The sequence below is a fragment of the Rhinolophus sinicus genome, chromosome 4 (assembly GCF_057876585.1).
Source record: "Rhinolophus sinicus isolate RSI-liver-muscle chromosome 4, RSI-T2T, whole genome shotgun sequence".
Lineage (NCBI taxonomy): Eukaryota > Metazoa > Chordata > Mammalia > Chiroptera > Rhinolophidae > Rhinolophus > Rhinolophus sinicus.
Window position 1 is genome coordinate 102,376,020 of NC_142504.1, and position 72,089 is coordinate 102,448,108.

Consider the following 72,089-nt stretch of genomic DNA (forward strand, 5'->3'; position numbering starts at 1 on the left):
AGGGAAAGTGATGAAGGTTGGGTGCGTTGGTCACTAATTGGTAATGGATTGGGGGAAGTTGATGTGGTTGTATTGAATATAAAGATTAGGTAAGAGTCAATCGTTTATTCATGTAGGCCTACTAAGTGCCAGGCTTTATGCTAAGCTTTAATGATGATGTGTCTGCTCTATGTAGTTTATAATCTGGAAGTGAAGGCATTCATGTAATAAATAACTTTACAGTTAACTGAAGTGATGACTTCAAATGAAGCATACAGGGTATCCTGAGACTGTGTTTATTATAGGAACACTTAACCTCATCTGGGGGTATTAGAGTGTTTAGATAAATGGGAGGAAGGAAATGGCACTTGGTAGGTGGCTGGTAAAGAGCAGTGAACCATGTTTAGGAGGTAGTTGCTGTAGTTAGAGCTATTTATGGACCCACATAGATAGGAGATGAAATTGTAACTATAGTTGGTTTTAAAGAAATTATTTTTCTTCCAAAGCTTTGTGAATTAAAAAAAAAAAGATGAAGGTTCAAAGTTTACAAACTGTGTTAGTTCAGACTAAGAATGCAAAAGAGGTGAGAATGTGCCACCGTAGTGCTTGGCTGTCATAATGTTGTGTTTGTCAGCAAATATGCAGTGACTGTTTAAAACACGTTCCCCCACATGTGTATGATTGCCTCTGCGGTGCGGGATTCACTCCCCATGGTCTCACATCACAGTCTGGGGGCATTAGTGGGCCAGGCATTGAAATGGTACAGAGGTTTTTGGGGTACGTTTATTTCCCCCACTCAGGTCAGCTATGAAAAATGGAAAATTTCTGTTTTTCTTTTTTAAATTTAAATGTAAATCTTTTCAACTACAGTTGACATTCAATAGTATATTACTTTCATCACTTTATTTCTCAAGAGTAAGAATCGTGGTGTATGTTTTCTGGTTTGCTTCTTAGCCTCTCAGCACACGGCTTGTCATAGCACAGCACTTGATGTGTATCAGTCGCTTGGTTAGTTTGCTGTCATGGCTTTGGCTAAGGGTGTCCGTCCGTGGACGAACCCTGGCATGTAGTGATTTACTTGGTTGCTTCATTCTTAACACTGTGAGTTTTTGCTTGTTGCCTATTAAAAATTTCCATCTGTGGTAAACAGGTTCAGGAGAGGACGTCAAGAGAAGAGACTGTTGTAGGTGTGTGAGGCCACATGAAGCATAAAGTATACTTTATAGTCACCTGGCTTTGAGTAGATGGATCATCTGGCAGAAGGATTAGCTAAACACTCTCACATTTATGTAAAGGATAGATCTTAACACATCTTTCTGCAGTGGACCAAAAGCAGATCGGATAGGTGAAGGCTGCAAGAAAATGATCTGGAATTATTGTCAGGAGTGTGAGAAATCTAGTGTATTTCTGTATATTTATGTACATTTATTTCTCTCTGAAGGGAGAAGGCCTATCAATTTTATGGTGAGTGTAAAAGTTTTCTAAAGCATTTTCTCCAATATCTCTTTAAATTTTTATGAAAACCTGAGAAGGATTGTTGGAAAGGGCTTATGAATTTCCCCGAGGAGTAAGTTAAACACACAGAATTTATATTCCTTGTCTATGGCACATAGCTTGTCACCAGTAAAGCTGAAACTAGCATAAAACTCCCTTTTCTACAAAATTTTACCAAACTCCAGACAAGGACTATTCTGATTCCCTTATTAAAATTGTTCCCTTCCCCTGCTTTTTTTCCCCCATAGCACTTATCACTTTGTAATTTAGTATTTAAGTTACCACTTCTTGTTTGTTTGTTTGTTCCAACTCTTCTACTAGCGTGTAAGCTGCACATGGGCAGGGAATTTTTGTCTGTTGTGTTTATTGATATACCCCAAGCATCTAGACCAGTACCTGGCACCCAGTGTTTGTTGAATGAATTGTACGTGAGGGGTGACAGACGTTGTCTGCACTTGGACTCAGCTGGTTTTGTTGTGCATGTCACCACTCAGGGGCCTTCCTGGAGTTAGCCTTCTCTTCTAATATGCGGTGGACTGGCACTGTAAATTACATATGAAGCACTTATTTGGGGAAATAAATAGCTGGAGTGTTGACTATCTTGAATTATGTCAATGGACACACACAAAAAAAGGGAGATGGGAGTGTTGAGGAACAAATAGTTGAATGTTATTTCTCAAAATAATTATATCCTCAATTCAAGTGGGTAGAGCTAGACAGTCTTCAGGCTCCTTGAATCTAGCCTTAATTTTATACACACGAGGAAACTGACTTAACAAGGTTCAGGAACTAGTCTGAGATGAGATTGCTCAGAGCTGAATGCATAGAGTATTTTCATTTTCTTAATTTCACAAATTCAGTGCTCCTTCCCAGTGTTTCTGACAGTTATTTTAGAAGCCCATCCCAACCTAACACCCACAGGGTTAGAGTTCTTCCTAAGAATATTCTAAGATGGATAGCAGAGGCATGTGGGAGTGGTGGGAATATTTACTGAGGCTTGTCCCACACAGATCTGGAATTTAAATCTATGGCATTGATTCTGAGCTAATAAATATTTAAAATAACTCTCTACATTTTATCTGTGGGGCCAGTAAGGTGATTTTCTCATCTTGTTATCCGGGTACCATAAAACACAATGTTTTTCCTATTTGAGTTTCCTTGTGTATTTGTTAACTGGAATGAATCATTACGTTGTAAATTCTTTGAGGCAAGGATCTGTGTCTTCTATGATTTTCAGTAACTCTCCTCAGTGTCTGGTGTATTATATACCTTCTCATATACCTCTGTTATCCAGTGATCATCTGAAAGTTGAGTAATAGATAAGAAACATTTGTATAATGAGAGCATTGGTCAGTCTTGTTACTGGTAGACATGTCAAAGGAAGTAATTAGAAGGAATTGGCCAACATGGTCTCATCAGCGTTTTCCACCTGAATGATGATACGAGGCAGGTAACAGAGATGGGGGAGGCTAGGGAAATGTTCTTGCAGGAAAAATAGATCCACTTCCTTTTCTCCCTACCAACATGGCATAAAGGAAGGAACGGGTTGGCTCAGTTATTCTTTTGTGATTGGACATGTTCCAGGAAAATAAATTCAAGTCATTCAATGAAGAATTATACCTTAATATATATTCAGTTTATCCGTTAGATAAATATTAGAATTATTAATAGCAGCTCTTAGCACTTGCCAAGTTTATTATTAGCATACTCCTAGCCCTCGTGATGGCATAAACATTTCAAATAAACCTGGCAGCCTACCTTAGTGGACGTAAGGGTTAGAGAGGGTGTAAATATACTTGTTTTGGTTTATGGTAAAAAATAGACAGCCCAAATATAAAGTGGTGCAATAAAACAGAACTTTGTTACTTGTTTATGTGAGAGTTGGAGGTGGGTGTTCTGGGTTGTCAGGTGAATTTCCTCTGCATAATGAATTGGGGACCTCGGCTCCTTTGTTCTGGTGGCTGTACCCCCAGATGTCCTCCCCCAGGACATCACTGTATCCAGCGGGTGAAACGGGGAGGGGACCTGGTGGGGAGTTACTCTCTGTTTTTAAAGTCTTAGCTTGGAAGTGGTGCACCTCATTTCTGCTCACATTTCATTGACTAACCCTCGGTCTTATGGCCACATCTAGCTGTGAGGGTTGTTGGGAAAGATAAACTAGTCGTGTGCCCAAGAAAAAGGGGTGATGATGTTTCTCAGGATTTTCCTTCTCTCCTCCCCTCATTACCTCTCTTCCCCCTCCCTCCTCCTTCCTCGTTCTTCCTTTTCTTTTTTTCTTTCTCTCTCTTCCCTTCAACTTTTTATTTTGAGATAATTTTAGATGTTAGACCTTAGACTTATGTGGGGACAGAGCCATGATTACAGTTTCCAGGCTCTCGGCCTCACATGGAAAGGTGCTGGCTCAGGTAGTAAATGGCCATCAGCTGTGATTGGATGGCCATCAGCTGTGGCTAGTTGGCCATCAGCTATAACCAGTGAGCCATTGGCCACTAATATAACTGCTGTGGCTACGCTAGCAGAAAATGGGGGGGCTAGCAAGACGATGGTGGCTGGCAAGCTTGGATTGAGGTTAACGAGGGGAGTCGGCCAGTTAGCAGAAAAGCGGACAGCAGGTCACATGTCTGGTGAATCCAGTCTCCAGTGACACTATAGTGGTGTGACCCCCTACCTATGGCTCCATGAGTGTTCCTTTTTGGCCTCACCATGTCCTGTGTTCTTGTGTGGGGACCGGGACCAGAGACCCCGCAGGCCACACCGCACGACAACTTGCAAGGATAGTTCCTGAATAAATTTCCTCCAGCTTCTCCTTACATTACCATCTACGTAACCATAGAACAGTTTTCAAAACCTGGCACAGTACTATTAACTGAACAACAGACCTCATTCAGATTTTACTAGTTTTTTCTATAATGTCATTTTTCTGATTCAGGATCCCATCCACTTAGTTTCTTTAGTCTCCTCTAATCTGTGACAGTTCCTGTCTTTCCTTGCCTTTTATGACCTTGTCACTTTTGAAGAGTCAGTGGTTACTGGTCAGTGATTTGGTAAAGCGTCACTCGATTTGGGTTGGATGTTTTCTCAGGGTTAGATTGAGGTTGTGCGTTATTGAAAGGGCTTCCATAGACTAGAGGTGACCTGCCCTTTTCGGTGCATCTTGTTGGAGAGTACGTGATATCAGTATGTATTGTGGGTGATGCTAACCTTGATCCCTTGGTGAGGGTGGTGTGGACAGCATTCTCCATATAAAATCACTACTTTTCCTCAGTAATCATCTAATATTTGGGAGACATACTTCAAGAATATGGAAATATTCTGTTTTCAGCTTAACCATTCAAACAGTCATTTAGTACCCATCAAGGGATCCTGCCTGCTACAATTATTGTTCTGATACTCTAATGGCGATTTTCTATTTTTTTCACTAAAAAAAAAATAGATTTTTGGTGGATATCCAGTGGTTACGTAGATATGAGGGATTCCTGCTCTCTTCTCAGCACCACCTGTTTTAAAGATTAAAGCGATCATGGTTTAAATGATGTTAAATGGCGAGAGGGTGTATTAGAAGACAAAGGGGTGAAAAGATAAGGGATGTACTGCCCCAGCTTTGTGGTACCTAGATGTGGTCCAGATGGGAAGCTTCCCAGAAAAGCAGGAAGGAAACCTGGGTTTTAGTTACAATTCTATTAGCTTAATACGTGCAGGTCTTTTAATTCTAATTTTCTAATTTGTAAAATAAGGACAATTCTATAAATCATTCAAGGTAATGTGTGAGGACATAGTACTTTGAATTCCTAGGAGGGGTAATAGGTGGTTTATGAATTCAGGGTGTCCTTATCGCATATTACAATATGCATATTATTAAAGTAGCAGGTCTACTTATGCTTATTAAAAAGGAACAGGCTAACGTTTATTGGGCGTTTACCATATGCAGGCGCGATGCTACGTGCTTTACAGAGATGAACTTATGTAATTCTCTCACCTGTATGAGGGCTACATTATTAGCCCCATTCTCTAGATGAAGAACTTGAGGCACAGGGAGGTGACATAACGCCCCAGGTCACACAGCTGGTAAGTGGCAGAGTTAGGATCCAAACCATGGTGGTCTGGCTTCAGAGTTTGTGCTCTTAACCACTCCACTATGACCACGTGCCCTCGCCAAGGCTAGCCAGATACCAGTCCTGCCAGTGGCTATGACCAATAGCATGGGCACTGGCAGGACTGATATTTATGGAGCTAGCACTCTCTGGTGTGGCCACACTAACTAACTCCTTCCGTTCTGCCTGCTCGGTGCCTGTGCCTCATACGTTGTTAAATATTTGGGTATAAACCTGGCCACTGATGGATGAATAAATATGTTTGTATTTGCTAATCATGTTTGAATTGAGCAAGGATTGTATTTGTCAGCCTAAGTGAACCTCGGGGAATATTTTCAGGTATTCGTAGTTATGATTGGAGGCACAATAGCTTAAACATTTTGAAGTGAAAAGTATTGGGCATGTATTTGTTAGTTTTCCTTACCCATTTTGAGGCATGAACCCCTGTTTGTCTCTGGCTACAACATATAAGTAGAACTTTTCTTGTTTAGAAGTGAGGTGTCATTTAAATAAAAGCTAAACAGCTCCCAGATACTGCTGTTGGCAGAGAGCTGTGTTTTTCTACTTCCAAGAAAAACAGCAAGACACGAAATTGTATAAAACTTGCTTTGAAAGTACATATAGTACCATTTGCTGGTAAAACTGAAGAAAAGTGTCACACTATATTTCATTGAGTCTCAGAGACCATTCATTGTAAAACACATTCCAGCTAACAAATGCACAAGGAAAGTTATGTTTTATGGTACCCTGATAAGAAACTGAAGAAATCATCTTACTGGCCCCACAGACAAACAGTCATTTTAAGTATTTTATTACCTCAAAATCAATTCCATACATTTAAGTTTCAGGTCTTTGTGAGGAAAGACTAAATTGATACGATGCACTGCTGTGTCTCTGATTTGATGAGATCTGGTTCGAAAGCCACAAAGTTAACTCCCCGTCACTTGAGCATAGATTAACCTGCAGCTTTGTCAGCACCTGAGCTGCCGGTCTCAGATCGAGTTTATGTTTTTGCCACATGGTCTGTCCCAGAGCTGCTTATAGACAGGCCAGAAATCTGGAATTAACTGTGATTGGCTAAGTGTGCCTACCCTGTGAAGCCGTGTTAGCACTCAAAATCTCTGCCAAAATTATAACTCCAGAGAAGCCTTGCTTTGTCTCCCATCTCAGACAATCACTCCCTTCTCTTTCTCCTCAGGTCCTTGTACATCTATCATAGCACAGCACTTTTTTCTGATAATTTACTTTCTGTTTCTCCTACTAGATTATAAGCTATGGAAAGTCCTCTTGGTGTTGTATAGAAGTGGCATACAGCCTGGAATGGTAGCCAGGCTGAATGAATATTGAAGGAATAAAAGTGGAAAAATAGAAAGGAAAGAAGGATGGATGACTGTGGATTTATAGTAGTAGTTTATAGATTACTCAGGCCACGACCCATTACCAGGAAATATGATGCAAATGAATTTTAAATAAATATTTAACTTTCAGGTAACAAACTACATAACTTTCAGGTATTCATTAAACCACATAGGAAGATCAGACACATTATTTACAGGCAGAACTGATTTATGTAAAAAAGGACTGTACTTGACTAAGCCCCCACCCTGAAACTCTGCTGAGAAGCAGTGTCACAGAAGACTCTTTAGATAAAGGGTGCTTTGCTCTGACATTAAACCTAGCTGTGTGATTTGGGGCAATTCCCTTACCTCTCCATCTTCAGTCTCCTCATCTACCCAATGGGAATAATCATAGTACCTGCTAGGACCACTATAAGAATTCAATCATAAAATGTATATGCGGCACTTAGCGCAGTGTCTGGAGCATAAGTGAGAGAAGGAAATAAATAGTAGCTGTTACTATTATTATCTGTGGATGCGTCATCAGGGAGCCAAATTGGGGACCACAGGAAATGTTTTATTGGCCTCTGATTTGGCAATTATTTCTAGGGTGTTTTTTTTTGAACCAAGATTATAATTTAAGAGACAGCTTCCTTATTTCCTTAACTTCCAGCTCTATATAAGTGCTCCCTCACTTAAGACTTTTCATTCTTCTCCTCTCAGGGATCTCAGGGATCTCCTCATTTGCTAAAGCTACATTTCTCCAGTTTTCTTTTTCGGTGAATTGCTTTCCCCTTTTTTCAATGGACAACGCAGCATTTGAAATGCATGAAGGTGCAACACAGAATATTTCACCTGTGGGGAAGACGGACACCATCTTCAGAATGGTAAGGTGGGGGTTTACATCTTGAGATGCGTTCCCCCCAAAACCCTTATGCAGAGCTCAGGAAAGAATCCTCCTTAGACCAGCTTTCCCCAAGTGACCCTCTTTCAGCAAGGTCGCGTCTCTTGCTCTAAATATTTTCTGATTTGCCTTCTTGCTCCTAAGATCTTAACTCACACCTCTTTTAGCTCTTCCATGGCCCAACTCTCTATTAAGTGTAAATCATAGTATTCATGAGTTATTTATTGTTTTATATAACACCCCTGTACAATGTTAAACTGAATATGTTGATAAATAATTATGCGATACACCGTATGCTGTTTAAGAATGTGAAAATCCTAAGAATATCTATGTTACAGTCATTAGTGGTCCAAGCTATGCCTTCTCAGAGAGGAAGGCCAGGAACTCAGAGGGCAGTGGAACAAGAGACTTCGACATCAGTGCTTATTGATGTCCTTTTAATTGTCAGAGGATTGAGGGCAAATTGGTCCAAAGATTAGGGTGTGTATTGTTTAGGCAGCTTTCAATAATGTGGATGGAAAGTCACAGCAATAATGCTGTTGTTTTTAGCATATGTTTGTGACGTGAAACCAGGAAACTAACATAGAAATACATGGAAATATTTTGCTCAGACTTGGTAGATGGGTTTGTCGCTCATATGGAGGGAGGGTAGTTTAATGAAGCATTTAAACGAAGGAGGGTAGAAGAGAGACTGAGACCTATCCAGTCAGTTGTATATAGTATGTTACTTATGTCCATGCATGTACCTGTGCATGTAAGTGGATATGTACATTCTGGAACAAAAAAGTTCTTAGAAAATGCTCTTTATAACCGCTTTAATTTTCAGGTGAAGAAACTGGTAAATGGGGCTGACTGAATTGGAATGCATTTTATGTACATAACTGGCTACTTCATTTTCTGCTAACTTGTTATGTGCCCCAGTTCCTCATATGTTTATTTTTATCCTTGTTTATTTGGATATCAGCAAAGCATATGGGTGTGTGTGTATTTATTGACACTCGTATTTATGCATGTACTATTTTACTGAGTGTATTTTTCCTACAAATGCATCATTTTTAAAAAATCAAAGAGAAAATAAACCAAACTGACAAAGAAGGCAATATTTTTACTGCATGAAGAGTAGAGAATAACGGCTGCATAATTTCTCCTAGGAAAAGAAGAGGCCGTGGTCGCTGATGAGTATTTTCCTGGTGTGTCTCTTGGCCTGCACCGTTACCACAGCAGTGGGGGTACTGATTCTCTCCCTGGTTTATACCAACAACTCTCAGCCCCATTTAGAACCCAAACTGCCAGCAACTACAATTCCGATACTGCAAAAAGACGTTGATCCAAAATTCCAGTTTCTTAATCATTTACCTAAATCCAAGGTATGACTCAGACATATTAGGAATCATCTATTCTACGTGGCAATTTCAAAACAAAGTTTCCACTGTGTTTTTTTTTTTACTAAGCGTTGTTCTCTTTACATTAGAAGGAACCAGCTGTGGGCTACCTGGATGAGGAAGGGATGGGAGGGATAGAGGAGAGGGCAAGTTGGGTTGATATTGGCCCCAGGCAGAAATTTTCTTTAGTAGATAGTTCTATGTCTGGCTGGAGGGGAGAATTGCAGGTGGGCAAATGGAAAACCCTCTATTCTCTTGTTAAGACAGGCATTCTTTTTTATGTCTAACAGGGGCTAGACTGATAGCATTGCTTGTGCTACTATTGTCATTCCTGGAGTCTCGCAGACCTGTCCTTCCTTTTCCTTGTTGGAACTCTAGTATTCACTTCACCACCACTACCTTTTCTGTGTTGCCTTCCTCTTACTCTATAGGCCGTGGTGGCCTCTCGGTCCTCAGGAGATTGCCTCCAGGGTGATGGTTGGTTGCTTTCTTACGACTTTTCAGGTGTTTGAGTTCTCTGGTGGTGCAATCCAATGGGCCCGGTACAGGAACAATGTCAAAGACTACCTCAGCATTGAAGAAGAGGCCTTCGGGAGCAGTTTGAACAGTCAGAGATCACAGATGACTCTGGGAACCCTGAGAATAAAAAGCAATGGCCTCCGGGCCCCTCATTGGCACTTCAATGCTAACGAGCATGGCTATCTTGTACAGGTATGACGAGTTTCCCACGCTGCACTTAAGCATTAATGTTGGTGTGTCCTCAGGCTATTATTTTAGTTGTTGCAAAACCTACTTAGGTGATGGACAATACCCAGGCTTTGGCTATGTATTCAGGTAGATTAGTTAGCAGTGTCTTGAAGTGTTAACCTGTTTGTTTTAGTTATTCTTGGCACCACTTTGAACTTTCTTCAGTATGAAATCATTTTTCATATAGTACTGTTGAAATAAGATCACTGTTTCATACTCGGAGCCAAAGCTAAAGCTGGTGGCTCTGATCTAATGATCAAAGAGATGGCAGCTTCCCTCTAAGGAGAAAAGCAGAGACTGGAATAACAAACTAGGTTGCAGATATTCAGCTGGGAGTCCCTAAGGTCAGGCCAATTGGATGCCCTTTTGTGGTTCAGACCTTTCAGAATTTTCTGGAAGTCAAGTGAAATAGAGCTGGAGGTGAAATGAATGTACTTACTGAATTTCAAATAAGTCATTAATTCTGAAAGGTATTTCTTGGTTGCCTTCTGTATTTCAGACTGGAGAACCAGTAGTGACTAAGCCCTCATAGAGCTTTCAGAGTTGGTCTCACCATAGTGATCTTGTTACTAGACCAGCCAATTTTATGTGACACATTTCTGTTGTTAATAAAACTCCTTTTTTTTTTTTAAATTCTTGACAATTCATTCAATTTTAGAATGTACAACCAGAAGAGAGGTTAGAGTTTCATCTATATGAGACCAAATTTTTCTTATTTCTCGTGAGAGAATAGTCTCAGAAAGACTAAGTGACTTTTCTGAAGATAAACTGTAGTTGTTGGCTATACTTAGACAAAGTCCATGTGTTTTGACTTCTTGTCTTTTTCCACATGTGTAAAATATGTAACAGGATAATCTTCAAAACGTTAGTTTCCATGGCCCTGGTTGAGAAGTGGCAGAGTGATAGGCAGGAAGAAAGACAGTTAAATGGTCTTTCCTGGAGGGGGCCCCCTAAAAAACAAACAGCAAGCCAGGAAATTAGTCTGGAGCATGTTGCAGTAGGTAACAGGCCTGGGATCCAGTTCAGCTTGGGTAGGCTGTTCTCTAAGTCCAGAGAGAGTTTATGCTCTGAGCTTTTACATGTGGGCTAGAAGGTGGTCAAAAGGTACAGACTTCCAGTTATAAAATGAATAGGTCAAGGAGATGGAATCTACACAGTGGCTGTAGTTAATAATACTGTATGGTTTATTTGAAAGTGACTAAAGAAAGAAAAAAACAACTAAAAGAGAAAAAAAATGTAAAAAGAAAAATATGCAACAACAGCAAACAAAGAAAGAGAGTAGATCTTAAAGGTTCTCATCATACAAAAAATGTATAATTATGTGTGGTGATGGATGTGATCATTTCACAATAGATACAAATGCTGAATCTTTATGTTGTACACCTGAAACTAATATAATATTGTATGTCAATTACATCTTAATTAAAAACATATAAAATAATTTAACTCTAAAAAAATAAAGTGGGTGAGAATATTCTCTAGATCCCAGGAAAATTGTGGGATCCCTCACTCTCACAATCAGGCTAGGGAAGCAAACAATAGGATGTGAGGGAAGTCCCTCCACAGTACGTCACCCCGTGGTAATTGCCTTTGTTTCTGAGTATCTTCACCAAAGCTTTGGAAGGAGTGTCCCTGAGGGGAGCAGGGCAGCGTGTGTGGCCCTGCAGTGAGTGTCCTATTGGCCACTATGCTGTCTCTGCTCTGTGTCTGGAGTAGTTGATGCCCTGATAAGAACAGGTGCATATCTATTTCTGCTGTTCCTTGCATGTGGACTTGGAGAGAGCTCTTTAGAGGTTTACCTTTCCCCTGCATCTGTGATACCCATTTGGATCCAAGTGATATATGTTGTCTGTGTGGACAGACCGAAGACTTCTTTTTCATCCACCCTTGTGGATGTTTCTGCTATAGGACCATGAGTCTCTGGTAAAACAGAAATAGCGGTACTTGCTCTACCTACCTCACAGGGTAATACTAAGGAACAGATTAGAAAGTGAGAGAAAGGATACAATTCTGTAGTCAGCAGAATCAAAGTATGATGCAGTATGAATTAAAAGCATAGACTTCCCCCCCAGTCTCTGGCAACCACCATTCATTCTACTTCCTGTTTCTGGATAACTTGATTAAATAATTTTAACTAGGTAATTTGACTAGATAATTAAGTTTTAGAGATCTGTTATATAACATTGTGTCTCTGACTAATAATACTGTATTGTACACCTAAACCTTTGTTAAGTGGGTAGATCTCATTTTAAGTGTTCTTACCACAATTTAAAAAACAGTGTAGACTTTGGAGCTGGACTGCTTAGGTCCAAATCCCAGCTTTGCCACTGATGAGCTGAGTAACCTTGGGAAATTATGTATTCTGTCCGGACTTAGTTTCCTCATCTGCAAAATGACAATAGTAATAGGATTGATGCAAGGAATAATTGAGTTAATCAGATAAAATACTTAGAAGAATACCTGGACACACCGTAAAAGCACTAAGTGCTATTATTATTTACATTGTATGCAGACTTTTTCTTCTCTGGAAAATAAATACACATCTGTCTGCATACACATGAAACATGTGTGTCTATGTAACCGCATATAGACACATGTGCCTGCAGTCTTTTTAAGGGGGCAAAAACTGGTTCTTGGGGGACAAAAAAACTTATTCTTTTTATGTATAAAGCATAGATATGTGTAGAGTACACAAGCAGTACGTGTATAGAGTGTACAGATCCACAGTACATCTGTAGTATTAAAATTTTACAGAAAAAAGGACTAAAATGGTACCTTAGGGGGGAGGCAATGAACAAAAGGTTGAGAAACATTGCCGCAAAGCGATGTTGGATGTGCTTTTCTGTTTATGTTTCAGGGGACAGCATGGATTGGGGTGGTTGATGACGGTCACGTAGTTACCACGTACAATGTTACAGCGGGCCAAGTGATCTTCTTCCCGAAGAATACACTGCACTGGATAAAGAATGTGGGGAACGAAGACTGCTTTTTCTTGCTCTTCTTTTCCACACATGATGAACTTCAGACGCTGGATCTTGATGACGTATTTTTTTCTACACCTGAGGACATCGCTTCCAGGTCTCTCAAGGTCTGTACTGAAAAGTGAATCCCACCATGAGGCTGTGCATTACAGAGGCACAAAGAGAGCTTGAGAATTTGTGTTTCTAGGACACCAGCCAATAGGGTAACAGCTGGAGAATGGACTCAAAAACAAACCTTGTGTTCCTACTAGAGATATAAAACTTTTAATGTTTGCTCTGTATTTTCCTTTATGAAAGACTTCTATAGGAAACTATAATGAATTCTGTGGAAAGGTTATGATATAGTTAATACAAATTGCTATAACTTAAATGTCTGAAAAGCCATAAGCTAGTACAGGGAGAAGTTTGCTACAAATAATGTAATTGAGCTTTCTTACTCTGATGCAGAGAATCCTACAGGTTTCCTGAACAACAGCTACTTTTGGTCTGTTTAAATATTAATATTATCATTGGAGGGATTGCTGATAATGCTGGGTGCAGAGGGTCAGATGTGGATGCTGACAATACAAGTGTGTGATCAGATGAATTGGTGATGGTCCATGATTGGCTATGGGAAGGGGATCCATGGTCAGTTTAGAAATCTGTCTAGTAAGGTATAGAGATCTATTTAGCAGCAGATCCTGATCTAATGTTATCGGGAGAAACAGAAGAATTGAGTCATTAGGGAGAGCATCTGTAAACATGGGAACCAATGCATGTTTTTGTAGGAGTTTTTATTGACCATAAAACACCAACACATTTAAAACCAAAATTCATTGAAAACTTGGAGGGTTTTCATAATTATCACAAGTCTTCGGCTAATCGAGGCCAGCTCCTTTGGGCCACTGAAAACCACACTGGTGCTGACACTACCCTATCCTCAGCTACCCACCCTTCTATTGCTAAAATCTGTAGACTGTTTCACAAATATCTCATGTGGTTTCTCATGTGTTTCAGCCTGAAGGTGGAGTTAATTTCATTAGAACATTCCATAAGCAAAAAGAGGATCAGGGGGTCAACCTTCCCCCCAACTTGGCAGAACTGGTTATGAATGCTAGTTACACACAGTCTCCAGACAGCCTTGTGTGGAGATACTTTTATGACCTTAAAGGTATAGTATGTTATTTTGTGAAGCCTTTTTAGTTAGTTAACTATTTATATATGTTATTATATAGCTGTACTGGATTAAGATGTAAGGTAGTTTGTTTTTTGTTTTTTTGTTTTTGTTTTTTTTTACGGTGGGTCCAGAGTTCTCAACAGAGTAGGAAATGTTGAGAAAAGACTGGGAAACAAAAGAGAATGTGGCAAAAGATTTCAAAATGTGAGGGTGTGTGTTGGGTCTGGGGGAGGGGATTGTAGGAGAAGAGGCTGATGGGAGAGGAGGGGTCCAATCGTGCAGGTTTTATGTGAATGAGTTTATACTTTATCTTGATGGAAATGAGGAGCAACTAAGGGGTCTTAAATAGAAAAATGACACATGAGGCATTTATTTCTTTATTGTTTGTTTGAGATATAATTGACATACATTATGTGAGTTTCAGGTGTACAACATGACCTTCAATATTTATATATATTGTGAAATGATTACTGCAATAAGTCAGTTAACATGGTCACCATACATACGGAACTTATTTTTCTTATAATGAGAACTTTTAAGATTTACTCTCTTAGCAACTTTCAAATATGCTATACAGTATTATTAATGAATTAACGATAGTCACCATGCTGTACATTACATCCCTGTGGCTTATTTATTTTATAACTGGAAGTTTGTATCTTTTGCCTCTCTTCACCCATATACCCCCGACCTCTGCCAACCACCAATCTGTTCTCTGTCTATGAGCTTATTTTTCCTTTTTTTTCTTAGATTCCACATTTAAATGAGATCATACAGTATTTGTCTTTCTCTGTCTGACTCATTTCACTTAGCATAATGCCCTCAAGGTTCATCCATGTTGTCACAACTGATAAGATTCCATTCTTTTTTATGGCTGAATAATGCTCCATTGGATCATTTCCTTTATCCATTCATCTGTCAGTGGACACTAAGATATGTTTCCATATCTTAGCTATTGTAAATAATGTTGCAATGAACATGGGGGTACAGATATTTTTCTGAGTTTGTGTTAGTTTTGGTTTTTGAAGTGATGACCAATCCTGCTGAATTGTCGAGAATGGATTGGAAGGGGTTAGATGAAAAGCAGGGATATGAGTAGGGGCTCTCACAGTCCCTCAAATAGGGAATGATGGTGGCCTGTACTATGACATTTGTAAGCGGGAGAGAACTGTTATGAAGCAAAGAGAATTTAACAAAGTAGGGATGACAGTATTTAGGATTACTCTCAAGTTGTCTAGCATGGTCCCCTGAATTGAATACTTTGTCTTAAAGATGCCACTTTATGTTAGAAATTTCAGAAGAGCTTGGAAGATAGGGTAGTATCTGACCATCTCAGCTCAATATCTTGGGGGCACATAGGATCTGGCGTTCGCAGTTACTACCACATAAGCTTTTTGTGACTGTAGAAGAGCAATGTCCTTTACTGGGGCTACTTTAGACTCTCCTTTTGTGGTACAATTTTGAAGTATTTTATCTTACTTTGGTTTTTAAACTTCATCTAACCCAGGTTCAAAAGAATATCGATTTCCAGGAGGAATAATACAACTGGCACAATATTGGAAAAATGGAAGTGAACTAAGCAACAACGAAAAAATTTTTAGTGAATTCTTGAATCAGGTAATTGAGAAAAAAATGTTTTGATGGTTATTAAGGTGGATGAAATATGAGATTTTGATCAGATTCAGCCTTCTTTTGGACAAAGAGAAAAGGAAAGATCTAGTTGAACATTAGTTGATTTGATCAATGTAAACTATTAATTGAGGCCTCAGTGGGGATTTGGGAACTTAATTTCTTGGTGTGGATAGTTACATTAATGAAAAGATTGGATGCTTGTAAGATTTCTCTTTTCATTTGTTTTAAATGCTGTATTGCATAACTCTGAGGACAGCTATGGTGTCAAATTCCCTGATTCAAATCCCAGTTCTGCCACTGTGTGAACCTTGGTAAATTACTCACCACCAACCTAGATTTTAATTTCATCACCTGTAAAATGGGAAGAATAATACTACCAACCTTTTAAGACTGTTATAAGGAAAAAGTGACAAAATAAATGGAAAGGACATAAATATTACACGTCTTAGTGAGGACTGCATAAATATTAGTTATGATTAAATGAATTGTTAAGTTGCTGAGTAGGTTGTTGGCTAAATAATTCGATTTCACTTTTTCTTTTTCAAGCATCAAAATACCCTCGCTTTGAGTACAGTCAGAATTTACAACAATGGATTACGACAGCCACATTTCCATTTTAATGCAAATGAAATGGGATATGTAATAAGTGGATGTGCAAAGGTAATTTTTCTGTGAACTTTCCTTTCTAATGCAGAAAGAAGCAAGTGGGAGGTATTTATTTTGGTTCGGTTGTTGGTCACATAAAAAGACCCGATGCTAATGGCTTTCCGGACAGTTTCCAGAGGATAGCAGGCAGGCTCTGCTAGAGAGCGTCCAAGTTTGAGCTCAGCAAGCAGGAGGCTAAGAACCTCAGCCGTGATGAAGAGTTATCACATAGGGTGAAGGGTCTGGAACACCTGCTTACATTTGCAGAGTTTTGCATTCTCAGGTAATGCAAGGGTTTAATGCACCGTCCTTTGGAGAATGTGAAATCACGGTTTGCCTCTCAGTGCACTGTGAGTTGGGGTGGGTGGGTGGGGAAGTGTAAAGCATCAGTTGAGTGGCCACATATCCCCGTATACCTGCAGTCCTCCTGATGTATACTTGCCATCTTGGGGAATCATTAACAGCACCCCTTTTGACTCTTGAGTCCTGGTTTGGATAATCAATTATATCATTACCATAATAAAAGCCAAACTGAGAAGCATGTTCCCATAGTGATTTGACAGTGGTTCTGGACTTTCCGAGAGCTCCCTGGGGAAATCTGTCATGGTATACATGGGTAAAATAGGCTTCTCTAGCCGGTACCGGTCTCAATCTTGACAGAAAGAGCCAAACCAGACTGACACTCATCTATTATGTCATCCCTAGCAAACGTTTTATGCTTTTTGAGGTGAAGGCTTTGTAATAAATTGGAAAAGGGCATTGCAATTTTTCACAAATTATATTTCAAGGATCAGATTTTATTTTTGGTGTGCTTGTGTACTCACATGCGTGTAATTTAGTCTCTCACCCTTTTAAGGAAGACTGTTAGGATGTTGCTCTCGTAGAAGGCGGAATTTCCCCCAACAAGTAGAAAGGAGGGCATGGGAAGAGTAAAACACCGAAATTTAAATCCTTTGCCTAATTAGGTAATTACCAAAGGGTAATTTATAACCCTTAATTAGAACACGGTGATGGAGGCTCTTTTTTGCATGATGTTCTGCAGTATTGAACTCGCTGATGGCATTTCGGGGAACATTCACTTAAACAGAGTATCTTTTGATTTCTGTGGGACTTTGTCTCAGAAGCAGGAGATTTTATGTGAAGGATGGCCTCTATCTTCTGCTATTTGCCCTCACTGAGAAGTCCCTTTATAACCATGTGCTCTTATTCCTCTGTTCTTCACTAGTCATACTTATCCTTAATGAACATTTGATTTGATTTGCTTAACGTCAGGATTGTTTTCCTTCCTTAGGTGGGTATTATTAATACTCAGGGTACCATCGAGTTTGACATTCATGTTGGAGACGTGATATTTTTCCCCATTGGAAACCAGCATTACATTAAGAGCGCATGTGATGAGGATTTGCTTTTACTTCTTGCCTTCAGCACCAGGGACCAGGTGAGAATAAGCTCGCTTAAAAGAGATTGCTGAGTTGAGTGCCAGTGGTGTGCAGAATATGCCGCTGAGCAATGTATCTGGACCACGGGCTCTCAGTCAATGTGTGTTGAATGAATGAATGAATACATGAAGGAATGAATAAATGAAGGAACTGGCAGAACCAATGTGTGACTAGGAGGAGAATCAAATAATCTTTCATGTGGTTATAAAGGAATCTGATATATCACATTTCCTCTTAATTCCCTAAGTTCTGACCTAACTGAGAAAAAAGACCAAAGAATAGTATATAGAAATCCACGAAAGCATTTTTATTACTAATGAAGCGGGCATTAGATAACGTGACTAATACCTGTGGACAGGTGGGTTTCCTAATGTCAATCCCCAGAATTGGATTGTCCTCCGCATGTCGAGGCGGCCCCTTGTACACCTTATGGCTCAAAGGAGCAGAACATGCGCTTTGAAGCTTCGCCAGCTCCCAAGAGAGAAGGAGGAGCTGAACTGAGCATGCCCAGTTTATTTTTCCAGCATTTACTTGGCACAAAGAGAGAGGGGGGAAAATAGAGACTCTTGTATATGAAAAGAAACTTTAGGAGTAGTGAAATAACCCTGAGTGTGACTGAACAACGTTAGTGTGTAAGAGCAGCCTTTCTTCCTGTCCTCCTTTATTTTAAGCACATCTGATATGATGGTCTGGGTTATAAAATGAATAATGCATTAGTCTGTAAACTAAGAGGAATTATTTGTGGTATTAAAAATAAGTTGCTGTTAAAAACTCACCCACGGTTATATAATTGCAGGGAATGATGTGTATGGGGTGGAATTCAGATGTTGAAAAATGCTGAGGACAAGGTTCCCTTCTGAGATTTATAACAGTGAGAATTTTAACAGTCTGACTGGGCAAGTCCAGGAGCTGACAGACATTTCTCTTGGCCGTGGTCCTTCCTGTGAGATGCAACAAGATCTCCAGGGAAGAGCACAGCATGAATTTGGCAGTACCATCAGCAGGACCTGCCCCTAGAGGTGGTTTGGTTGTGCTCTTTTCCCATAATGACACATCCCTTCTTTGAGAGAGACTGGAACATTTCAGCATCTGCTTCCCTGGGTCTCCAAACCTTCCTGGGGGGACCTGGGATGAAGTCTGTGGAGAGCTATGGGAGGAAGAGTTGGAATTGAAAGCTATAGAGTTTGTTGGGTGGGGGGAGTCCAGTGTTCCCTACTTTTGGAGTGGGTCTCACTGATACTGCTACCCCTTTGGTCACTCTTCTCTATAGCCATTGTAAGAATAAACGATAGTGCAAAATCAAATCAAGTAAAACATAAATAGGAAAAGAAGAAAAAACCCTCAGGTTATAAATAGCAAGTTTGAGTTTGAAAAGTTACGAGTAAGAAGAGAATTTTAAAAGTGAGCACAATGTAGATTTTATATAAGTGTAAAAGTATTCCAAAGGTAAAAACTTAAGAATTAAATAAGTATGGGAGATAAAATAAAAAAGAATTAATGTGACATGAAAGGCTAATACCAAGAAATTAAAACATAAAGTATGAAAGAAGGATGAAAATATCAATTGAAAACCATTAAATATAAACCAAAAAATAAAGAATATAAATCTTTTAAAAATGGAATAGAAATAGATTTTTTTTCAATGAAAAGGAACAATTTAAGGGAGTGGTCCACAACAGAGAAGAAATAAATGAATCAGAATTTTAGGTAGGACAAATTTTTTTTAACCTCTACCCCACCCTCAGGAATGTCTGCTATTCCACTTGAGGGGGGATAGTCCCCCACTATGCTGTCAGAGTGGGTAACAGGAAATGTTTCTAATGGGGATATTATTTTGCATAAGGGGTGTGAAGGGAAGGAGGGAGAGAGAGAGGATGCGGAGATAGAGAAGAAGCGGGAAACACATGCCCAGAGAGAAACACAGAATAAGAGACAGAGACCCAGAGACATACATGCCCAGAGACATACAGAGATAGATACAGAGAGAGATGCCCAGAGAGGAAAAGACATGCTTAGAGACATACCCAGAAATAAAGACATGTGGAGAGAGAAACACACGGAGAGGAGGAGAGAGATCTACAAAGACAAATACAGAGAGACAAACAACGCAGAGACACAAATAGGAGACACACAGATATAAACACAGAGGGAGTAACACCCATAGAGAGACAGAGGCATAGGAGAGACACACTGACACATGCATACCCATACAGAGACAGTCCTATACATAGACACAGAAAGACAGACAGACACAGCATATACATGCACAGAGACAGACAGACGTAGACAGACACATACATATAGACAAGAGACAGATTCTAAGGCAAATCTCTCTCTCTGTCTCTTTCTCTCTCTCTCTCTCTCTCTCTCTCTCTCTCTCTCTCTCTTTCTCTCTCTCTCTGTCTCTCTCTCTCTCTGTCTCTCACACACACATGCAGAAATTGAGAGAGGCCGACTGAGAAAGAGAGATAGGGTCAGAGAGAGAGAGACCGAGAGAAGGAGAGGGACAAAGACGGTGGTAAGGAGAGCAGACAAGGACATTCAGTCACAGCTACTTGACTGGATAGTCCGGCCAGACAGGCAGAGATTATTAACCCAGCAGAGAGAGGCTGCTCTCTGGTTGTGGAACGTGAGGACCACTTACGTGGCGGCGAGGTTGGCCTCCATCATTTGCTTTTGGACATGGTGCTCTGAGAAGCTGTTTTGTCATTAGTCCCTGCTCACAGGAAGACAGAGTCCTGTTCCCTCATCAAAGAAAACTGTCTCTCAGTAGGATGGAGGTCCCTTCTAAAGAAAGCTTCAGATGCCCCAGCCCATCTAGCCATCAGGCACACTTTCTTTATTCTCAGAGTTGAAAAGCTGAGCTCCCCATGGCAAGGGAAGAGCAGGCACACAGGTGACCATTCACAGGACTTCACAGCTGTGCAAAGCTGCACAGCCAGCTACCCCGCTGTCTTGTAAGTGCCTCGGTAAGATCTTTTCGGAACCTGAGTAGTTCACTGCTGATACATCTTTTTTTTTATTTTCCCATTGTCAGCTGCAAACCCTTGACATGGACGATTACTTCCAGGCCACAGCAGACCACATCCTGGCCCAGCTTTTCTTCAAGAAACAAAATGAGTTTAAGAAGATCCCTAAATTCGCAGAGGACCAGGCAATCAACCTGCCTTAGATTTGCTGATGAGCACACATTTGTTCTTCCTTCTTCATTTGTTACTGTTGTCTTGAAAGACGGACCACTTGGCTAATGAACACGGAGCTCTTACAGAGTGGAAGGGGGAGAGCCAGCGCAACGTGGCCCTGTGGGCTCCTTCAGCCCACAGTGCTTGTAGGCAGCCCATGCTAAGGGGACGTTTGAGTATACTCTGCGTAGATTCGTAGGCCTGTGGAGGAGACCCTGCAAATTAAATTAAGGGTCTCCTCCACAGAAGGAGTACTGAACGTTCCTTATCGCTTCTAAATAGCGGAAGGTGTTTATAAAAAGTTTCTTTGTCTCATCCTTTCCTATTGAAGAGTAACCAGGCTGCTTTTGATCACCCAACTGATTGGGCAAAGGAATATAGTTACTGTTACCATATAACTTGATTTCCAACCCTGATTTCTCAACGGTTGAAAATGATACAACTGTATAGTGTATGGATTTTAGTATATGTGTTTAGTTTCCCTTTGTTACTTTAAATTTATTATTCCAAATGAAAAGCCATTATTTTTGCACACATTAGTAAATATTAGTACCATGGATGTGTTTTTGGTATTTATCACTGAGAAAGGAAGGAAGGAGGTCAGCCTACCTATGTACATATTGAGGCAACTGGAACCCAGGTAATCAAACCTTATTGGGAGACTTGATTATAGAACCCCAGGCTGGTGATTCCCAACCCTTTTGTTGGCATGAAGATACTTTTTATAACGCCAAAATTTTCAAGGTCTAACTTATATGAGTCATTGTATACTTATTGTATATTAGCTGGGAAAATACTTGATGATAAACTAAATTATGAATTCAATACCTTCTATGAATGTATTTTGATTTTATTAATCATGTCATCCACGATTTACATTTGAGGACTAGCCATCTCTGTATTTGAGAAGCATGTGGTTTGTTTATTCGATTGGCAATGCCGGCTGTGCACATGGATTCGAGGACTGCTCATCATCTCTGGGAAACTGGCAGGGGCTGGTGGTCTCCAAGTTGGCTCATTGTCTTAAGTAGAAAAGAGTTCATTCATATCCAATCTGTGCTTCGTTTTTGTTTGCAATTTATTTTAACAGGTATCTGGTGGTACCCCCACATGGTGCTCGGGTACCACCATCAGTTCTGGGCCCCCCTACATACAATTCTAAAGTTAGTAATAGCTGGTTTTCAATGCTTCTGACCACTACCTCCTTCCAGTTATTCCACTGACACCTAATGGGAGTTTTAGATGTCCTAGGATGTGTGTTCCTAGGCTAAAAAGAATCTGTACTTCTCTCTCTCTCTCTCTCTCTCTCTCTCTCTCTCTCTCTCTCTCTCTCTCTCCTATAAGTACAGAATTCAGTGGGAATCAGGAAAGGCTCACGTTTAGGATGAGAAAGTACCTACACAGTATACATAATCAGATCATCAAAGGCCTGTTATCGCTTGGAACTGCCTTACTGTGTATTTATTTACCTTATTGCCCTTTTCTGGAAGAGCCAGCTGAGATCAGAGCTCGGTGGTGCCGCTGATTTGAAGAGACTTTATAGGTAATAGGTCACCAGTCAGGAGAAGGAACACAGTTGAGAAGGTTCAGGGAACAGCACAGGGCAATGGGTATATGGAAGGAAGATACCAGATGGAGGGAAAATAGTCAGGAAAGGTAAATGGTAATGTGTGTAGACAGATTTTACCTACAAATTTTGTTTTACTGTGGGAATTTTTAAATATATCACAAACTAGTCAATCGATTTTCTTGTATCAGGAAGTATTGTATCACATTACTATGTGGTCATTTAATAAAGATTTTGTGCATCTTTGTATATTTTTGCCATTGTACTTTGAATGAAATCTGTTCTTATGGTTTTATGTATTTGAAGCATTACTGGATTCCCTCTATGCATCCTTGAAATGTGACTTAGGAATCCAACCCACTATGTATTTTAAAAAAGAAAAATCTCAATAAAAATCTAATGAAGACAATTTAATTGGAATATTGTCGGTATGTCATTTTATGGGAAGATACGGTCTTAACTGTCACTTGGTTGTTCAAATTTCATTCAATCCTTTACCCTCCTTGGGATGCTGAATACTGTTTTTTTTTCACCTCTCCCCCCACCCCGGGGTAAATTAGTCCAATAATACTCAAGTGTTTTTAGGCTTTTTGGCATATCTACTTTATTACCGGGTCAATAGATTGAAGAGTGAATTGCCAGTCAGACTGATCATTTACTGCTCAGCATTCAGGCAAAACCCATACATTTGACTGAAAACATGCTTTACAACTGAACCCATCCTAACCATTTTATACACACAGTATAATATAGCCATATTTGATTCATTTGACATGATATGAATTGTACATAACATGTTTTTAGATATCTTTAAAAATAACTTTTTAACAGCAGCTTTGAATAACTGAATAGAATGAATTCATTTGAATAGAGGAACTACAGGTTAGGAAAATAAGTACTGAATGTTCCTTATTGCTTCTAAATAGTGGAAGGTGTTTATACAAAGTTTCTTTGTCTTATCCTTTCCCATTGAAGAGTAACCAGGCTGCTTTTTATCACCCAACTGATTGGGCAAAGGAATATAGTTACTGTTACTATATAACTTGATTTCCAACCCTGATTTCTCAACGGTTGAAAATGATTCAGCTGTATATTATTGCTTAAAAAAAAAAAAATCAAAAAAGAAAGTAACAAAAAAAAAGCTACAGCAATTTTGTGTTATGATTAGAAGTGACAGGTGGTGTGTCCTCCACACTTTGCACTCACCATAGCTTCGTGAAACTGGTATGTTCACTTTGGATCACTGTTCCTCTGAAAAGGGTAGGAAGACAGTGGAGAGTCCAGGAAACAGTGATGGCTGATGACATGGGACACTGTGTTTATCTTCATTGTACCTAAGTTGGAATTGTTGGGGAAGAAGAAGTTAAGGGATGATTTAGCACCATGAAATTATAGAGCTGGTAGAGGTCACGTATCATTTGGTCTTATTGCTTTAATTTGCAGAAATGGAACCTGAGACTCGAGAAGGGCAAGTTATGCAGATTGCAAGTAAGATACCTGAGACCAAAGTCCTGATCTTTGGAGGTGCCTCCCACCCCCTGTAGTGTATTTTGGGTGACTGCCTTCAAGTGTATGAAAGATTCCTCCACATGAGGCAGAACTCCATACTAGAACATGCACCATCTTCAAGTGGGAGAGGTGGCTTCTGTTACCTACAGATCAGCAGCCCCCCAAAACAGCACTGCTGGGGCTCCCACACGCTGGATCCCAGGTCCCAGCTGCTTCTGTAAAGAGGTGGTGAGAGTCTCCTGAGATCACAGGTCACTATGCCTATCTAGTCAAGTACTCACTGCTTGTGTTTCATTTTTAAATTTTTACTGTGATAAAATATACATAACATAAAATGTACCGTTTTAACCACTTTTAAGTGTACAATTCAGTGGCATCAAGCACTTGTATATTGTTGTGCAGCCATCATGACGAACATCCATCTCTAGAACTTTTTCGTCAGGCCAAGCAGAAATTCTGTCCTCATTAATCATGAACTTCCCCAGGTCTTGGTAAGCTCCGTTTTACTTTCTGTCTCTATGCCTTTCCTTATTCTAGGTCCCTCATATGAGTGGAACACAAGATTGTCTAACTCATTGTTTACTTTTATGAGATTCTTGCTCATTTTTAAAAATTGTGCCTTTACTATGTGCTTAGCATTGGGCTAGCATATATAAGAAACATAAGATGTGGCCTTAGAGAGAATTTTTAATGTAAATGTTTCTTACTCAGTTCTGTATTTTCCTTCCCTCCCAATCTGCTCCCTGGGAGAATTCAGCCCTTTTTTGTGAGTATTCAAAAGAACGTTTTGTTTTATTCTGTTTTGTTTCCCATTCAGGTTATGTTAGGGAGTCCATAATAACAAATGTGAAACAAATTAAAGAGGTTAGTCTACATTATGCCATCATCTTGCCAGAGAAGGCAACACACAACCCCTGCGGCGATTCCCATTCCAGTGTCTTAACAGTCCTGGGTGCTCAAATATTTCATAACTCGCATAAAATTTCTTTTTCTCTACGTTTATTTAGGGCAGAGCTTTATTCTAGTCCCTGAAGTTCAAACGTTCAGATAAGAGTGTTTGAATTCTGTTTTGTTTTTTTTTCAATATTAACAAGAAATCCCAAGTGGCCTCGAAGGGTATCCTTCGCATTTCTTATCTTGGTTTAGTAATGCCCAACTTAATCCTACTGGCAATAGATCTATTGTTTTATTATTTTATTCAGATTCCTCCTTGGCTCAGAGGGCAGAGTACCTCAAGCTGAAAGGAAGGAAGTTGCAATGTGCAGGTTAAACGGGATTTTGTCCCACGCTGGCTGGAGTGAGGGAGGCTCAGACAGGGTGTTAGCACACATCCAAAACACCCAGTTTGGATGTCAGATCAATAAAAAGATTAAAACATTTTAAATCATCATTCAGAAAAAAAAACCTGCAAAGCAATTAGTAACCACCTTTAAAAAAAAAATCTCTCTTTTCAGGAAATAAGGCAATTAAGAGGAAGGGTTTTTAATTTGTTTTTGTTTTGGTATTAAGGGGTGCAGCGTGCTGTATGTGTTGGTAGCATCAGGAGTAAGTTAAATGAAAAACCAAACAATTACTAGTATTTTTATGTACGAGCACGGCTCAGATGATCATTATCCTGAGAGATTATTTTGTCTCTTTTCATAAGGAGTTATGGATAGTAAAAGCCGAGAAGAAAACATTTCTGTCAGCCAGGATGAATTGTCCTTTCAATATGCTTTCTCCTATCTTGTAAAGTAAGTCCTCGGAGATGAGTTTACGAGTTTATAGTACTGAGCTCCCGCTTAGCCCGGGTGTGGGAAGAAGATCTTAAATATACAAGCGGCTGCAGGACGGGTGGGATCAGAAACACACACAAGGAAAGGGAAAACCATGAGTTTAGTTTTTGTTTTAAAATTCCATGACTTGATCAAGGGCTGGAGCAGAATTCTTGAGCTTTCTTCCAATGAGCTATCTTGAATTTTCTCCAAAAACATATTTGCTTTTGGATGGGATACTTTTCTAATCAGGCATGGCCCACTTCAGCCCATATTTTTAGCGACCACTCCTTAGGTTTTTAACTTTTAACTTCTTGTTTAAATATAGCATACATGGAGAAGTGTGTATACATCACAAGGGTAAGCGTGCTGATTTTCTACAAACTGAACACACCCATCCAACCAGCACTTGGCATCAGCAGCAGCGGGAGAAATTTAGGTTGAAGGTGGAATTTGGAGGAAGTAGGAGACTTCAGAGTAATGGTTGTTGTGATTTTAGATGCTAAGGCAGATACAGACCCTCCTGTAACTCTACAGTGACTTCAGGAAGGGGTGTCGCAGTGGTGGGATATGGGGCAGGGGGTGGTGAAACCTTTTGGCAAGTCCCCTCTTACATTCCTTGAAACTGGCTGCCTATCTGGAAAAGCCACTCTAGAGGCAATAACTCACTCGTAGGGGCTCCCTCCATTCTCCTCTTCTTGGGCATGTGGACCATTTCTACTTGCAACATGAAATATTGAAAATTCTGTATATGCAGGCACTAAAAATTCCCCAAACCCAAGACATAAAGGTCAAGTGGAATAGGATACATCTTGAGTGGAATATGGGTAGAAAATTTGAATTTGAGTATTTTTGGACAGATGCTGGTAAGGGCAGCTTGATTTGAATGATGAACTGGATGCAGAGCTGGGGCTCCAAGCATCAGTCACACATCCACAATAGGCATGTAGGACATTAATATGAACTTGATTAATATCTGAAGACGTTCTTCAAAGTGCCTTTGTTTAAAGGAGAGAAAAACCCCACTGACTATGGCATTTTTATAACCATCTGGAATGCCGCATGGTTGGTAACTGAGTTTTAACGACTCCCTATTTGTAGTGACCCCACTTCCTTCAGCAAAAGCCCTCTATGTGCCACTGTACTCCTGCCTTCCAGATCCTTACCATCGCTTGACGTCCCTGTACAGCTGTAAGAGCAAAAGGGACCTCAGATCTGGGAAGAGACCATATAAATCATCTAGAACAGGAAGTCCAAGCTGTGCTTCTCCAGGGCCCCAAGCAGCCTCCATAGAGTTGGACCTTGGAGAAGGGGTGAGCCAAATGGGGGTGCTCAATGCTCCTACCTCCCTTCAACCCGGCCTTGCTTCAAAAAAAAAGAAAAGAAAAAGAGTTTGAAACTCAATGGTCAAGTCACTTTCCAGATATGGAAATTGGGGCCCAAAACGCTGACTTCCTAAATACAGTGTGCATAAGAGTGGTAGTGATAAAACTGCTCTAGAAATTTGATGATTTGTGGGAACCGGAAGGCCAGCTGTCACTTGTGGAGGAGGGAGTTAAAGGTAGATGTAACTCTGTAGAGTTTTGATTTCCTTGAGAGATTTTAACCTTCCCAAGGCTGTGCTTGCCACCTTCCTTTGACTCTCTCTGATTTTGGAACACAGTTTTGGAGAGTTGTACATGCTGTTTCAGGAAAGAATTCGCTGGCAACTCTCAGCTAGTACTGCTCATGGCAATGTGAGGCCAACCACGGGTGCTATGGTGAAGACTGTTACTTTACTTCAGGCTTAACTTCAGTCCACAGCGTCCTCTCATCCCATGGAGAAGGCCATGGAGAAATGATAAACATGCCTAATCCACATTTCATAACTCCTGGATGACTCTTTCTTGACTTTTGATGGTGCTGGAGATCTTTGCTTTCACCCCGCCTCCTGCCTAAACCCATTTCTCCTTTGGCCCCTCCCTCTCAAGCTCTCTTATATGCAACTGTCTACTTGACATTTCCAGTTGCTTGTCTAATAAGCATCTCAAACTCAACATGACCAAAAGTGAATTTCTGATCTTTTCTCCCAAATCAACTCCCTCCGAGCACTTTTCATCTTGGTTAATGGCACCTCTATCCTTCCAATTACTCCAGCCAAGACCTCCTCTTCTCTGTCTCACACCCTCCACTCACTATTTCAGCAAATCCTGGATCTGATCGGTTCCCACTACCTCCACTGCTACTGCCTTGGTCTGAGCCTCCATCACTTCTCTTTTGTGTTGCTCCAGGAGATTCTTAGCTTGGCTTTCTTTCTGCCTTTGCATCCCATTGTCAGTCTATTCTTAACAAAGCAGTTAGAGAGATGCTTTTTATGTCAGATCATGTCTGACATCCTTTCTTCAAAACATTCCAGTGGCTCCCCATTTTGCTCAGAGAAGTGAAAAGATCTGCCCCCTCCATTCCCCACCCTCTTTCTTAACCCACTGCTCCAAGCCACAGTCAAGCCACCCCTTTGCAAGCCACGCCACATGTTCTTCCATGGCTTTCCTCTTTTATGCTCACTGGCTCCATGCCTCACTCCCATAGCATCTCTGGCCTCATCTCTATTACTTTTGCTCTTCGTCACTCCACTCCAGCCACACCAGCCTCTGACCTAAGCCTCAAACGCCTTTGGCATTCTTCTGAGTTTCCACATTTAACTGGTGGATCCTTCTGCAGGGACCACTCCAGCCCGATTTCTAACTCCTTCCCACCTTCAGGATTTTGCTCAAATGTCACTTTCTCAATAATCGTCCTAGCTAAAATGGAAAAATACCTGCCCCCCTACACAGGTCCCACCCCACCCATTCTTGCATATGGATATACATAGGAATAGTTCTAGATATGGAACAGCTGGGGAGAGCTCTTGGCACTCTCGCGAGACCTGCCCCCGGAAGTGTGTTCTGGGAAACCCATTGCTTCCTTTACTCCGCTGCCCACGGAGAGGCTGCAGGGCCAGGAGTTACTGTGAAAGATGCTGGGCACTGGCATGAGTTGGGCAGAGCACTAGCAGCTTTCCTCAGAAAGTCCAGTGTCAGGCGGGGTCTCAGCTCCCGCTCCCTGCACAAGAACGCAGGACATGGTGAGGCCAAAAAGGAACACCCACGGAGCCATACATAGGGGAGTCACACCACTATGGTCTCGCTGGCGGCTGGGTTGGAAACACAGGAAGCAGGAGCCACATGATGCGCAATCTGCCGTCTGCTTCTCTGCCAACCAACCCACCCACATAGCCCGGGCAGTTACATCAGTGGCTAATGACTAACTGGTTACAGATGATGGCCAACTAGTCACAGCTGATGGCCATTTACTACCTGAGCCAGTACCTTTCCACATGAGGCTGAGAGCCTGGCAACTGCTCTCTGGGACTCTGTCCCCACATCCAGGAAACTGCAAGTCCCTGAATGGGTGGACGCTGTGGAGCTGGTGAGGCATAAAGAGCTCATTCCCTACCATGAGAAATGGTTCTGCATACAAGCTGCTCTCACAGCGTGGCACCTGTCCCTTGGGGCAGCACTGGGGGCTGCCATGTGACCAAGATCTATGAGGATGTCATAGAAACAGTGTCATGCCCAGCGGCCACTTCAGCCAAGGCTCTGAGAGTGTGGCCAACCGGGGACTCTGAGCCTTGTAGGAGCTACAGATGGTGGAAAAGGACCAAGATGGGGGCTGCGGGTTGATGCCTCAGGACGGAGAACTCAGGGCGGGATCACCGGACAGGTAAGTAGCTGCCAACAACTGGCATTAGAACGTGATAGTGGGTTAATAAATTGCCTCATTTGTCAAAAAGCAAAACTAAACAAAAAAACAAAAAGTGAGTTTGGTTCAAGGTAACATACATTTTTGCCAGCTATTGCCAAACGCTGTCCAGAAAGTCCACTAATTTACATTCGCACCAACAGTGTGTTAAGTCCTTATTTCAAACCCTTGATAACAATGTATTATCATTAAAAGAAAATTTTTTTTCGCCGATCCTATAGGCAAATAATTAAACATTTTTATTGTTTTAGTTTATGTATCTTTGATTACTATTGAGGGTGAACATCTTTATTGATACTTTGTGATTTTTACTTCATGAGTTGTCTTTTGTATATTTTTCTTTTTAAAAAAATTGTCAAATTATAAAAGCTCTTTAGGAATTAACCACTTCTTAGCATTACACATCGTACCTGGTTTACCTTTTATCTTTTTTGTGGTGTTTTTCAGGTCACGTAAAAGTTTTAAATGTTTAGCTAGTCAACTACATCAACCTTTTATAGAATCTAGTTTTGTTATCTTGCTTAGACCAGTGTCTCTCACCCCTCCTCATATGAATAGTTATCTATATTTTCTTCTAAGTTTTCTATGATTTTATCATTACATTGAAATATTCGTGTCATCTGGAGTTTATTCAGGTTTGATGTGTATCATAGTTTGCAACAATGGCTGTAATTCTCCATCCTTCTCAATAGGGACCCCTGTCTGCAACAGGATGGTTGCAGATCTGCCCATAAGCAGGTGGATTGTTTCCCCACTTCTTAAGTCAGGGCTGGCCTTGTGCCTTGCTTTGACCAATAGAATGGAGTGGGAGTGATAATGTGCCAGTTCCAAGACTAAACCTTAAGAGACCTTTCATGCTTCTGCTTGCTCCCTCAAAACCTTGGGGCCACCATGTGAACAAGCCTTCGGGGTGAGGAGATGCATGTGACCTGTTGCTCTCCATCACTTGAGCTGATGATGGCAAACCAACTTCCAGAGATGTCAGTAAGGTTATCTTAGAACAGCTCATCCTTACCCAAGATATCACCTGAGTGGTAGCTGACAGTAGCAGATACATGAATGAACTCAGCCAAGACTAGAAGAAGAGCTGCTTTGCTGAGTCTAGCCCAAATTGCTGACCCACAGAAGAGTGAACCAAATAAATGGTGGTTGTTTTTAAGCCCCTGAGGTTTGGGCCTTGCCATGTTATGTAGCAAAAGGTAACTGATGTGTGAAGTATGGAATCCCATTGTGTTTTCCCAAGGGTTAGCATGTGGTCTAACATCATTACTGAATAGTTCATCTTTCCTCCACTGATTTGAAATGTCACTTTCACTTCAAGTATATTGTTTTGGTTCTGCCTCTGGGTTCTCCATTATATTCTATTGATTTGTCCGTCCTCTGTGTAATAGCCTTGTGCAATGATAATGTTTCAATATCTGGAAGGATAGGTCTCATTTCATTACTCTTTTCTCTTATAATTCTTAGTTATTCTTGTATTTTTATTCATCCAGAACTTGGTATTATTTTTCCATATTTCAAAAAAACGTACATTGCGCTTTTGATTGGGGTGTTTGTTATTAAACATATAATTTGAAAAATATTGACATTTAACATATTAAGCTGTTTTATCTAGAAACACAATATTTCCAATCAGTTAAATCATATTTTGTGTATTTCAGAATTTTATAGTTTTCTACATGTAGCTTTCTCACATTTCTTATTAAACTGATCTTTTATGTTTTAAATTTTATATTAAAAATGGGATATTTTTTCATTTTTTTAATGGATTATTTTTGATATTTAGGAAACCTGTTGACCTCGATATATTAATTTTGTAATTGACCACTTTACTGAACTCTCTATTTTAAAAAAATGTTAAAAACTGGGTTTTCCAGCTATAAACATCATATCATTGTGAATAATGAAAATTTTTCCTCCTTTCCAATATTTTCCCCCCTCTATTTTGTTGTTGCATTTTATTGCTTTGGTTAGCATTTAGAGAATAATGTTAAAGAACAGTGGTGATGGGGTCACCCTTTCCTGAATCTTGCCTATATTGTTTTCTTTAAACAAGATACCATGTTTCCCCAAAAATAAGACCGGGTCTTATGTTAATTTTTGCTCCAACAGATGCATTATATTCAGGGGATGTCATCCTGAAAAATCATGCTAGGGCTTATTTTCCAGTTAGGTCTTATTTTCGGGGAAACATGGTAGTAACTCTTTGAGAGCAGGGTCCGTGTTTGTTCTTTTATTCTTTCTCCTGTGACCCTTAGCACAACTGCCTTGCTTATATTTAACATTAAACAAATATTTAGTAATTCAAAGATCAAACACTTATTGTGGCCCTTTCTTGTGTCAGACATTGTACAAGAACTGGGTGTGCAAAGATTATGGTAAGGTCCCCCAGCTTCCAGGCTCTTTTAGTCTATTCATATTGTATGGGCTTTGGAATTGGATAGAACTAGGGCCTAACCCTGGTTTGATGTCTTACCAGTTGTGGGACTTCGGAAAACTTATGTCACCTTTCTAAATCTCAGTTTTATCCCCCTGAAAGTCTGGAAATTAATAATAACCCTTTCCTGAGTTTGTTGGGAAGATTGGATATGTACAAAAGCATAGTAAAGGAGTTCTAAGTAAATGAACAGACATAGAAAACACAGGAAGAGAGCTATGGAGGGGGAACCGTGGGTTCAGATTCGGACATGCTAAGTTGACAGTGCTGTGAATGGAGTTATATGTTGGGCAGTCGAATATACAGATCTGGAATTTGTAGAGATTTAAATTTATGAATGTGCTACTTCAGTCCTTAATGTTTCAAGACCTAGAAAATCACTCAAGCCCCTATAAACACCCTTCTCTCTGTGTTATTGGATCCCCCACTGCCCCTAGCTGCCACGTTTTACTGCAGCGGCCTATCCATACCGACCCTATCCATATTGACCCTAATCCGCTTTTTGCTGAGCCCACCAGTCTCAAGGAAAGAAATGCTGCCCACTCTCCACCCCCACAGGGCAATAGTCTCCCCTAGTGATCTCCTACCCACATTCATAAAACCTCCCTGACCTTCTCAGCTGTAAGACAGTGGATCTTTTTCTGGATATTCTTTCAGTTTACTTCCATCTCTTCTGATAACAGCCTTACTGTTGATGTCCCCCCCACCCCCACCCCATACGGTTGTCAAGATGTTTTATCTCAGCTACAATAGTGGAAACTCCCTGGGAGCAGGTTTTTGGGTTTTTTTTCTCCTTATTTATTTTTGTTTTCTGTGCAGTATCAAGAATGGGGTATCACACAGTAGGTGCTCAACAAATTTTGGTTGAATAAATGAAATTGCAGGTGATATAACTATAAATATAGTTATAGTTTATAAGCTATGCCTTGCTAAGACTCAGGCCACAAGTATAAAATGAAATTCATATAAAGAAAAATATGAACATCAAGTTTTCAACTAAGGTTTTTAGCAGTTATAATGGACATTACTGGCTATGCCTAATTGATGAGGAAATCCATGGAATCCGAGTGGGTGACCCTGTATTTTGATGACATTTTGTGGTTAGGCTGTCAAACCTGAAACCTGGGGTCTGAGACAGAAGCCACCCTGCCTCTGGGCGTCAGATGGCGCTCACACACCACCACAGAAGTTTTGCAAACTGCTTTAGTCTGAAGTTTCTGTTTTACAAAAGAGATAGCTGCGGCTCTACAGGAAATTCTGCAACAAATTGATTTCCTGCAGACTTCTGGGCCATAGCTCCAGTCTCCAAAGAAGGGTTTATTTAAGACTCACGCACGAAAACCTGATTGTAAAGTATCCAGCTCAGGCTGTATCGAAGGCCAAATCCTATTTCTGTGAAGGCAGTGACAGTCTTTTCTGGCTTGGTCTTTGTGCTTCCTTCCATAGAAAGACACGACCAAAGGAAAAAGCAGAGAAAGAAAGCAGAGAGGGTATTATCTGGACTTGGGACCACTGCTGACCTACACAGAAACCCAGGGTAGAAGTATCTGGGGCAAATCACTATACCTGCGCAAACCTGGGTTTCTTCATACACGGAAAGAGGACACTGCTTCAGTACTAAGGAGGGGACTTTTTATTATGTCTTGTAACTCTCGTCACCTTCTTCTGCAAGAACTATTGTGCCTTGACCTCTCTCCTCCTGTTTTCTCTCCTCTGTTACTCCCTGGGGGTCTCCATTATCACTCTGTAGGGATGAAATGGTAAAAAGAAACAAGGCTCTGCCACTTACCACCTAATTAGGGTCCTCTTTGAGCCCCAGTTTACTTATCTGTAAAATGAGGTTAACAATACATACTTGGAGAGATTGTTTTTCTCCAAGTATCAAACAAAATAATAAATAAGTGGTGAATCATTTGCATTCTTATGTCTCTGAATAAAAGCAAATGCAGACTAACACTAACCACGAATTTGAGTCTGAAATCTTCATTGATTTATTTTCAGTCTCATGACTTCTGAGCCATCACATTTGTTTCTCTTCATTTGGGCTGGCTCTTAATGACATGATTATTTTTCCATTCATTGCTTTATGGAACAAATATTTATTGGGCACCAAATATGCTCCAGGCACTGTACTGGGTACTGCTGAGAATATGATAACCAGAAGAATAACAGCCCTGACTTCACTGAATGTATGTTTAGTGGCAGAAATAAACATAAACAAGTAAACATAATAGGTAATTGCAAATATTCACTAGGAAGGAAGAAAATAAATGCCATGGCTTAAAAAAAAAAACAGTGAGGGGAAGGATATCTTAGAATGGTCAGGGAAGGCCTTTTTTGAAGAGGTGAAATCAAAATACAGAAGAAATGGAGACAAAGGTGAATACTTTCCTTGTGGAGTAGGCTAAGAAGCAATCCATGAGCACATGCTAAAATATTTTTATTTTTATTATCCTTAAATAATAAATGTAACTGTGCTTATAATAATGTAATAATGCCATCCATTTTGTAACATTTCACAGTTTATATTAACATATTTCTTTGGGAGATTGTATCAAATGTATCTTTTTACCCTACTTTCCAGCTTGGTCCATAGTAGGTGCTCAATAAGTACTTGTTGAGTGAATAAATGGTTACAATGATTCCCCAGTGTAGACAAGGCAGGTATTATCGCTCCATTTTAGTGATATTAAAGGACTTGTCCCTGGCCTTATGGACAAGGGAGTGGAACTGGAACTTGAATCCTGATTTTTTTTTTTTTTTTTAATGTTTACTCCAGTGTTCTTTTCAGTATTTGCATCTTAGGAATTAAAGTCTCATCCTTATGTTTATGGAAGTTCTCTTCAGTGTATTAGAATGTTTAGGTGAGATAGAGCCCATACATCTGACAGAAAACCAGTGTGATCTTGCAGGGAATAAGTTGTTTTTCAGTAATACTGGTGTTAATCCTACTGGAATTATCCGCACTGCCTACACTCCACCCATAAAATTCTGGACAGGTTTACACCTGCCAACTGCTGATTCTTGGGCGTGTTCCACAAACCAATGATTAGCTCCAAAATTTCAATACTTCTAGGAGTTGTTGTTAAAGAGTGATTCCAAAGCTTCAGAAAGGATGTGGTGACAGCATCATACATATCATAGAAAATCAGCATTTTAGGAGTGGGAGATGGATTTCTTCACATTCCCATCTACATTCACTCCGCCTTTGTAGGAGGTGAAGTTCAGAGAGATCTCATGTGTTGGTGGAGTAAGTACCGTGTTTCCCTGAAAATAAGACCTAGCCGGACCATCAGCTCTAATGCGTCTTTTGGAGCAAAAATTAATATAAGACCCTGTCTTATTTTACTATAATATAAGACCAAGTCTTATATAACATAACATAACATAACATAACATAACATAACATAACATAACATAACATAACATCGGGTCTTATATTAATTTTTGCTCCAAAGGACGCATTAGAGCTGATTGTCCGGCTAGGTCTTATTTTTGGGGAAACATGATATGCATTGTTTTGTGTACCCTTTAAAACTTTTTTTATCATAAAATACACATAATATGTAATTTACCATCTTAACCATTTGTGTATCCTTTAAAAATCCAAGCTCTTGAGCTAAATAACCTGAATACATTTTTTAAAATTTTTATACTTATATTTCATAAATGTGTAGGGCTCCATACATTATACATTAAATTTATCCAGTTGGAACATTCTTGCCTCCTTTATACTGTTCTGTGATAAAAGTGAAAACACATGATGAATAGACACATCAGGAGTGTATTTCCATTATAAACTCATTAAACTTTAATTTTTGTTTTTGTAATTAATTCTGGATCGTGAAAGGCCAATTGTTAAGTTCCCAGTTATGGACAACTGCCCCAAGCTGTGTTTTTCACCTACATCCTTTTTGAGGTTTCAAATGTTGTTGATACTCATGGTGGGGGGTGAATTGTTTTTGACTTTACGTGGAGTATTGTGATTTAAAATCTAGGTTATACTAGTAATATGAATACTACTAGTAGTAGCTAATACTCATCAAGTATACTTACTGTATTTCCTGGGGGTATGCTAAGTGATTTACATAGACTGACTTATGCATGCAAAACATTAATTCTAGTCAATTCCTGTGCAGAGTAATAGTTAATAATTTCTAATGAAGTTAGACATACAATGTATGCAGAAGTCTCTTGTCTTCCCGAGTTTGTTCTTGGGATATAAGGCACAGATATTAAAGCTCACCAAGAAGTAGGTGAGTAGCAAACTAACTAGATTGGAAATCTCTTGAATTATTATTTTTGATGCCCCAAGTGTTACTTATCATATAAATGTTTGAGAAATAAATTAATGAATATTACTTGATTAAAGCCCAACAAAATATAGCATCACAATTGGCTTTGAAATGGCAGGGGAAACAGCTGTACTGGGAGCTGAGTTTGCAGCTAGAACTTACCTGCTGTCAGGAAGGGAACTCTTCCTGTCGAGGAAAAATTTAAAGTACATAATATTGGCTTTGTGCATGATTGCAAATGTCAAAATTCCATTAATTTGATTTTTAAAGTTTAAGGTATTCTGCCATTTGGTTACTAAGTATATGAATAGAATGACATTTATTCTGCTTGGCTCTCTGTAAGCTACACATGCACATTTGTTTGAAGGGTGTCATTTATCCCTTTAATGAGAATTTTTGGAGCATACCGTGTTGGGCTAAATAGGATGTGTGATCTGGAGGAAAAGAACATACTCTGAAAATTAAACTCTAATAGAAGACAGACCTAATATACATGAAATCTTAAGTTATAATGAAAAACAGTATGGGATTAGGTGGCAATGAGTGATACAGACAAAGCAGTATATCTATAGAGTTCGGAGGAGGGAGAGAATGAACAGCTATGGCCTTAGTAGGGAGGTAAGATTCTGTTCATACTTAAACTGTGGGGATTGGAAGAAGGAGAGTCCTTTAAGACTCGAAGTTTATTTTTCCCCAAAGCAGGAATAAATAAGGTCTGCTTTTATAGGAAAGGTTCCTCCCCCGCCCCCACTAGAGCACAGAGTTTTTTTTAAAGTTTTTAAATGAGCACGTACTATAGGCCAGGCATTGTGCCAAATATTAAGATGCATCATTAACTTAATCCATAATATAGCTATGGAGTGGCTGTTACTAACTCCGTTTCCAGATAAGGAAACTCAGTCTATGGGAGGTCAAGTCAGTTGTCCAAGGTCATACATCTAGTCAGTGATAAGCAGATACTTGATCTCAAGTCTCCCATCACAGAAGTTTGTACACTAACCCATCTGTTCCCGTCCCAATTTGTCCAAACCTAGATATAACCTAAGTGTCAATCTCTCTCTTCAAGGTTTCCCTTCCTTGAATATATTTGGGGAAAGACGGGTTTATGTCCTATTTCCCCTGAGTTATTTCCCTGTAGCACACGTTCTTGCTCGTTTCTCTCAGCTTGGCCCCGGGGCTCTGCTAGTTTCACAGTGCCTGACAGGAGGCTGCTACTCCAAGGCTGGCTTCAGCAGAATGGTGAGATGGAGAACGACCCAGTATCTTTCACCGCCGTGTTACTTGATTCTTAACCGTACACGAAACATTCCTGAAGGAATAAAGTAGAGGTTATCTTAGTTTGGATGGAGGTTTAGTTGTGGAAACAGAGACCAGACATTAATAACGGCGATGATGGGAGTTTGTATCTCCACGGTGTCAGAGTTGGAGCTGTTACAGTGGCTTTCCTGCATAACAGGAGCAGGGGCCCACACTTCTCCTAGCTTGTTGCTCTATATGAACAGAATGACATTTATTCTGCTTGGCTCTCTGTAAGCTACAGATGCACGTTTGTTTGAAGGGTGTCATTTATCCCTTTAATGAGAATTTTTGGAGCATACTATGTTGGGCTAAGTAGGATGTGTGATCTAGAGGAAAAGAACAGGCAGCTGCATGTAAGGTCCAAAGTGCACACCATCATGTCCATATATAGTAGAGTCTTTTAAAGGAAAGCCTGGAAGTTGCACACGTCACTTTCAGAGCCATCCTATTGGCGAAAACTTAGTCACGTGTTCCTATCTAGCTGCAAGGAAGGCTGGGAATGTGTGTGTTCTGGGTGGCCAACTAGCCAGCTTAAACTCAAAGGTCTATTACTATGAAAAGAGGAAAATGTGTATCGAGGGATAGTTAGTAATCTGCCTCAGAGGAAATTATGAAAAGGAGAAAACTATAAAACTTAGATGATAAATATGGCTGTTCCCAGAGTGCAATAGAAAAGACAATACCTATTAAAATCTCTTTGGGAGGAATGCTGTCCCCTAACAGGCATTGTCCAGTTACAGTCTTTGCTTTCCTGTTTCAGGCGTGCCTTCTCTTCCTCCTCCCCCTCCCTCCCCTCCCCCTCCCCCTCCCCCTCCCTCCCCTCCCCCTCCCCCTCCCCCTCCCCCTCCCCCTCCCCCTCCCCCTCCCCTCCCCCTCCCCCTCCCCCTCCCCCTCTGAGAGATCCTAATGCACATCTCATTCTTTTACAGGAAACTAGACTCCCTTCTACAGAAGTAGTTCTCACCCTCAGATGCCTCCTCCAGCACTATCTTCAGACACAAGAACCAGCAGCTGGACCTTTGCACATTCTGTGTTGTTCTATCTACAATACCCACAAGCGACATGATTAGGAAACCCCAGGGTCAGCTTTTGTTGAGGTGAAGTTATGCCTCTTCATTCTCCAGCAGACCATAATTAGTGAGATATGTGTGTGCATTCACACACACAAACACACAGTCATATCCCACACATAGGGACAAAAATCAGTCTTAAATTTAATGCAGTCTAAGTGCAAATTAATGGAGAGAAGTGCATTTTATGGGCCATATCTGCACAGACACCGCAGCCCAGAGTGTTGAGAGAGCCTTACGCTTTATGTGGAGTAGCCTGAGGTTTTCACTGGTCATGGGAGACTCATTGCTCTTTGCAAACATCAGGGCCCTTTCTCCCTAAGGACTACTGTTCATCTATTTAAGGAAGCTTTGAAATTATACCTCTATCCCTTTGGGTCAGATAAAAGTTTTACTCAAGGTATACTCCTCTCTCCCTAAACTAATCTATGAAGGTCATAATAAAACAAAACGTAAACATATATTTGCTTGTTTTCACAGTAAACCCTAGTGGCTGGGGTAGGTGTGGTAGTTAGAATTGTATTTCTAATTATATTTGGTTAAATGTTCTTTTATAATTTGAGAATTCTCTGAGCCTGTGCATCCTCTGGCCATGGTAGCTTTTCCGGTTTGATGCAGTTTTCTCTGCTGAGTCCTTTGCACTTACTTCTGCCTGCTTTGTCACCTTAGATTCCAGCTCTGCTCTGACAGAGAATGTGCTGCATCCTTCCTGTTAGCTGCTAAATAGTTACTTTATATAAAGCCTTGGCTTGCCTTTCCCCAACAGCTCTGTTCCTCAGACTTTCCCCTCCAGAATCAGAGCATGAATATCTAACATAGAAATACTATATAGAAACATAAAACATTTCAGTGACAGTTATCAAGGTGAATAGCTTTTGTTTTCTCTTTCCTTTCTCTTCCCTCCTTGCATCTTCCTTTCTAAGGAAGTAAGACATTTAACCACAATGACGTTTTCAGAACTTACAGTTAATTGGGGTCTAAAAGGTTACTTTATGTTATTAAAATCACAAGTTGAACAGACGTAAGAGTGTTACAGATGCAGCCTAAGTGGTTTTGTGCTTTACATCATTGGCTGTTTCCTTTTCAGGAACAAAGTAGAAGTGAATGGCAGAAAAGTGAAAAATATGTCTTACTTATTGTCCAGGCGCTGTTCCTATACCCCTTGTGGTAGGCCCTGGAAAACATGGATACATTTGAAGGTGTGAAAGGGATCAGGAGAAGATCTGGGAGGAAGACAGGGGTAGGTGTGTCAGGGATTTCTAGTTTTGTTAAGCTAGGCCTCAGCCATCATCACCTCTCACCAGCCTCCCTCACAGAAAAAAGATCATGTTTATACAGCAGCTTTGCTCCACCTCTGCAGGGCCTGTTGGAAGTTTATATTTGCATAATGCTTCTTAATACGTGCTTTCAGCTGTGCTCACCTTCATAGTTTTGAAGACAGTCTTGTTCAATCTCGTTTCGTCTGAAATATTAATAGTTTAGCACCAATGCCTTACTTATTTCCAGAACCTAAGAGCAAAAGTAGTATGGCAGGATAAATTACTGAAATTAGCTGATTGTTTTCTCTTATTATTTCCCCCTCCTTCTCTTTTTGAAGAATATAGCCTGGTATTATTTATTTTTATTTATTTATTTATTTATTTATTTATTTATTTATTTATTTATGGCTTAGAGAATTTTGTGGGATGGACAATAGAAGTAGTCCTTCCTCCCTCCCTCCCTCCCTCCCTCCCTCCCTCCCTCCCTCCCTCCCTCCCTCCCTCCCTTCCTTCCTCCCTCCCTTTTTTATTACCTTCCTTTCTTGATGATTTAAGAGCTAATGGGAATGTTCTATCAGGAGAAAACTAGATAAGGTCTTTGGGGGCCTGGAGAAATTGAGGTGGAAGATTCTTCCCTAAACTGATGAGAGGTTTGAAGTCTCATGGGAGTAAGAATAAATACATTGCTTCAGGATAATGTCTGAGAAAGTGGGAAGACTGCAGAAAAATGGCGCCTAGGGAAGCGAGACCTTGGGTGTGAGGACTGATGCCCATTTATGGCAAGGAGACGAGGGCTCCTGCCCTTGCAGGACCACTGTGGGCTTGGAGAATGAGGATGTTCACCGAAGGTCTTCCAGCTGTGTCCGCACTCTCCGTGGCCCCATCAATTCTGGTGCAGCCTGGGGATGGAAGGGGTGCGCAGAGTCACTGGGATGAAAGTGCAGGCTTGGTGCTTATTAAGTTGATTAAGAAGCAATAAAACAGCAATATTTCTTGAACACCTGAGCTTGTGGACTGAGATTCATAGCTGCTACACTAGAATTAATTCATGGCTAATTGATTTGAGGGGAAAATATCGATCTTTCACAGCAAAGGCCAATGTTTGAGTGAGCCCCAACAAAAGCAGAAACTGCATGTAGCTTCTTGTATTAAGGGAGAAGAGAAGTAAAAAATGTCAGTAAATACATAAGGTTTTGTTTTTCTATATAACCTCAGGGTTCAAAAACCCTAGCCAGGGTTTCTTTTAGAGAATATACACATTGTGAAATTCTAGGGGTTTGAAATTTGGGACGTAGTTTTGGGCATGAGTGGAGAGGGGGTTGTCAACTTGACTTTACAGTTGTCCTTTCCCTTCCATGACCGACTAACTCACTCTCTCATCTGTGGAAAGAGCCCTGGGCAGGGAATCAGGACCTGGATTCCAAACTTTGGCCTTGGATAAGCCATTTTAGTTCTGAGTACATAAACTGAGGGGTTTGGCATCCCCCACTTCCGTCCTTCCTTCCTTTAGGAAGGGGGTTGAGGTTAGGGAGCCAGTTGTGGGGAATGTATATTGCGAAGAACACTGGGCTTGCTCTGAGGACCTAGACTCAGTTTTGCTGTTAGTACTTAACTAGCTTTTATGATTTTTTCCAAGTTATTTAATTTTTCTCAATCCCTGTTTCCTAAACTGGAAAATTCTGATAACTTTTGTGTGAGGAAAGAATGCACTGATATTTGTGGGAATGGTTTGTGAATTATAAAGTACTACACAAATTTAAAGCCTTGTTAGCAATCAATCAATAAAGATTTTTGAGAGCTTTACATATGGTTCTTGAGTCTAGGGAATAAATACCGAAGAGCCCAATATGATTTCGGGTCTCAGTGACCTTTCAGTTCAGATAAGGATAAGACTAATATACATAAAACAATTAGAGGACACTTAGCAAAAGGAAACTTTTAAAAAAGATTTATTGGGGCAGCATGAAGAGCTGAGGCCAGATTTTTATATGTTATTAAAATATTATATAATTAAAGTAAATAAAAACCAATTATTCATCAAGTCTTCTAAAGTCTACCAAAACAAACCCAGATATGTCTTCCATTAAAAAAATATTTTTTCCCCCTGGAAATTTATATATTGTAGCAGCAAACAATTCCCATCCTAATTAAAGAATGCAGACAAGCTTCTCTGGGTGAAAATATCCATGTCTGTTAAATCCCAGACCAGTAAATATTCTTACCTTTTTGATTTCTTGAAAGTGGCTTATCTGGCAGCAGTGTGTGTTTTAGGAAGAAATGATAATATGTGTCACACATCACCATGCTTTATATACATTAAACTGTTTATTCCTCACAGCAGTCTTACGAGTTAAATGCAATTATTATCATTAGTATCCCCATTTGATAGAGAGAAAGCTGAGGCACAGAGAAATTAAGTAAAGCAGATGGGTCTGAACCTGAACCTGGGCAGCCTAACTCCAGTGTCTTGCACTTAACCAGTATTCTGTGTTGCCATCAAAACACAGAAATGTATCTGATTTCTTAACTTTTACTAATAAGGACATTTATACACTGTACTGTATAGAATACCCAGAATTATCAAGGACAATTTTATTGGGAAACATTGTTTTATTTCACTTAAAGTGAGATTATCTATGACAAGCTGTTTGTTCACTGTTGGAACAATCAGTGAAGATAATATCCCAGGAATACTAGTACTTTTCTTTGTGCTAAAGATTCTCCAGAGTGACAATACTGCAATCTTGAGTCCTAAACTCACACATAAGGACAATTAGAAGAAGTTAAAAAAAAAAAAAAAAAAGGAAAGAAAAGAAAAAGGAAACAATAGAATGAGATCTTGAAAAGCCAGAATGGAAAAACAACATAGGTCAGATTTATTTTAACACCACTCCCTTGAATTCAGTCCATATTGTGAACGGCTTTTACTGAGATATTTGAATTTCCAGAGTGTTTGTTTCTATTAGTGCATGCGTTCATTTTTTAAATTTTATGTCAGGTATTTGCATGTCCATACACTTATCTCTAGGGCAGAAGTAGATACCTATGTACTTAAAAATAACTCATTCGTATAGCAGATGTTTTGAACAGTGAATATTAGGTCTTTGGGCAGAGGATTCTTCTCAGGATTAATTTCTATTTATTAAACACAGATGTAACTATAAATTGTTTTGAAAAAATTGAGAGAGCTGTAGTAAAGCTATACGTGAGCAACAATAATTTTAGAGTTGTGATGGTTGGGTGTTTTATCTCTTCATTGAGGCCTGCACACCTTCAAACATTTAGGGCACCTTTTGAGGAATGAGGAAGAAATTAGGGAGCATGTAAGGGTAATTATATTAAAACGTCAGCACATATTTGATTGCTACCAAAAAAAAAAAAAATATTGTGCTAGGTGGCAAGTTTAGGTGGAGGAACTGAAGTTTTGCTTAAGGAGAACTAGATAGACTTTCAGAAACTTTGAGAAGTCTTGTAGTGAAAATTCCCAGTGGGTTATCACTTCCTAAATACACTCATATAAAAACCTTCCTTCGCTTTCTTCTTCCCTCCCTTTCTTTCTCCGTTTCTTTCTTTCTTTAGCACATATTAATTTCATATCTACTATATCCCAGCCATTGTTCCAGAGTACAAGACAAATGGGATCAAGACAGATACGATCTTTGCCCTCTTGGGGCTTTCACTCTAATCAGTATCTCTCCAATGCTGTTCCCATTTTCTCTATTTTCACTGCCTTCTCTCATTAATAAATGTGGGTATTGTGGCTAGACTTCTAATTGCTTTCCTAGACTTCAGCTTTCTCCCTCTATTCTGTTTAGAATATGGCAACCTAATAAATCTTTCTAGTATACTGCTTAGTTGAATTCTCCATACAGTGAGGTTAATTCTACCTACCCCTGGTTAAATGAACCTTGCAGGGAACGACATAGCACAGTAAGTTCCCATGAAACATGGGTCCATGTTGTTATTCCAAAGCCCCCATTAGTGACTAGGGAAAAGTTAGGCTCTCATTCATCGCTGCGCTCCCCTAAGATTTTGTTTAGGGCTTGACACATAACATCTTCGTGAAGTTCTGTTTGGTTTAGGGTTTACGTGTAGTTAGGTTCAGGCTCGGTTTATGATGCACAGATCAAAATGATTCAGTCCTCAAGGTGAGAATGGTCCGTGGATAACATGGACGTAGTATTTGCCTAGAGCACCGTTAGTACTTCAGATTCTGCTCTGTCAGCCTACGCTCAGGCTATCCGTATATGGGACATGGTTATTTCTACTAAGGTATGGTGCTAGAAACTAAGGCTCAAGGAGACTGAGAGGGATCAGGTAACTTTCCTGAAGACGCACTGTCTGATGCTTAGGGAGATGACAATGGATCCGGCTTGTAAAGTGCAGGACACGGCACTTAGCATTTAGTACTTTCTCAGTGGATTTTTACCATTGTTCCTCTTTTAATACCAGCCTCAATTGTCTAACTGTCATAAATGTCCCACTGGTAAATCAAATTCTGTATTTCCAACCCGATCTCACAAGCGCTTCCCCACAAGCCATCGCTTTTTCTTGGCATTCCTGTTAGGTGAGGGTAAGGCCCATCACCATTTTTCCAGATCCCTGTCCTCATAACCCATCCCGCAGCCTGTTTCAGATCCACCTCTAACCAGTTTCCAAGTTCTGTTGATTCTAGTTTTGAACATTTCCATCAGTCCCCCTTTTTTCTTTCTCACCACCGCCACACTAAACGCTCGTAGTAACTTCCTAACTGATCATCCTGCCTCTGGTCTTTCCTTTCTAAACAATCCAGCACTCCAATCTCAGATTGATTCCTAAACCCAGCTCAGCCCCACCACACCTGGGCTCAGAAATCTTCAAACTCTTCCCATCACCTACAGAAGAAAGGCTCTGTGACCTGGCCTGTTCTTTAAAGCCTCTGGATTTGTCAGGGTTCTCCAGAGAAACAGAACCGCTAGCATGGGTGTGTGTGTGTACACATAAAGAGATTTATTGTATGCAATTGGCTCATATAGTAATGGAGGCTGGCAAGTCTGAAATCTGTAGAGTGGGCTGCAGGCTGTCAATCTCATCCGAAAACACTCAGAGTAATTTTTGACCGGATATCTGAGCACTTCATAGGCTCAGCCCAGTTGACACATAAAATTGAAAGCTGATATTTTAACCAGCCCCCTTTGTATAGGCCAGCACACACTCTTTACTTGTGACTCCCACTTAGCACATTTTGAAGTTTAAAACAGGAACCCTCTGTGCTTATTGTTTTCTTTTTAATAATCGGTAAAATACAATTAAAATAATTCATTGTGCACAGAGGAATTTAGAACACGTGCCGGTCATTTCTGTGCTCAGGCAGCAGAGAGTGCCGGCTGTCAACTGCCTCATCGTTACCAGAAAACCTTCTGAAACCCCAAGCTCAACAGCAATTCATCAAATTACAAAAACATAACATCTAACATTTGTCAAGCTGAACCTGAGCTATGTCCTAGGGCAACACCAAATAGCTCTGAATGATGGTTTTTATTCTTCCCATTTTGCAGCTGATAACACCAAGCCTCAGGGAGACTGAGAGGGTTTGAATAACTTTCCTGCAGACACGGTAAATGGCTAAACTGGAATTCATCCTGGGGAGATGAAAAAAACAAATCCAAAACCCCAAACACCCAGATCTACCCCCACCCCCGAGAGATCCTAATTTAAGTGGGGCCTGGGGTCTGCATTATTAATAAACTTCCCAGGAGTTTCTGATATGTGGAACTCTCTTTGAGAAACACTGACCGATGGCAATGAACTTGTGAACATGAAAAAATGAGGGACAGAGTACTGTTCTGGGTTGGTGTCCAGTTCTCTCAAACCAGCCATTTGGTATTTCAGATAAATTGAAAGGAGGATAATAAAATTCAGTCAATGGGACTCAAGATGAGTAGTCAAGTGCAATGCAAGGAGCACACTACTCAAAAGGGCAGATACAGGATAGCTCACAGTACTGAGGGTTGGAATGATTAGAAAGGAATGCCCTGAGCTGAAGACCAGTGGAGGAGTGGATTTAACTGGGTTACCTAGACGTGTCAGGGTGCCGTGTTCTTGCAAAGAGAGAATCCAGTGTCAGCTCAGAACCCACCTGGAATGGTCTGGGGGAGGCATTTCCTCTGTCCACAGATGAAAATACAGTACATATAGCGAGGACTCATTGTTTTCCGTTTAAGGGGACAATAGCCTTCCTTGGTCCTGAATTAGTGGTAGGAGGTATTTGAATGTGATTTCTGCAAGAGGCAAACTGTCACAAAAATAAATAGTGACCCAAAATGAGCTTTGAGCAAATTCTTAATGAGAGCTGAGTATTTTCTGCCTGTTGTAATAAGGGTCCTAATACAAGATCAAAACACCCAAGTGCAGAACTAAGTCACACAGCAAAAAACACTTACAGAACCCAGAAAAGGAGGTTCACATTGACCTAGAACAGAGATGTTTGGTTATTTCTCACCAGGAACTAGACTCTTTGAATCACATTCATATATATATATATACACACACACACATATACATATATGGAGTATAAGTTAACTGCATCGCAAATGCATATATTTAATGTTCTAGGGTAGTGTATTTTCCAGTCATGTCCCTACAATTCACTTGTGGTCTTCATAAAACTCTGAGTCCCTCCAAGTATTGTGGTGGACAACTGGATTGACTGGGTCTAAACGTTGAAAATGTTATAATAGCAAAAAATACAAAAAGTGAAAATGCCTTATTTGTAATTGTTTCATTTCACTTTAAAAAGTGCAAAGAAAAGAATGGCAGAAAGTAGACATAGCTTATCTCAAATAGTGAAAATAGAAAACTCGGAAGGGGAATATAAAATACAAAAACAAATTTCAAAGTTTATCTATAGCAATGATGTAAATTGTATCCTAACTAATGATATTTCCCATTTTAAAAACAGTATATATTTGCAAGTTCTAAAGTGAATGTTACCTAGTTCAAGTTACAAAATATACATTCAGCTTATTTAAAACAAAGGCAGGATGACAGATTCTACACGTGAGAATTTTTAGCAATATGGTAGAATTCTAACACAGCTTTCTGCATATCAGTGACGTTTTTTTCTTTCTTTTTCTTTTTTTTCCATTTTCTTTCTTTCTTTTTTTTTTCTTTTTGGCAACAGAGCACCATGAAACAGGAACATAGTAAGGAATTCATCTATAAACTGACTGCAGTCTTGCAAATGCCAAATGCTTACTTAAGGTATTTGATATTTCACAGAGCTGGTGAAAGGATTTGCTCGCTTGCTTTCTCTAGTTTCTTTCCTTCTATTCCTGCACTAGGCCAGCCCCTCAGAAACCATTGCCTGATATTGCCAGGCCATATCATCTTTTATTTGTCTCAATTTCCAGAAATGCTCTTCCTGCATTAATAGTTAATGCTACCTTGTTTTAAATAGAAGGCACATAAGAAATATTCATTTGAAGAATGAATCAGAATACTTGCAAAAACTATAGTCAAAGACAGCTTATTCCATGAGACTGTTAGAAGGAAATTATATTTATTCTTATAAAAAGGTAATATACGTGTTCTCCCAAGCCCAGGGCCTAGCTAGCATAGAGGGGACAATCACTGAATGGTAGTAACTTTTTAAAAAATCCCTTCTAAGATTTATTGCCAGAAAAAATTTGACTTTGCTAAGAAACTTGTTTGCTTTATAATGAAATGAATAATGAGATTTAGATAGTCTCACTTGTTTACCTTTTATATAACTGATAGAAACTCAAAACTAAATTTAGTGCTTAACTTAAATAATTATCTTATTCTGGATATTTGGCACATCTATTTCTAGTCATTTTACAATTGTAAAAAAGTAGCTGTCTTATTTTAGTTGGGTTTTAACATTCTGATCAGTTTCAAATGGTTTTTGGAAGGAGATGATGGTAATGAAAATAAAGTAATTACAAGATAGAATGCTGTAAGGCCTCCAACTGCTGAGACTTTTCATAGACATTAGAATACATCGAAACAAGATACAGACTATGTATGTATTAAAAATAAACTCAGTCTATGTGCCAATAGTATATTTTTATTCCAGTGTTGACTGTTTAAAATATTTAAAATATCACAGGAAAAACAGTCTGGATAATTGATTTATTTCCCACCTAAAAAACAAAGCAAAGCAAAAAAACCCAATGTTTTACAAAGTTAAGAATGTTCCTATTTTCTAAAGAGAATTCTGACAGAAGAAAAAATATTAATTGATGCTGTGTTGAAATACTGCAGAACAGTGTGCTATATATAAGGGTATGTGGACAGAAACCAGCACACTTTCAGTTCTGATCCTGTTGCCGCTGCTTCCTGCTGCGTGATCTTTGGAGAGAGTTAATCAACCCCTCTGTGCCTCTTTCCCTATTTGTAACATGTTTAAAACACATTTCTCACCATTCGTAGTTGTAAGGATATATAATAATTTATGCAGCCAGTCTAAGACAGAGACCATTAAATATCAGATAACTGGTGGCTGTTGAATTAATAACAAAACCAACAATAAATGCCTCTTTCAGCCTAGAAGTGGGCAGAACATAAGCCCTCACAGGAACTCTGATAGAGTGAATTGAGCAAGCAGAATAGTACCAGTAGCAAAACAAACTGGTTCTCCCTGCTAAGCTGATTCTGGCTTGGTTGGCTTTCTCTATGCTTGATGAAGCTAGGTGTGAAGATGGAGGCTTGGCTCTATTTCTAATAGCAAGGGTTGTTAAATATTGGCTTTTGCTTATATCAACTATCCAAAGTAACTTAACACTAAGAAATTAACATTGTATTATTGACACATTTTTTTTTTTTCCATAAGGAAGAGAGAAAAATACTTTAATTACTTATAATAATCATGACGAACATGTTTTTCAGGCCATAGGGTTGTTTCCTGTAACACCCTGGAATAATTATTTACTTTTACCCAAAATCTGTCCTTGGATAATTGCATACAATTTCTGTTGATTACCCTAGAGGTGTGCTAACATTCTGAAAGGCTGAATTTTGCCCACAACAAAATACACAAATTGAATGCGGAAATTATACCGATTGGAGGATAGACGTCAACTCAGGTGGTAGATGGTAGCATGACTACATATAGGACAGCCTTTTCACTTGTTAGAATTCCTGGTGTCATAACTGTAAGTTTTATGCTTTGGAAGAAACTGATAATTTGATTCTCACTTTGTCAAGGCTGATTGTCAATTTGTCGAGGCTGTATAGATCCACTAATATAACAATTTGACTTCAGTAGTCAGCATTTTTGCAAATTCTTGTATTGGTAGAAATGAACTAAGCTGAGAATCATTAGTTAAATGTGTATCAATTTTAACCCCTTAATTTTGTTTTCCCTAGGAAAATAATAGAAGTGAACTTTACCTGTTCATTGGCCTTCATCTATGAAAATAAAAATAAGGGAACAAAACCCTTTATATGTACTACCTAGATTGATACTCCCCAGAAAAGCAGTTTTACTGCAGTGTATCTATAAACCATACCATGTAAGGAGCTGGTGGGATGACGTCTGTTAAAATGGCACTGGACTGAGTGGCTGTGTGAAGTAGGATGCATGCCTCTCAGAGATGACACCCATGGCTATTTCTTCCAGGGTGGGCTAAAGGCACAGGTTTATTTAATGAATACCAAAGGTACAAATCATCTGAGGTAATGCACTGCATAGATGTATGTGTATGTATGCAGGGATTGATGAGAAATTATGATTAATGTACTACTTTCATTGCCATAGTGAAATATGCATTGCTAATGAGGGGCAATGAATTGAAATTCCATGTATGTCGTTGAGCATCCCATGTATTTTAATGTACTATCACCAAACACACACACACACATACACACACACACACACACACATATTTGTATTTCTAAAATATATGGTCGCCCTACGATTCTGATCTCTGAGTAGCACAGTGACTAAGGTGATAAACTACCCCATGTTTGCCTGGGTCTGAGGACCTTCTCAGGATCAGGATTTCCAGTTTTAAAATCAGTAAAGTTGTGGAAAACTTTGGACTAGTCAGTCCCCCTGACAGTGACATACTAAGCTGTGAAAAAGTTGGTCAATACACGCCACTTCTCATAGTGCTAGTATAGGAAGTGTGAAATCAACTTAATGTTAATTTACACAAAAGAGTGGTAGCCATGCTCTCCACCATAAGATCTGTGATTGCTTTAAGTCCCAGGAGCATTTTCTTCGTTATCCCTTGCATGGTATTTGTAACGTACAACAGTGAACAAGAACTACCAACCAAGATTTCATGGACCAGATCAGCAATGTGTAAACAAAAGCAGCATTCATCAGTCCTGCAGGGATTTGCAAACCATTTCCTCAGACTTGAAGGGACGTTGTAGGAAATACTAAACCGGATGGGTTTAAGGAACGGGAGGTATATTCCACTCCAAAGAATCTTCTCGGCTTTTTGGCTTCCTCCTCTCTCTCCTGCCGGATTGGGAAGGAATCCTACCTCTACATCTTTGTCTGTGTACCCTTGATCAAGTTATTCTCTCTGAGCTTCTGTGGCCTCTTCTCTGAAATGAGAGATCCTTAGTTTAGATCAGCTTCATTTGTCACATACTGTCAGAGAATTACATTTCTTCCTATTAGTGCTCAACGCCCAGGGGTGATTATTTGCTCAGTGTCAATCTCCCTGTGAGCTCTATGAGAGCAGGGGCCACCTCTCTTTTTATTTTCACTGTGTTGCTGTAGTGAACACTCAATCGTGTTTTGTTGAATGGAAGAATGAGGTGTTTTTGTGAAGATGACACGAGATAATTTACATGTAGGGTTCTTGGAACCTCTTTTTCTTTCTATCTCCCCAAGTCAAACTGACCCAGATAGTTAACATTTCAATTTTGCATCAATATTTATACAAAAATGTTTATTTAATATTAGATATTTTGTAAATATGTAGAGACACTGAAAATCCAAAGATGGTATATCTGCATGTTCATCCAATTCACATATTTGGCCGAACTGCCAATTCCTATTCTATTTGGGGGTAATATACATACAAAGTTAGGTTCTGGCCAAGGAATTGTGACCATGGAGAACTGGTGGTTTATTTCGTTCTGATTAGCGGTTCCTACTCCTATGGTGAGGTTTGGTTATTACCAAACATTTAGATGGAGTCCACAGAGATTCAAAATATTTGTTTATGTCAATTTTGAGCCCAGTTATTACATCCTAGACAAGAATAGTGTCTGAGCAGGCAGTGAAAATCGAGGACTGACAGGAGGTTTATTTCATTTTATCCGGTCAGCTCAATATTTCAGCTGTATGTGATTTTCTGTCCAAATTATGTGGTTGATTGCTTCCCTTTTTTTTTTTCTTTTTTTTTTTACTTCTTTCTGCTTGTCTAGACACATCATTAGAACTGACAAAGAAGATGAGAGAATTTAAGTGGTATGCCCATCTCCATAGCACAGGACCTTATGAGAAGGATAATCCTAGAAACTTACTCCTTTCTAAAACAATTCATATAAAACAAGCCAGATCAATAAGGTAATATGGGACAGATACGACATGAAGTTATATCCTGTTTTTATAGTGGACTTAAGGAAAATTCCAGTATCCTTCAAGGAGTCCTTTAATTTAGTGTGTGTTTTTTAAAGAGTTACCTAGACATAATACTTCAAATATTTTAATGGTTGTTCTATGACACGATGCCTCAAAATCCACATGATGGTGTACCCTCACTATTGCTCTCTGGAATAGTCTTGCTGTTGCCATTTTTCTTGCCTAACCAAATATTCTGCTCTTCCTGAATATATTACTCTTGGCTATATTTTCTTAATTATTGGAAGTAAGGATGAAATTAAAAACATTCAAACCAAACAAATAAAGAACTTTGTGAATAATTTTATGCATAAACCTAATAAGAATGTGAACTATAGGTTGTTGTTGACACAAAATACTTGTGGTTTGCTACAAATGCCATTTTAGTTTCTAATGGTTAATGCTGTAAGGAAGGGAAGAGCTCTTCTTAGAACCATCCATCTTCGGTTCTCCAGCTGGGGCCATGTAAATTAGCCTGGCCAAAGGCAGATTAACAAAAGAGAAACAAACAGAAGTGTATTACCATGTGCACCATGCATGTGCCACATGGGACTACCAGAGATGAGTAACTCAAAGGTTTGGTTAGCCTTTTAGGAAAGGAACAATGCATTTTTAGAGAAATGACAAGACAAAGGAAAGGACCCTGAGTCTCTAAGGACAGCAAATTGTGGAAAGGTAACTATATAAGAAACTAATGGAAGGTAAGGGATAATTAGTAAAGTTTGTGTATAGATTCCCCTGGTGCCATCTCTAGGCTGATAAGGGTCTAAAGTCTCTGGTGATTAGCTGTTGTCTCTCCGGTAGAGAAGGGAGGAGGGACACATTTGTAAATGTATATCCTATTTTAGACAAATAGCAGGAGGACAGTGAGCTTTTCTTAGTTGCTTTCAGCTCAAACTAATCCTATGCCAAAGTGACATATTTTGGGATGATGTATTTTGCTACCCTACAATGCCATTGGCCTATTCTTATGCTGTGTGTGTGTGTGTGTGTGTGTGTGTGTGTGTGTGTGTGTGTTCTTTTATTTTTAAACTATAAAGTGAAACTGACAATTATGGGAATGTATGGTAGTAATCTCTACATACCCTGTTTCCCTGAATATAGACCTAGCCGGACCATCAGCTCTAATGCATCTTTTGGACCGAAAATTAATATAAGACCCGGTCTTATTTTACTATAATATAAGACCATGTCTAATATAATATAATATAATATAATATAATATAATACCTGGTCTTATATTAATTTTTGCTCCAAAAGACACATTAGAGCTGATGATCTGGCTAGGTCTTATTTTTGGGGAAACACAGTAGCATTCATTGGCATATTTAGGGTTCAAATGAGATACATTTACTTTGTAGAGATCAATTATATGGCATGATGTGAAAACTAACTCGAAGTGACTTTTTAAAATAGAAAAGCACACTAAGATCACCTCTTTTACTCATTGTGTGAATTCATTCTCACAGTTTAGGACTAATTTAAAAATACTGTTTGGCAAATAAAATTTCTAGAATAAACAAAGATAAGAGAAATTAAGACCAAAATTAATGTCAAGCTATACCATTTTAATGGATAGGAAGATTCTTTACAATGTAAATTCACATAAGATAGAATCTCAATCAAAATCCCTTTAGGACATTTTCAGTTTAGTGGATACTGTACCTATTAGATGCCTATTAGAATGCATAAAATAAATATAAAATTGAAAACACCTTCCATACAAACTGTTGACAAAGTTGTGGAGTTATTGGAACTTTGACAGACTGCTGGTGGGAGTATAACTCTACAATGACTTTGGACAACAGTTTGGCAGTTTTTGATAGTTTAACACATTCTTACTATATGACTTAGTCATTCTCCTCATAGATATTAACTCAAGTTAAATGAAAGCATAGGTATATATCAAAAGACTTGTACACAAATATTTATAGCAACTTTATTAATAGTAGCCCAAAATTGGAAACAACCCACAATTTTCATCAACAGATGAGTGTATAAATTATTATAGTATATCTTTACAATTTAATCTACTCAGCAATAAAAAGGAATTAACTTTTGATACATGCAATGATATGAATCTTAAAATAATTATACTCAGTGAAAAAATATAGATAAACATGTAGAAACTGTGTGATTCAACGTATACAATATTCTAGAAAATGCAAACTAGTCTATAGTAATAGTAATCAGATCAGTGAGTGGTTGCTTAGGAGTAGCTCAGTGTGGGAAGGCACAGGAGGGATGGGTTAAAAAGCTTCCCAAGGAAATTTTTTGGGTGATGGATATGTTCGCTGTCTTGACATTGATGATGGTTTCACTGACATATGCAGACTGCATACTTTAGATATTTGCAGTTGTTGTATGTCAATTACATGTCTATAAAGCTGTTACAAATGATTGTTTTGACACATGGGTAAAAAGTCCCTCACATTTCAGAGAGGGCTGTTCTAGGTGCTATGGAATACAGTGGTGAATGAGGCAATCAGGTCACTCTGTGTTCTTGTTTTGTATGGAGGTATCTTTATGTAACACCAGTGGAAATGGAAGCAGATGTCCCCTCTTCACAAACAATGTTCTTCATTCTCTTATCTTCAAACTTAACTGATATAAAGGTGACCACCTGGCAGGTTTTCATTCTGTGTACATCCTTCTATTCCTACCCTACAAAATAGTAAGGTGATATTTTATGCTGGCTCATGTTTCAACATTTTTTTCCTTCCAATTTCTAAGTTTGAATGTTTACATTTTGTATCAAGGGAAGCCATGCAAACCAGCCTGCTACTCCTGTTAGTGTCACACGGTGGGTGTAGTTTACAGGACTTGGGGAGCATTTTGGGTGTGAGTCACCTACAATTACTCGTAAGAGGATGTAGCCAAAAGACAAGGACAAAACCAAATCTGAAGAAGACATCCAGGATCAGAACTGCATATGCTAAACTGATCATCAGTGAGGGGCGTGATGGTGGTGGGGGCAAATGTGGGGGATTATCCAGAGTTTCCTAGTTAAATGTGGGGAATTATCCAGAGTTTCGTAGTTAAAAGTGGAAGCCTAAAGCGGAAATGAGATGAGAGAGGTCAAGACAGTGGTCATAAATAGGGATGGGTAGCCTGAAACTTTCATTAGGTGTTGACCACATGATGTATGTATGTGTCACTTGGGTCAGAAGGCACAGGGTTTAAGGGCTTGAATAATGGATTTAAAGCATGTGATCAGTGTTATACCTTCTGAGTAATTAAAGTTATTCATCTAAGCTAGAGAGGAAGTCATTGCCTTCTGTTTCTTGCTTTTGAAACTTTGCCAGACAGGACATGATTTCTTCTTCTTTTTTTTTTGAAAAAAGAGGGAAGGAATCCTCTCTTAAATATTTAATTCCATTTATTGTAATAGAAGGAACAGATTAGAAATGGGAAAGAGAACAAGGAGAAAGGGGGCATATAAATTACAAATATTTAAAATATGCGCATCAAGAAATGTATCATAGAAATGTAAAAAATATTTGAAGAACATCACCCAGATAACTAAAGTGATTAAAGCGTGTTACATTTATAGTGTTTCTAGGACCAACAGTAAAGGAATTATGTACTTACTTCTTTAATCAAGGGAAGAACTTGAAGAAATGCAGGGCCTTTCAACATCTGTAAAATTTTGAAATTTGAAAGTCGTAAAGATTTAAAAGAAAAAACAAGTTTCTTCCCAATTAGTTTTGACTTCAGTTCAACAGACATGAAAGGGATCCTTACAGTTTCACGTGACACATGATCCTGGATTTTGTTTTCTGCCTGGTGCAAAAGAATGAAGATGAAGTTGTAGAAAAACTTCAGCTCCTGAACCAGGCAGTCATATTGTTGATCCAGAGACTTGTCAACCTGAAAGAAGTCTACTGGTTATTTTTGAGCAATGTGTTAATACAGTCTTCCTCAGAATTGAGTAATACACGGAGACTCTTTAATGGAAAAAGAAATCTCACATCCTTTGAAATGTTGAAAAATATTTTTATTATAATGTTATTTGAAATGTGTAAATATAGCACTACTTATGTACTCTTTATACTCTTAGCTATGAAACAATGTGTAAGACCAAAATTAATTTACAAATTAAGTATAAACCATACTTTAAAACCAAAAAGATTCAAATGAACATGATTCATTTGATGTGATGAATGATGCTGTGCTACTGAAACTAAATTGCCTCTTGAAAGGAGAACTTTCAGCCCCCAGGTGCACAGATCTCAGCTGAGAATTGCCCTACAATGGTGCTATGACCCACTTTATGTCATCCTGAGGAGGGATGTGGTCTGGTAGATACCATCTGGGATTTAGGGGTGAGCAAACGTCAGTTTGAATACCTTCTCTAAATTTTTTGGGTAAGCAATGTGACCTTCTTATGCCTCATTTTTCTCATCTGCGAAATGGAAGGGGTGGGTGGATAATACCCATCTCCCAAGTGTTGTTTTGAGGATGTAGTGAGATCATTGAGGAAGCCCGGCTCATAGAAGTTATTCTGTAACTATTAGTTTCTTTCCTTTCCTTATTAATCTAGGTTGTTTCTTTTGAAAGTTCCTCACAAGTTTGGATTTCCAAAAAGACTTACAAGCTACCAGACTGTATTAAAAAACCAAAGAGCTAAGAATTAATTTTTGGAATCATGGAATAATCAAAAGTCACCCTCCCCGCCTCCTTTTTTCTGTGGTTGCTTCTGCTTTCTTCCTCCATTCCTAATGTCCTTCCAGACATTACCACATGTCCAAATCCCACTCAGACTTTAAGGTCCAGATCAAGTGTACTTTAGTCCAGACAGCTTTTCTAAATCCTGGGCTCGCGTGATCACTCCCTTCTTTTGTCCCCCCAAGCACTTTATCTGTACTGCTCATGTGTTACTCAAACTTGAGGAAAACAGCTGGATACAACTTACACAGTGGCAGAGCCTTTAGTATGGGCTTCGAGAACAGCTTTTCCCTAACAGTGCAGCCAGGCAAGGCTAGGAAACAACTGCAGGCAGACCCGCCCTCTGGGAGCAGCCACAGCTAGGCTCCTGAGCCCTGGGTGAGCAGGCAGCATCAGAGCCGTGAAAGGGGCTTTTGTTCTGAGGATTACTGGCCTCCCGTCAGCGTCTTTTAGCAAGTTATGCATGCTTCCACTAGAGCAGTCTAGTCAGCAGCCTCATTTTGCACAAGAAAGGAAGTGATGGGTCAGTGTGTGGTGAGATGGGGCACAGCCTCATTGGTCCTGGGTTGTAAGAAGCTGCGTTTCTGGATGCTTCTCTCCTGACAAAGTACTGTTCAGTGGTTGAACTGCTGCTGATTTGGACAGGAAGCTGAGTCAACTTGTGGGTCAGCCTCTGAGGTGGGGATTGTGAGGGAGATTCATACACTAGGGTCCAGTCAGAGATGGAAGAGACTAGAAAATGAGGCCACTGCATAAAGAGGACTCAACCACAGGGGAGGTGGGATCAGCTAAGGAAGGGGAGTTGTCAGGCCCAAGCTGTGGGTTTTGCTGCCAATGATGAGGACTAGGGTTTCTGGGCGGGAATTCCTGCCCGTTCTCGTGAATTTTTTTCACTTTCCCGTTCCCGAATGCTGAGAAAAGTTGGTCAGGAAACTGAAAAAATTGGCTCCTTGAACCCAGTAATACCCACAATGGGAAATAAATGTACTACTCACAATGTATCTCTTAGACATTTTTCCTATTTATCGCTAGGGTTTCTGGGCAGGAATTCCCGCCCGTTCTCAGGAATTTTCTTTGCTTTTCTGTTCCCGAATCCCGAGAAAAGTTGGTTGGGAAATCGGGAAAATCGGCTCCTTGAAACCAGGTGGTTGCCAGTATTGGCCATCACTTCGTGGAAATGATTCATCGTGGAGAACAGAAAACAGTTTATATCTCGGGATTCGGGAACAGAAAAGCGAAACTAATTCCTGAGAACGGGCGGGAATTCCCGCCTGGAAACCCCAGTGAGGACAACCCAACAGAGACAACAAATGTACATGTTTGAACAGTGTGGGTTCACTCACACGTGGATGTTTTCAGTAAATACACAGTCGGCCCTCTGTATCCCCAGATTCGCATCCACAGATTCACCACCTGCGGATGGAAAGCAGTATTGTGAGTCAGTCTGTGGTTGGGAATCTACAGATGTGGAGGGCCGCCTGCGTGCATCATTCTGCACTACTTTACATGGGGGACTTGAGCATCCAAGGATTTTGGTGTCCACGGGGTTCCTGGAACCAACCCCACAGATTGCGGGATGACCAGGGAGTCAAAAGTCACACGAGGACTTCTGACTTGGGGTGGGTGAGACACCCCTAATCCCTGTGTGGTACCTACCGAAAAAGGCCCAAGTGTACCCCGTTGGGAGTGGAACAAGCCAGCCCTCAGGCAAAAGCTCTGCCCTTGTCTTAGTTCATCTTGATATTTAAAAACCCAGTAGTGACTGAGAATCAATATTTCTCCATATTTTCATAAATATTTCTCTCAGTAAGGGACATATGTGATTGTGTTAGCATTTCTCAAAGTGATGCAATCATAAACATCCCCTGGTGAACTTTTAAAATTTCAATGCTCCATCTCAGACCTGCTGAATGAAAACCATCAGGGAAAAGGCTGGTCTGGAATTCAGAATATTTTTCCAAGCTCCCCAGGTGACTCTTATAACCAGGCCAGTTTGAGATGCCCTATTGTGGATAGAAGGGCTCAGAACTGGGAATCAGAAGGTCTGAATTTGAATTTGAGCTTTAATGCTCACTCACTGAGAGGTCTTGGACGGGCAAAATAACTTTTCAGAATCGCAGCTTCCTCAAACAAAAAAGGAGCATCTCTTTCCTCCCTACCTCACTACTTGTGAGGCTCAAATGCCTTCATGTATGTGAAAGTACATGGTAAATTCAACCTGTTTTCCCCAGACTGTCAATAAATTACTTATATACCAACAAAACTTTCCATTGATTTGCAGCGTGTTTTGGAAGAAGTATTCGCTTAGGTAAAATCAGTTACAGGATGACAGAGGGGGCTTTGTTCTTTCCATCTTAGCTTGCTCATTTCCCCCCATTCAGCATGCGCTGGGCATAGAAATTACGTTTCTTTGGGGGCTGCGTGGGTTATCATCGCTGTTTTCATTGTCCTTTGGGGGGCTGTGAGACACGACAGGTCAGCCTCAGGTCCCAAGAATAGTCGTCATCTGTCCCCTGCTGAGGGTGGGATGAGAGCAGACTATGGGATGCAGCATGAAGTGGGACCACATGGTGGTCAGCTGTGTTTCTTCCAGAACCAAAAAGGGAAGGTATTGGTCAGGAAATTCCAGTGTGTGTATGTGAACACTTATTCTGAATGTTTTTCTTACTATGGTCACTATTTTAACAAATCAGTGTACAAGAAAACACACAGAGGAAAACAGATGATATGTAATCCTATTACCCATAGTTAACAGTTGTTCATATTTGGTATGTTTATATATCTATATCTATCTATCTATCTATCTATCTATCTATCTATCTATCTATACATATATACACACACAAACACATATACATAAACATACATATAAAATATACATAGAAATATACACATATATTAAAAGCATATATGTATATTTACATATATGCATATATAAAGTAAATTTCAAATTTTTTTAAATTTGTTTTTCAGATAATATAGCCTTGAGAGCTTTCCACATCAAATACAGTTTCATACCATTATTTTTAATGGCTGACTACTCACAATTTAATGGCTTTGTCTCAGTTTCCTTAATCCATATAGTGGGCACCTGGAATGTTTTCACTTGATCTTAGCCAAAAGGCCGAGAAGCGATTGGAATGTTTTCTAAATGTTTGTTAACATAATTGCTACCTTGTACATACATTTTTGTTTACTTGACCAGATGTTTCTTTAGGAAAAAATCCTGGAAATGGAATTGCTGGGTCAAAGATTACACACATTTTAAAAAACCAAAAAATTTTGATACGTTATTTCAAGTGGTTTTCCAGAAAACGTATACCAACTTATATTCACACTGATACCTTCTATGCGCCAGTCCCTACCCTCAAGGAAACCACAGTCTAACTCTTTATACCTTAGGATAGTAGTCTTTTGTCTACCTTATATATTTAGAAATATTTTCCAAGTGTTTTAACCTCTTGCTCTCTGATTCGATTGGATAAATGCTTGATGTTTACTTAAATTTCATGGTTTACCTCATGGTTTGAAAAGAGATTAAAAAACAAAACAAAAAACTTGTCCTCTCACTTTGATCAAACGTAAGTAGGAGTCTATGGCTATTGTTGGAACTTACAAATATGGTTACATAATTTCAGATACTCAAGTTCAATCTGGGTTGATTGGTTGGACCATTTATTCATTCACTTTATCAAACATTTATTGAGTGTCTTAAGGGTTTCTGGATGTTAGATATGTACCCTTAAGTCAAACATGACTCTTAACTCTGAGGAAACTGTTAATCTAGTAGAGAAGACAGACAAATAAATCCATAATTCTAGTGTAATATACAGTGTGATAAGTGTTATGATATCAGAATGTACAAAAAGCTCTGAGAACACAGAATAAGGAAATCTAAAGTGAGATAGGATACTCAAAGAAAGCACTTGGGCCATTTTGGACGTTTAGTAGATATTTAGTGGAGATAGGCATGGAACTGCATTTTGTTACAAAGGAACAGTATGAGTAAAGGTGCAGAGACATGATACACATTGGAACTTTTAGGAAATATGCAGTTTTTGTTTGCCTGGATCACAGAGTATTGAAGAATGGCATGAGGAAAGCTAGGGATGAAATTGGTGCCAGGATAAAGTGGGCTTTTTGTAGGCTAAGTTAAGAATATTGAATTTTATCTTGAAAGCTTTGGGGCGGAAAGAGGGAGAGGAATGGAACTGCAAAGGGAAAATTGGCAACTTTACTTGTAGTGTTTTGATTTTCTTTAGAGATAATTTTAGATTTAGAGTAGAGTTGCAAAATTGAGTTCCCACATGCCCTCTAACCAGCTCTTGTTTATGTTAACACCCTACCTATCCATAAAACATTTATCTAAACAAAGAAGTTAACCTTGGTACAATACTACTGATTAAAGAACAGAACTTGATACAATTTATCCAGTTTTTCTACTAATGTTCCTTGACTGCTCCAAAATCCGACCTGGGATCCCCCATTATCTTCAGTTGTATTACCTTAGTCTGTGATAGTTCCTCAGTCTGTCCTCATCTCTCGTGACCTTGACACTTTGGAAGAATACTTGTCAATTATTTTTAAAGTGTTCCTCAGCTTGAATTTGTGTGTTTTCTCAAGGTTAGATTTAGTGTACGCATGATTGGGAAGGCTAACTCAGAAATGATGTGCTTTCTTAGTGTATCATATCAGGGTGTACACTGATGTTTTTTACTAATATCTAATGAGTTAACTCTGATCACTTGACTAAGGTAGTACCTGCTAGGATTGTCCACCATAAACTTAATATTTTTGCCCCTGTAATTACTAATTATTTTGAGAGTGTCAACTGAGAATCTGGAAGAACAGCTTTCTGGAGATTTGGACATACTGTAAGAAATGATATTATTATATTATTATTACTGTTGTTGTTGATGATGATATACACTGTTTTCTGAGCTTAAATTAAATCTCCAAGCATTCTTAACAAATGAATCAGTAATAATTTAGACATCATTGCTCAGTGAAGACTAACCTAACCTCACCTTGTGGTAGATATTGTGACATAGCCCACATACGCATTTTCTACTGAGACAAGTTGCTAAACTTTAACCCACCTCTCTCTCTCTCTCTCTCTCTCTCTCTCTCTCTCTCCTCTTTCCATTCAGTATATATATTTTCCCAAGTCTCTTTCACATTAACAAAAAAATTATAAACAAAAACTTTCTTTGTCCCTATGACTGTCTCCCTAACCACCACCCTTTCCGTAATACTTCCTTCACAGTTGAGCTTCCAGAATTTGTAATTTGCATTCTATGTTCACTTTCTGTAATTAGCCCAGCCCATGGCATTCTGGCTTTGTTCCATCAAACAATTAACATTAGTCTTATTAGAGTCATCACAATCTGCCTTTGACACTTTTCAGTAATTATGTTTACTTCCTGCAGTATTTGACATTGTTGACCATGCCCTCATCCCTGAAATCCTTTTGTCTTTCATGGCTACATCGCCAGTTCTCTTTCTGGGTTTTCTTTCTTTCTCTCCGGTTGCTCCTCCTCCCCCCGCCTTTTATATGTAGCATATTTTCAATCTGCCTGCTTCTGAATAATGTAAGAGTCACACCTCCAAAGACTAGAGGGAAAAACGGTAATTTTCCAGTGAAGAACCTGCCCAATAGTACCTTCGCCTTAAGGATAATATCTCTAGTGATGTCATGGAATATCAGAGAACCCCGGTATGGAGATTGTGTCCAAATTTCCACGGGACTGTGATGAGAAGGATGCTTTCTCTCTGTGATATTCTTTCAAAAAAACCATAAGCCAAGTAAAGAGAAGTTGAACAAGATGGTGACATAGAAGGCTCCTGATCTTGCTTCCTCCCCCAGACACACCTATATACAGCTACATATGGAGCAGGTCCCTCTAAAAGAGATCCAGAATGACTCCTACACATCAGACAAATGGGAAAATATCCACATCAGACAGGTGGGAAAGGCTGAGACACACCATAAACCCCACCCCTCACACACATAGCACCATGCAATTGGGAGGGAACCCCCAACGCCTAGCTTTTCCTTGAGAAGCACACCTACCACACTAACATTTAAGAGTCTCACCAGAGGCACAGGCTCCCCAAACACCCAGCTCTGAAAAGTTCGGGCTTGTGTTCACAAGACCCAGAAGACTATAGTAAACCAGAAGTAATTCTTAACCAGTGAGTGCACTGTCGCCAAGTCTGTCCCCCAGGGCTCAGTGCAGAAGGAGCAAACAGAATTGCCCTGCTCCCAGTCTGCCCCTGAAAGAGGTTTCTCTGCAGACTTTAAAAGCTGCTGCCTAAAGGCCAGCCTTCTAATTCAATAGGCACGAGGGGTAGCAGCCATCCTCCCTAGAGACCGGGGAAGCTGTAGGACACCTTTCCCACCTGTTCCTTCCAACCAGCTCCGAGTCACCAGTTTCTGCATGGAAGGCGCTTGTGCACATGTTTCTGCCCCAGCTTTTATGGCTGTTGTGAAAAGGGCAGGCTGGATTACCTTCCTCTGATAGCAATTCACAGGTTGGAAATAAATGACGAGATGGAATCTTTTACAAGCCTGTATGACCTTGATAAGCCCCTGAACTCAAAGGGAATCACAAGGTTCTCCTTCATAACTGGGCTTACCTCAAGAGATTACTCAGGCCCAGCCAAGATAATATGTGTGAAAAACCAATATAAATATGAAGGATAATTATGGTTATTATTAGAAACAATTACAGCCATTAGGTTAAAATGAGGGTACTGGGAAAAGAGCAGTTTGGGGACCCACAAAATAATTTTTAGCTTATATAGATTCTAATAGAACTAGAAGAAGCAAATAAAGAAGCATGAAATGCAAAGCATAATACATGATATTAAAATCTAATGCTTCATAGGGTTATAAATAATTTTTTTAAACCGCCTTCACTTTAACCAATGGATGACAGAAAGCCTTTAGGAAGAAACTGCTTCACTTCACGGCTGCAGTTTTGATTAAAGGTATAGCCTAAGGCTTTATTCTTTGTAGGAGTCAAAGTGAAAAAATGGAAAATCAACGCTCCTTGTTAACTCTGGTGGCCTTTTGATAAATTTTGGTCATTGCTCTTTATCCAGCCATATAAACATAATAACGTCCTTGGCTAATACACCGGATTACAGAGGGGTAGATGTAAATGACTAGTCCAGGGAAATGGAAAGGGCATAGTCTCCTTGTAGATTTCCATAGTCAAATATGGTGGCCCCAACCTACGTGTGGCTATAGACACATGATATGTGGCTGGTCTGAAATGTGATGTGTAATAAGTGAAAAATGCACACCAGACTTTGAAGATTTAGTATAAAAAAAATACAAAATACTTCATTAGTAATTTTTTATATTGTCTGCATGTCAAAATAACATTTTTGGTTGTATTGAGTTAAATAAGTACTATTAAAATTAATTACACTTTTATTTCTACTTTTTTGAATGTGGCTTCTGGAAAATTTTAAATTACATACTTGCCTCACATTTGTGGCTCACATCATATTCCTATTGGATAGCACTCCCCACACACCTTCCTAGTACATTTTAAAAGGTTGAGTCCTTGTGTGGATGGATTTTGGAATTTGTTTCCTGTCTTTATATCCATTCTTCCAATTCCTTCTAGAAGGCACTAAAATGCTAAAGCAGGGATCTATGTCAATAATCTGCAAAATAAGAACCCAAACATATTTGCATCCTGTCCTTGTAGGGTTTCTTTACTTTTTCTTTTCCCCCACTGCTGGCTGGAGAGGAGACAAACTTTGGTGGGAAATGGCTTGGGCAGAGTTCCTGTAAAAATTCCTTTAGTTAACAAATACTTGGAAACCATAAGGTGATTTGTCTTTGCCAGTTAATGGCTTTCAGTTTAGTTTGAGGTGATCTGTCTCTGCTCATATGTGCAATATGCATAATTTATTAGTACTTTTCAGGGACTAATTGTCTCTTCCACTTACGTACCTTGTCTGACCACGAATGAGCCCCAAGAAGGCAGTCCCATGACAGAAACAGATGCAAACACCCTTTTCTTCTCCTCTGTGTTCTCCCTGCTGCTTTACTAGGAAGAAGCAATAAAAGTCAAAGAGGAGCAGAGATTTATGGGATCATGTTTAAAAAGCTACGGAAGGAAGAAAAATATTCAAGATTATTTAGAATTCCTGAAAGTGAAAATTTCAATTTACAGGGTTTTGTGCACAGAATGTGCCAAGAATGGTGGTAGCCACTGATAAAACAGACAAAAATTCCTTCCCTCATTGAGCTTTCTGTTCTAATATGAGGAGACAGGCAATACATAAAATGTTAAAGTATCACTTTCAAGAGGTACAGTTAATGACTGTCTTGCAACTATAAAATGGACACATGTCAAAGACCTTATTTAACTCATTAATTAGCAAGGGAACAAGTAAGATGTTAAAAAAAACCTTTAAAGATCTTTTGAGAAGTTAGGTATTTATAGCCAATGTTAGGACAAGGCTGCTGGATTATATACAAAACTGGTTAATGGCCAATGGGGACATAAACTATAAACTTTGGTTTTATCTGTTCCACTAGACTGGAAATTATTTGCATCTTTACTAGACAAAAATCTTCAAGTTACGCTCTGCTTCTACAAAATTTGAAAATAGCCTATACAATAGAGAAGTAAATTCTGGGACAGTATTAAAAGAATACCCGGAAATCTTTTGTCTATTTCCAAGTTTTGGATAAATTTTCTGATGCAAGTAGCTAAGTAAAATTGTATTTTGGATGATTGTAATTGCTTTAACAAAAATAAAACAGATAAGCAGATGAGGAGGCATGTTTGTATATGTGTTTGCGTGCTCAATTTTAACTCATGTCAGAGAAGACCTCTCTGAGACATTGACCTTTGAATAAAGATCTCATGGAAGTGAGAAAGTAATAACTACATCTGGTGGAAAGGGTACCTCAGTAGAGGGAAGGGTGAGTGTGGTGTCCCTGAGCTGGGAATGCGATTGGCATGATCTCAGAGTTATCAGGAAGATGGGTGTGGTTGGAGTGTCTGGGAAAGGTGTAAGAGCTGATGTCAGAGAATTTGTGGTAGGGACTGGGCCAGACTCCCCAGAGCCTTGTAAACCATTGTAATGACTGTGAGTTTCTCTTGGAGGCATGTGGGGAAACAGTGGGAGCCTTTGAGCAGAGGAATGCTATATTATGACTTCCATATTAACAAAATCACTCTGGCTGCTGTATTGAGAGAAGATGGAAGGGAAATAAGAGCGAAAGTAGGACAGCCAAAGAGAAATCATGGAGTCTCGAACCATGGTGGTGCTGTGGGACTGTGAGAAGTGAGATTGAATTTTAGATGTATTTTGAAGAGAAAGCCAACAAAGATGTGTTGGTCTATCACCTATGGGTTGTGATTGAAATTGAGGAGTCAATGATGATATCAAGGTTTTTGGCCTGAACACCTGGAGGGGGAGATAGGGTTGCCATTGATTGCCATTGGAAGCAATGTCCTTACCTGAGAGCTATATAAAGATTCTGAGAAAATAACTAACCAGTGATTTTTGTTTTTTTTTTGCTTCTTCTATCAAAGTAATGCAAAATATAGATGAACAAATTTTGCTAAACCTAACTCTTCAAGGGGGATTTTTGTTGTTGTTTGTTCTTCACTTTTTTTGTTTTGTTTAATCATCTTTTAACAGCCAAAATGAACAATGGAGAGGTAATATTCCCTCAGGCTAGGAGAAGAAGGGGATAGGAAAGAAGAGTCCAAATTCTAGGACCTGGGAGCCATCCCTTTGAAATGTCATCCTCAAGGAAATGTCATCCTCAAGGAAGACAGCACCCTTACAGCCCCTGTGGGAGGATAAGAGCCTAACTTCAATTACTGCCAATTAACAAACACAGATGGTCTAATTAATTACATTGACCAATCTCCCTCCACTCACTTTTGTAGGGATCAGTCTTATATCCCCCTGGGGGTTTTCACTCTGATCTCTCTGAAGCTATTAAAATCCCAGATGATGCCTTCACCCTTCCTGGAAGCTATGGCTTCAATGCTTGTTTTCTACTCTTGTCTAGAGTCTCCCCATCCACTGCCCCCATTCTATATATCATTTTGTGGTATTTTTTCTTGGGAGGGATATTCTGAGATATGTAGTCAACCATGTGAGTACAAGTGGATGCTGATTGTCTGTTGTATAGGCTGAATAGTTCTTCCAGTAATTTCCTTCTTTACATTTAATTTTGCAATTGAGCTGATGTATTTTAGCATATGGTGTGAGTTAAGGATTTCATTTGATTTGTTTTTTTAAGTGGTTATCTATTGAAATAGAGCCACTTATAATTCCCGGTTTGTCATATGTTAAATTATATATACTTAGGTCTATTCCCAGACTTCATTCTTCTCTATTAAATCTATCTCTGTATTTGGAAGCAAGTAACAAAAAATATTCTCTAAATTATGGCTTCATAATACTTTTATTACCTATTAAATATTTTTTCAGAACTTTAATACTCTTCTCATTGATTTATTCCTCCAGAGACATTTTAGATTTTGTTCTGAAATATACATTAAATTGTAAATTAATTTTGAAATATCAATACCTTTATAATAGTTACTCTTAGGACTCTATTGAAGCACATAGAACATTTAAGTTAAGGGATTATTGTAGAAATACACTTTTTAGATAGCTTAACCCAAAATAATCAATATGGTAAAGAAATTTTTAAAGCTATATAATGAGTTTTCTACATCCGCTAGTAAAATGTTATTTTTGATTCAGTGTAAAGATTAGAGAGGAAAAGAGAAGACAAAGAGGGAGGGAGAGCAGGGAAGAAAGTAGTTTGGAAAGTCAAAAAATGGATAACTTGTAAATTCTACTTTGACTATCAATTTCAAGCTTTGTTTCCATCAAATTCTGATGAAAGCAGCTTATAAGTAATACGTTTGACAAGCATAATTGCAGTCTCATCTCTCTCTTTCTCTGTGGGGTAGGGGGACTTTGAGAGTATCAGAGCAATCATCAATCTTGTTAGCTGACCCTGGAATAATCATGAATTCACTGGATACTGCTAGGCTTTTAGTATGCAGTGCGATGAGCTGGTGATAGTTCTTTAGTAGCTCATCAACAACAGGGTCTTCATAAGGAGCACAGGTTTTTGGTATGTGATTCAATTATAAATTTGATACTGATAACCTATGGAGGCCTTCTAGTGGTTAATGTCACCTAAATTAGTTTTTTGGAAAAGGATTGTGTAGATGGTTCTGATTTTTAACTCATGAATGAGGCTTATAGGCCCCTCTGTTGCAGCTGATGACCTACCTTAGTTATCCAGGAGCTTTCAGAAGTACCAAGTACACATCCTCCTGTTGCTTTACTCTCAGACCATAACCACAAGGCACTCTAGCCCAGACGTTCAGCTGCTGGCTGCTAAACGCATCTGCTGTTACCCCGGAGGTTCTTTCATGGTCCTCTCTGTAATAGCCGTTAAGGGGAATATATATTGCTCTATTAATTGTATGATAAAAGAGAGATAAAAGATGTTCTAAACTTCATTCCCCACTGGCCCTGCCCAGATAACTCTTACTTCTTTATATTAAGGTAGCAAGACCCTTAAAACAAAGATTTTTCCGGCAGAAAGGAAATGTTATCATCTTACTGTACTAGAGAAAAGAGGGAAAATTGAAGTATCAACTTGGGTATCCTCTTTTGTCTTTTTGGATCCTGTTAGTGCTTTGAAACCCACGCCAAGTCCCTCCACCCCACCCTTCTGGTACTTTCCCCGGCTGCTCCACTCCCTGCGTGTCTTCTCTCCTCTGACGCTTACAGCACTCAGTTCTGTGGCTTCCCCAGGAGCAGGGGCGGTCCATATTTGCAAATTGACTTGCTCACTCACATTTATTTATGACCCCAAAATCAGCACTTGCAGGACTTTTGCAGTCATTCATGGACACGAGCAATGGTGAAAATTTGAAAAATTTGAGTTTCTTGACGTAAGTGTTTAGAGCTGAGATGAAACAAGGAGACACTGCACGTTCTTGTTTCATCTGTGGTACTGTCAAGTGTACGTTCCACATTCTGTTTTGTGCCATGCTCTTTTTTGCATTTTTGTGCTTTTTGTGGGTGACGACAGTGTTTGAAATGGCCCCCAAGTTCAGGGCCGAAGTGCTATCCAGTGTTCTTAAGCTCAAGAAAACCATGATGTGCCTTACGGAGAAAACACATGTGTCAGGTATGCTTTGTTCAGGCATGAATTACAGTGATGTTGGCCTTGAGTTCAGGTTAATGAATCAACAATATATATTAAGTAAGATGTCTTTAAACAAAAACACACATAAAATAAGCTTATGTATTGATCAGTTGATGAAAATGTGACCACAGGCTTGCAGAAATCTAACCCTTTATATCTTCTAGTTGCAATAGTTCCGTATTTGCTAATTGGGTGTTTGCAGTAACCTTATAGACTGTAACTACTGTGAATGACAAGAATTGACTGTATGCTGTTTTTCTCTCCAGGGCCTGAAGAATGTAAATCAAAATGTATGTGTATTTAGTGGAATAGTCTGTAGCTACTAAACATAAGCAAATCAGTGAAACTTAAGGATGTGAGACAAGGTGCAGAGCAGGGAAGAGCTCTGTTAGGCCACAGCTTGGAGATCTGTTTCTTGGACAGCGGAGTCACTGCATGTGGGGGAGGCTGGTACAACTAGCCAGGTCGGGCCTCCCCAGTGAGGCAAGGAGCCAGCTGTCAGCACAGCAAACGCCCTGGATAGTAAGGTGGAAATGACTCTAGAATGAAGGGGCTGGGATCCTAGCTGGGCTTTGCCACTATTTAAGTGTGTAACTTAGGGAAAATAATTTCTCCTTTCTCTATCTCAGTTTTCTTGCATGCTAAATGGGCTAGGTTACTGTTTTAAGGCGTAGTGAACTTAGAACATGAAAAGAGGGAATTGGCACTTCCTGGGGTGCAACAAAAGCTGAAACCTCACATCATTTTCTTCCCACGATGCCCGAAAGCAGAAATAGAAGTAACCACAGATGTTTCAGCGTATGAATTCTGCCTTCAGTGGAGTGCCATCTTGTCAGACAATCTCACTGACAGTTCTGCAGAGCATGTGTTCTGATCGTACCTTTTGACAAGAAAGGACTGCTTCAGCGGACCTCTTGGCAAGGTCTGCATGGTGCTTTCAGCCACATTCTGCTTGAAGTTTGTAGTTCAGGTCAAATGAAATATTTTCAGCGCTCAGTATGTATTCCCAAAACAGCAATAAATCACTCAGAAAGTTATGTGCTCATTTGCACATGGCTTCAAATTACTGATTTAGCCAGCTGAGGGCACGCATTATGGTTTTTCAGCATATGATTTTTTTATTTCTGGTGTTCTGATCATCCAGTAATTAGTGGATACAGATGAAATTACAAGCTGCTGCCATTGCCTCAGATGGTCAGGTTTTCAGGATGCCAACTCCCAGCTCCTCTGGAGTTGACATAAATATTATGGAAGCAAAAAATTATAGTCATTTGCAGGGAAATCATGTGTTTAATTGCCAAGTGAAGCAGAGGAAAAATAGCAGAAGCACACATCATGTATCAGTTAATGTGAGCTCATTATTGCATGTTGCAAAGGGGTCTAAAAGGACTTTTCAATAGCAAAATGAAAACAAAACTATTCTAAAAAATGCCATCTGTGAAGCCTCCAGATATATCTGACTGGCTCATTTCCTTTCAAAAATAGTCCCTGCATTCCAAAAGCTGTTAATAATGAATGGAAATAACCACAGAATAAAAATGGGCCATGGCTGATGGAGAGCGACTTAATGTAAGGAGTTGCTATTGAAATAACATGGAGAGAAATATTCCACAGACACATCTTGTGCAGTTATTTCAATGTTTGCTGCAGATGGCACTTTAACACAACCTAAGACTCCCTAGATCCTACATATAGGCAGATTATTTTGGTAATTAATTTCAAACTGAGAATTTACTTCTAAAATTTATTTCTAAATAAATATATTTATAAAAAAACATTAATTTTTTTCCCTATTTCCCCCTTTTATTAGTTGGTAGACTTGTCATCATGGGAAAGATAATTGATAACCGTGTAAGGTTTTATAGGAGGCCTAAAATTAATCTAACCTGGAAAGACTGTTGTTATACACATATATGGGAACATGTCAATAAACATTGATTGTATAAAACAGTGACTATAACACACAGTAAGATTAAGACACACCCCAACAAGACAGGATTAAAATACCAGAAAACAATAGTGCATATGTCAGCAGACGGGAAAATGGCGTTAACTGGTTCAAATATTCTTGCCTTTTCTTGCAGAAGGATAAGGGTTTGGATAAGCCTAGACTTTGATACATTGTAAATTGTAGGACAAATATAAAAATTTCAAATTTGTGGAGAGAGAAAGTTGTATTAAAAGTTGTTTAGACTCGCCTACACATATATAAAACTACAAAAAAAAAAAAAAAGCAATAATTCCTATAAAAATTCAACTAATGGTTGCCTCTGCAAGTTTAGCAGTAGGAAGAGATTCCTCTGCCTGGGTCTTTGCTTGCTCCGACTTCGAACCCTAATTCTGTTGGGGCTGAGTAGCAATTCGGGAAGCAGTACTTGAGTACGGAGTGTGTGGCTTCCAGACAGAATATATAAAGACCAAAAGCCTCACCCAGTAAGACAGATTTCCTAATCCCACTGTTGGGAGCAAGACTGCTCCTTCCTTGTGCTATTATGTGTCTTAGTCTGTACGCTTTTTCCCCTTCAAGCCTGTACTTGATCATCATTTTCATCTACTTTCAACCGTGTAAATGTACTGGAAAACAGACAGCTCACTAAAGCAGAAACCCCAAAAGTGTATGAAGAGATGTTAGGTAGAAGTTAGAAAACGTAGGAAGAGGGGTGAGAGGGGGTCCATGGTGCCTACAGAAAAAGCTCATAACTACCATAACTAGCTTTGATAACTGCCTCCAGCAACATATCTGTTTTTACAACAACGGATGACAAGAGGTGGTCTGGAGCAAGATAAGGATCTGAGTCAAGTCAGCAGACCCCCACCCACCTTAGGAGCTTACACCCTCCCATGGAAGAGCTTGCACCGCCTTTCTGCCAAATCAATGTGTAGCTTCCTCACCCCACCCAGCAAACTATAAGTCCTTGGGACAAAGGGCCTCGGGCTCTCTCTGTCTCTCTTCCAGCTCAGCTAGCCCCAAGAACTTATCATTAATAGCGGGAGCCTATACCTGTTTCTCCACCACCTTGGCTAGGTCGGTCTGCCTCTCTCCTCTCCGTCCCTGCCTCCCTTCCTCTCTCCTTGACCTCAGCTAGGCCTGTTCTCTTCCCTGAAGATGTATCGCTAATAAACTCTGCTTGCATATTAATCAGCTTACTGACCTTTGATTCTTCCCTGCTTCTGCGAGAAGAACTGAGACTCCTATAACAGAGATATTCACCATCATGAGTAATCAGAGAAAAAGGCAAATTAAAACAAGTTAACTCTTTATACCAGAGGTTCTCAGCCCTGGCTTTGCATTAGAATCACCTGGGAAGATTTTTAAAAACACAACACAGATGCCCTACCCCAAGAGATTCAGATACAAATGTTCTGGGTGAGGCTGGGGCATTGGTTTTATTTAAAGATCCCTAAGGTGTTTCTCTAGCTATTGCACAGCCAGAAATGAGGGCCTGATACATTGGCAAAAAGTACAAAGCTGTGTGAGTGCTGGCAGGGGTGGCAGTGATTCTAGAGGAAATCTGGAACTACTTGATCAAATGAAGGATGTACAAATCTGTGCCCCAGCAATTCGGCTCCTACGTATATATACATCAAATAAATTTTTCTTTGGCTCCATCAAGAGACTTGTACGAGGTGTTGATTGCAACATTATTTGTAGTGACCAGAAGCTGG

The 72,089-nt window shown here is 39.5% G+C and overlaps 1 protein-coding gene across 1 annotated transcript; it reads left to right on the top strand.

The window, feature by feature from the left end:
• Window positions 1-7,630: 7,630 nt before the first annotated feature.
• On the top strand, window positions 7,631-22,819 carry LOC141573141 (uncharacterized). The gene is made up of 9 exons (XM_074339947.2): window positions 7,631-7,788; window positions 8,957-9,172; window positions 9,692-9,898; window positions 12,792-13,022; window positions 13,912-14,065; window positions 15,579-15,688; window positions 16,250-16,363; window positions 17,640-17,786; window positions 20,825-22,819. The coding sequence occupies exons 1-9, from the start codon at window positions 7,705-7,707 to the stop codon at window positions 20,957-20,959; spliced, it is 1,398 nt and encodes a 465-aa protein (XP_074196048.1). The 5' UTR covers window positions 7,631-7,704; the 3' UTR covers window positions 20,960-22,819.
• The last annotated feature ends 49,270 nt before the right edge of the window (window positions 22,820-72,089 follow it).

Bases quoted from the DNA above. Each gene is read 5' to 3' on its own strand.
- LOC141573141 (XM_074339947.2), top strand. From the start codon at position 7,705: ATGGACAACGCAGCATTTGAAATGCATGAAGGTGCAACACAGAATATT. The intron at 9,173-9,691 runs GTATGACTCAGA...ACGACTTTTCAG, and splicing joins ATCATTTACCTAAATCCAAG to GTGTTTGAGTTCTCTGGTGG. The intron at 17,787-20,824 runs GTGAGAATAAGC...TCCCATTGTCAG, and splicing joins CCTTCAGCACCAGGGACCAG to CTGCAAACCCTTGACATGGA.